Source organism: Panicum virgatum, chromosome 9N, assembly GCF_016808335.1.
Source record: "Panicum virgatum strain AP13 chromosome 9N, P.virgatum_v5, whole genome shotgun sequence".
Classification (NCBI taxonomy): Eukaryota; Viridiplantae; Streptophyta; class Magnoliopsida; order Poales; family Poaceae; genus Panicum; species Panicum virgatum.
Window position 1 is genome coordinate 4988860 of NC_053153.1, and position 70994 is coordinate 5059853.

The 70994-nt window shown below is 49.1% G+C and overlaps 2 protein-coding genes across 3 annotated transcripts; both read right to left on the bottom strand.

Annotated features, from left to right (window-relative positions):
- Positions 1 to 1891: 1891 nt before the first annotated feature.
- On the bottom strand, positions 1892 to 27140 carry LOC120691383 (trafficking protein particle complex subunit 8-like). 2 transcript variants are annotated; one of them, XM_039974436.1, is made up of 28 exons: positions 26709 to 27140; positions 26510 to 26604; positions 26328 to 26427; positions 22792 to 22896; positions 22545 to 22707; positions 21992 to 22112; positions 21832 to 21894; positions 21452 to 21532; positions 21279 to 21370; positions 21035 to 21185; positions 20265 to 20351; positions 9733 to 9852; positions 9528 to 9659; positions 9339 to 9436; positions 9142 to 9265; positions 8951 to 9058; positions 8636 to 8777; positions 7348 to 7458; positions 7024 to 7087; positions 6848 to 6920; positions 5466 to 5642; positions 5279 to 5389; positions 4964 to 5134; positions 4680 to 4835; positions 3737 to 3970; positions 3442 to 3600; positions 3116 to 3222; positions 1892 to 3021 (listed from the first exon to the last, which is right to left on the bottom strand). In XM_039974436.1, the coding sequence occupies exons 1-28, from the start codon at positions 26866 to 26868 to the stop codon at positions 2493 to 2495; spliced, it is 3834 nt and encodes a 1277-aa protein (XP_039830370.1). In that variant the 5' UTR covers positions 26869 to 27140; the 3' UTR covers positions 1892 to 2492. The 2 variants fall into 2 exon arrangements, with proteins under 2 accessions (XP_039830370.1, XP_039830371.1); XM_039974437.1 differs by lacking the exons at positions 22545 to 22707; positions 22792 to 22896; positions 26328 to 26427; positions 26510 to 26604; positions 26709 to 27140 and having other exon boundaries at positions 21832 to 21915.
- Positions 27141 to 27660: 520 nt separating this feature from the next.
- Positions 27661 to 57738, bottom strand: LOC120688512 (cullin-4-like). Its single transcript, XM_039970860.1, has 17 exons — positions 57233 to 57738; positions 54866 to 54981; positions 54438 to 54784; positions 51899 to 52079; positions 51683 to 51805; positions 51232 to 51519; positions 35883 to 36008; positions 35325 to 35426; positions 35172 to 35225; positions 34915 to 35021; positions 34613 to 34673; positions 34396 to 34527; positions 34165 to 34302; positions 34008 to 34088; positions 33844 to 33924; positions 28105 to 28185; positions 27661 to 27997 (listed from the first exon to the last, which is right to left on the bottom strand). Exons 1-17 carry the CDS (start codon positions 57600 to 57602, stop codon positions 27884 to 27886), a joined length of 2502 nt encoding a protein of 833 aa, XP_039826794.1. The 5' UTR covers positions 57603 to 57738; the 3' UTR covers positions 27661 to 27883.
- Positions 57739 to 70994: the final 13256 nt, after the last annotated feature.

Consider the following 70994-nt stretch of genomic DNA (forward strand, 5'->3'; position numbering starts at 1 on the left):
ACATGTCTTCCAGTTCCCTTTCTCTAAAAAAGAAAGGAAGGAGGAAAAGGTGGTGTCATCATGCTACTTGTACGACTCTTCAAGTGGCTTGATTGTTGAGTAGATACATACACTTCGTCCGTTTGGCGATCTGCCAGTCCCATTCTCATCAAATTGTAGTACTAGCTAGCAACAAAGTGATGCAGTCGCCATCAATTTCTAACTACCCAAATGGCAAATGCCTCGAAAAAAAGAGAGAGTAAAAAAGCTAACTATCTGCACGGAGATCCTTGTAAAAGCAATCTGATTCTTTTTCGTGCTACGTACTTCATGTACTGCGCCACACAAGTTGTATTCTACTACCATCGTTTGGGCTGAACAATCCAATGCAAGATTGCAAGTGGCCGGCCCGGGGAGGGAGGGAGGGCGCACGCATTGGATCAAGCAGATGACGCCGTGCTCGGCGTCTCGGCAGTCGCCTCCACCCCCTTTGACTTTGACGGTCTCCACGCCAGAGTTTGGAGAACGTGACAGATGAGAATTAACCAACGGCGGCGAGCAAGGCAAGGAACGAGGACTGCCACTGGGCGGCTGGGCTCCCAGTTTCCCATGGTCCCATGTGAGGTGTGAAAGAATAAGCGGGTTTGGTTGTAGCTACAGTAAATTTCGCGAAAAGAGAACTTTCCATGCATAGAGTGATAAATGAAGTCTATTTGCAAAACCTTTTTAGGAATGAATGTAATTTTTCGTGATGATTCTAATGATGGTAATTAATTCATGATTTGCTACAATAATGCTACAGTAACATTCTTCTAATTATGCGGTCAAATGTCTTACTAGATTTGTCTCGCGAATTAAACCAGGGGTTCTACAGGTGATTTTGTAATTATATTTTATTTAATACTACTAATTAATGGTCAAATGTGTAAAAAGTTTCACCAAACTTTTTGGTGGCTAAACCAAATTTAATATCTATCCGGCCCTCCAACTGAGAGCCTGATCCAAGCGTGGCGGATTCCAGCGTGGCGCCGGCGGCTGGCTGCCGGCTGGCCACCTGTGGCAGCTGGGAATTGGGATGCCCTCTAGGCGATAACCGCCGTCGCTGTATAGGAAGGCCGAAGGAGATAGAGAGGCAAGTGATGAGGCGGCTCGGTTAGGTCTCGTTTTGCATATTAGGATCAGATCAGTTGAACCACTGCTGAAAATGAGGCACGGTCGTGCACTCAACACCATCGCCACCAACTGGGTAGTATGTGAAATTGTGCTACGTTGCGCTAGTGAAGGAAGAAAGCACGGTAAGTGAAGATGGCAAGGAAGAAAGCAACAAGGAAGAGATGGGCTTCGTGAGCCTGCCCATGTGCTCCAACTCTTTCTTCTCTTATGCGACGATTATTGGATTGTTTTCAGTGGGAACGTGACATGACCTTGTTCACATCAATGGCAAGGGAATCAGCATCCACCTATATATCTAGTTGACTGGGTACCAAGAAATAGGCAGCATTACGAGTTACACTGCGGAATACCAGAGAACAAGAACACTCCGAGCTATATATATTGCCTGGGGATACCATGATACAGTACAATCAACACGCCGAGCGACGCCTAGGACCTAGGGGCTACGTCTGGTGCGGGCACCAGAAAACAAGCAATACTCCAAGCCACATAATGTAAGGCACTAGGAAACAATCATTTTTTCATATATAATATACATAAAAAATCAGGAAACAAGCGGCACTCCGAGCTACACCGGAGCAAGACAAGGAAACAAGCTAAACCGTCTGAATCTGCAGGAGAAGATCAGGAAACAAGCTAAAATAATGTGCACCGCATAGCCACAGCCACGCAGGGAAATAATGGGCAAAAAGCAATATAAACAAAACATATTGTTAGGGTACAAAGGTACTCAGCCCACTTGTGAAAAAAAAAACAATATACCATATGACCTTAACTAGGTCAAACAGTGCCCTAAAAAAACAGCTAGGTTGAACAATGACTTCAAAAGGAAAGAACAACCAAATTTTATCGTCATCCATACAGCAGAGATATCAAGAAGATTGCCTGATTACTATAGAAAAAATATCCAACTGTACTGCAACTACATACTGCATTAGAGAAAATTGTCTTGCAGTGTGATAAGATTAAACAGGATGTACAAGAATAGTATATGATCCTACTGGCTACTAGCCACATCAACAATTGCACAAGCAAAACCTCTATTGTCAAGTCTGTATCTTCAGTCGAGACAAATTTTCACCAATGCTTTTCCTTCAAAATTTCACCAACAGTTGTATACATGTACTCACCACAATTTATCCTCAAACAGGACTTATGTATACATATTAGCACTGAACCAGAACAATCATGAGCATATCCACGTATATTCTTGTATAGTATTCAGTTGGGGAACTAATTAAATGCATCTTAAGCCACCAGATTGGGTCAATGGATGTAATTCTCATCCAAGCGGAACTTCATGGATGTCCAGGGTGTATTTCTTGCATCCTTGTGATTCCCTAGACACTTTGAAGAACAGTAACGTAGAAAGGATGTCCTGGACCACCACCGGATGACCCATTTTCATCCACTTGTGCTTCCTTCGATGGAAGCACTTTCCATTGCAGCTCATAATTGGAAAAATTGTATGTACCCGGTGTGAATATGCATACTTTTAGAGGAACTCTAGAACAACTGTCTGGTTGGAGCTCAATTTGAGCAGAACTCAATGAACACCAAACATATGGGGAAATGCTCTTCGAAGATTGCTTCTCATGACGTGTACCCTTGGCACTAGAGATCACCTTTATGTCATTTTCCAGCGATACATCATGCCATCCACCCTGAACACTGGTAGAATCATGTGGATGGACAGTTTGACTTTTCTCTCGCATGACATCAGAAGTAACCACTCTCACCGAACTCTTATGTGCTGCTGCATTGTGAATCACCAACTGGATGCTAACCTCACAGCAAGACTTCGAAAAATCATGAGTAATTGTTCGAGGTCCTTCCATAAGCCACCATATAGGGCTCTGGCTAAGAGCACTAAGAAAAAAGAAGAATAGGATCAGCACATATTCTAAGCCACCAAGATGTTAACAAAACTTATGTCCAGATGTGTACATGTTCTATCACTTGCCTGCAATGACATGTGTGATGAGAAAATAGTTGCAAATCTGGAGAAGGCTTCGACGAGATACCAGCTGCCTTCGAAATCAGAACAAAGTCAAGAAGGCTGCATGGCACCTGAAAAGTTTCAAGCACAGCTCAGATTATCATCGGCCAAAATGACAAAAATTATGCACACACCCACACTTCACTAGCCATTTGCCAGTCAAGTTTGTGTTGAGTCGTGAATGTTAGGGTCAAAGACCCTACCCAGGTAACTATCGGACCAACACGAAAATAATGCCATAAAGTGAAGCCAGAGCGGTATTATAAGTCACAGTCTAAGGTAGAACTGACCTTTGCTAACTTTCCTTGCCAGTATCTTTCTTGAAAGTGAAAATCAGCTAAAGGAGACCGAGCAATGTCAAACATATCTCCGTTGCTCCCTGGATATAAAGCCATATCACTTCTGTACGAACCATTTTCTGCCCCTTTACATGAATCAGGCTCGAAATCCTTAAAAAGAAGGATGCATTGGGTAAATATATCACGACCTTGAATTTGCAAGAAATATGAACAAAAGCATAAAATCCAATGCAAAATGTGTCATATAAAAGTGTCTCAAAAGCTTATTAAAGAATGGGCCTTCAACCTTAATCTTGAAGAAGCATGATACAGCCTGATTTGCTGATACTGTATCAACAGAGCTGATCGAATTGCATGAAGACAACGCTGAAACTTCCCATTTACTGCCAACACATGACAACTGATGAAGTACAAATGACTCTGATGGGGTCTTGTTCATTACATCCATGCGAACAATATACTCTTGTAATCTTGTTGAGGACATAATTATAGCAAAGGATATGTCAAGAGATGGCAAAACCTGTAAAGAAGAATTCGTCAGAGCTTAAAAGAATCTGATCTATATAAGAAATTCTGGCAGCTAATGATAAACCAAAAGGATATTAACAAATAAAGTAATATCATGCAAAAAATAACCACAAGCCCATTCGTAGTATGCAGGATAGCATTTAGAAACACCTTGATCATGGATTGCTTACAAATTAGCATATGCAGGATAGCATTTAGAAAACCTTGATCTTGGATTGATTACAATTTAGCAACTCTACCCTGGAAGTAATTTTGTTGGGAGCACACTCAACACTTCACCCATGTAGAGTGCAATGAAACTAAGACAGAAAGACCTTTTCAGAGAAATCTCCAACATAAAGTCTGGTAGCAGTTTGTGAAAACACCGGTATATATTTTATGCATGTTCTAATAATCCAAATACTCCTGATTCTAAATACAGTCCGTTTAAGACATAAAAAATTTCAAATATGACACTCCTGACTAGCAATTTCTATTAAAACATATTATTCAAGTAGAATCGTTATACATGATGAAAGTGTATATCATGACAAACCTAGTAGCATCAATCTTAGGTTCCCAATATATAATATTATTTATACATTGGTTGTCAAAGCTACAAGTTTGAGCAACAAAATCTTAAAATGACTTGTATTTGCTCTTTAGGGAATAACAAACATAGCATCCTAAAACAAATTAAATATAGGGGCACAATCCGTTACCTCAAGATTGTAATGCATGCGGAGTGTACGGTATTTTATATCACTGGAACTCTCCATTTCATAATACAGGGATATATAAAGAGAAACATTTCCGGGAGTTGCAGCATGAAACCAAATAGGCCAAGAGAGTGTTGCACCTGCTTGAATTTCAATATCCTGGGAAAAAGGAGGGTCAATATTTGTAGAAGAATCTGCATTAAAAAAACTGCCAAAGAAACATACAAACTTTATTTGGATTATTCAAGTACAAAACTAAAAAGAGAAAGTGCCATAAACCACCTCACCTGAGGAAATGCAAAGAGCAAACCCTTGAAATTTTGCTTCGTGCTTTTGTGTGGTACAAGATCGATTTCTGATTGCGTGTGTTTTTTTAAGCAGTGTGGGAACTCAAGGCCAATGTCAGGTGAATCACCAGCAATTACAAATCTTGGGTTGCTGATCTTCATTTTTATGCCCTGCATTCCAGGATTGGAACGAGTTAACAAATAAAATGGTGATTGATAATTGCATAAAGTTATGGTCATTTGTAGAAAGCTCAGCAAGTCTTCAAGAATCATCAGAATCAGAAACAAGAACAAGATAAATGGTAAGAGTCCTACCTTCACAGCATATTCCGAATGGTTTCTCACATTTAGCTTGAGCAGCTGTAAATCACCAGCAAATGCTTTTGTCGGCATGCGATCAATAGATCCTGAGAGTTTTGGTAAACCCTGTAGGCAAAGAACCTAAAATTTCATACAAATCATCAGAAATTAATATCTGAGAGAAATTGGGAAAGATTCTAACCTTGATTACAACCAGGCTGTTGTTAAAAGAACGACGACGGCCTCGTTTTCCTTTCTTGTTTTTCTTTTGAGCACCAAATTCAAAGTATTGGTAACCTACTACTGAATTTGAAAGTGTCCATCTTATACCAACCAACTTCAGGATACCTTCAACTTTTGGAGTAACATCAAGTTGCACCTAAGGGGGTTGAATATGAAATGAGCAAATATCACGAAAGACTATTAACAGTTGCCAAACACATCAAAATCTGCAACAATAAAGGGCTAAAATTAAAAGGAACTTAGAGAACAGAATACCACCTCACTACTGCACCTATTGTACAAATTGATGTACTTGGTGAAATAGTAAGCAAACGATGAAGTAATTGGTGTAGTATTTGACCCTTGTTACATCCATTTTTTTTAAAAAAAAAGATGACTGTGAATTAACTGCACATCTCTTGTTAAATCAGACTTAAGAAATTGAAGTTAATGAATACAGATTAGTAATAATGTATGACTGGTTAAAGGATACCAAGCAAAATGATAGATATGTCGCGTTGAATTGAAATTGGCTTTACAGTAATGTTTTCAAATTGGAAAGTTGAGTCTAGTCGCCTCAGTACCGACTACTCCCTCCATCCTGAAATATAAGACATTTTGGTTTGTCCCAAGTCAAACTATTATAAGTTTGACCAAGTTTATAGAAAAGGGTAATAATATTTTGAATGTCAAATGAAAATAGTTAGATCCATTATGAAATATAGTTTCATAATTTACTTATTTAATGTGTTAGATGCTAATATTCTACTCTATAAATTTGGTCAAACTTAGACTACTTTGAATTAGGACAAAGCAAAATGCCTTACATTTCAGAATGGAGGGAGTAGGCCGAATAATTGCAATTAATAAGGTGCCTTTCCGACTAATCTTGTTAGAATCAAGTCACCTCAGTACCGACTAGGACGACTAATTGCGACTAGTGGGAGGACATGAAAGTTGAAACATTGTTTATCAGGGTATGTATGGGTGGTGTTTTTTAAACAACGTTCAACCATTCTTTGGAATATAACAGCTGGTCGTTAGAATTGGTCTTGTCTGGGCCAAAACAGCAAAATCTTACTGTAATAAATTCCAGTAAATAACTAGATCCAACAATACAGCACATCAATGGCAAAATGAACCTCAAGTATTTTTCCCATTCAGTCCCTAAAAATATATATCATGGAACAAGGGTACTAAATGGAAAAAATATCACATTAACAGTATATTCGGTTCACGTAGTTTTTTACTAAGGAAAAGGTGGATCTGCTGTAGCAAATTAGGCAGTGAAGGCATCCTGACAAGATTATCAAGGCACAGACAATATTGTGTAGAGATGAAAGGAAAGAGATGGAATCATACTATTTTACTTTCACCTCCTCCTAATATGATGTCAAGCTTTGACACTATGAAATTATCTTCATCAGTCTCGAATCTGTAGTGTTCAACAAAAAACAGCAATACAACATTAGAAACTTGGGTGGAATGAAAAACATCTACATGAACAGGACCTTGATAGTTAGGAAAAGAGTATTTACATTGAAATAGATGGCTCTGTGTTAACCTTATCTTCACCACCACCCAAGTTCAACCCACTTACATCTGGACAAGCGATGTAATGCATCAATAATGTAGAAAGGTAGAGGGAATAGGGAAACACCTACACCGCACACCCTATGGGGGGGGGGTGACCTCTCATTATATAGCCAATGTGGCTTGCAGTACAAGAAGATGTACACGCCCAATATTGGGCCTCGAGTACACGCACACAGCTATACATTCTATCAAATAAGACACATAATTCCTCTATATATATGGTGATTTCTGATGGGGAAAAAAGTCTTAGGAGGAAAATCAAATACCAGAACTTAAAGCATCCAAATTGGTGGAAAGTTGGCATATAAGAGAGATGCCAGAAACATCAACAGGAATTTGCAGAGGATTCTTAAGCTCAACGTTCACTTTTACAGCTTCTGCAACCAACAAAAACAGGAAATCAGAATGCTATATGCATAGTAAAAGTGGTGCTTAAAAGGGTTCAAGGGAGATGATATCAGATCATCTGAACAAAATTTAAGTCTACTTTGTGCCTTAATTCATCAAGAAATTAACATGGAACTCCACATAAAATATGAATAATTGTTTGCGAATGGCTCATAAAATGTGAGCAAAATAGTTCTGGGGTTTCTCAGGCTTAAGGAAAATTGGGTACCAAGAACCAATCTCCTAGTTTTATGCAGAAAGAAGCTTCATTGATGAACATCCCCAAAAACCTACAGCTCAGGTTTGGTAAAATTGGTTAGAGACCAGTCTATCTCGGCCGTAAGCTTGTAACTAAAAAATAAGTACTCACTACTTTCCAAATTATAGGTCATTTTGGCTTTTCTAGATACATAAACATATGTATCTAGACATAGCGCACATCTAGCCATCTAAGTGCCTAACAAAAGCTATGTACCTAAAAAAGCCAAAACAGCCTATAATTTGGGACGGAGGGAGTAGAGGAGAAGAGACCTTGTTAGAGGAAACAATATCCTGTCAACAACTGACCTAAAAAGTTAACAGCATTGACTAGCCCAAATGACTGGTTACAATTGTGTTGGTTTTTTAGCACTTGCTCTAGTGAGCAAATAATGAGTGACTTGTATCAATTCAGTTGGTAAGCTCTATCCTTCAACCTCAAACAATAATAGAGACACTACTCAAGGCCACATCCTCTCCTCATGCCCACTCCCCTCAACCTCATCTTGGCTTTCTACTATGGCTACTCCCACTTTATCCTCAAGCTGGCACGTACAGTGGTAGTGGCATCACTGCATATCCACCACTTCAAGCAGTTGCTGATCTGCAGCTTGGCCAAACCAGAGTCTGCCTCCTATTGGTTGGCCTGATCAGGCCAGAGCGCATCAGTTACTAAGGAAGATGCACAGCACTATCACTGAAGCCCTCAAACAAAGGGCACATCTATTCCTCATCCAACAGCCAACATGAATGAAAGATTGCACTTAAAGACAAGTGTGCACCAATCTCAAAAAAGATACTACTCAGCCCTAGACACAGATGGAATCCAGATAGAGTTCTGGTCTTCATGGTTTGATCTCAAGTTCACTTGGTCCCCTTGTGTAACCATGAATATGTAGACCATGTTACCTCCAGCCACACAAACACAGGAATCCTTGAATTTTCTCAAAGAAGATTTTGGCTGAGTATCCAGCCAGTTAGTTCTGACAACTGATGATGATGGGATCAATTCTTCCTCCAGGTCCTGCCAAGTGCCTTCACTAACATCAACCTGTTACAGAAGACAACCAACACATCTTAAGAAGTATTAGTAGCTAATTACAAAAGAGACCAGGTCAAAGTCGTGGTGTATTGTTTTATCATCCGAAAGGTGTGAAATTAGAAAGAGGAGGAGGGGGGGGGGGTGAATTAGAAAAACTCTTTCTATAGTTTTTTAGGTCTTACATCTGCATCCGATGCATAGGTGCGATGATCTTCATGTATAACTCTGAGCGATGACATGTTAAAAACAGGGAGTTGAAGCTTGTATACATCAAATTTCTTCCCCATGCTCTAAATGCACAACAACATCACAAGATTAGAAATGCACTAAAAGTTAGGTATAATAAGGTGCAAAGAAATGGATGGTCAAGAACCTGAACATAATGGAAAAAATCGCTGAGGAACATATTTTGTGTAATCAGTGACTGATGGCTACAAGCAATGACCTCCAGCAAGTGCTTGATGGCTACATCAAGTATACCAAGAACTCCATACCACCTATTTGTAGACCAAGAGTCATGTATAAGGTAAAGACAGATAAATTTGATATATGCCAAAAACATGAAACTACCTTCCAACATTAAAATGTACATGATCGTTGATGTAACTCCAAGGGTTTTGTTTGTAAACGAACAGAGCATTTCTGTATGCCCGAACAGCATGTTGTTTCTGCATTCAAAGAAAGAGCAATATCAGGATTCAACAGAGATTCAATCAACTTCTAAAGTGATTATAACCATGTAAAATAATTATTTTTAACCTGATCAGACATGTAGTAGCTATTCCCAGATAAGATTAGGTGAAATCCATACTTCCGAGGCATAGGTGGACTGGATAATAAGTAGCAAGAAGCGGCTTGCTCAAGCAAGACGGCAGAATGCAAAGAAGGTTCCTGATTAGTAAAATTGTCAATAAACAGCATATCTAATCAGCTAAAAAGCTTCCGTAACAAAAAGAAAATCTACCTCATTAGAAACACGGAAATACACACTTGATGCCTCCCTGTACTGCCCTCTTGTTTTAAGCATTTCTGCCCACCAAAGGCCACATCTAGTAGCGTTTCTCTGCCCAGAAGATCCAATTCTCTGCAAATATGAAATGGTGAATTACGCTCTGAATGATGAATGAACGAGAGTACAGGAAAATTGAAGAATCTAAACTGTTATCTAAATGTCATAAGTGTGTAACATCTTGCCATGGCATCATATTCCATTTCTTTGTATCCCAAACATTTTTCTAAAACACACCTCAGGTTCTTCAAATTCAAACAGTCGTGCAATTTAATATTGGTGATAGTAGTTTTAACCCGAGGAACCCAAACATTCTGACATGGTAGATGCTACAGAATGAAATCAGAAACTAGAAAGAATACTTGGTAATGTGGCCTGAAATGGCCATCATCCCAAGTTCCAAACTGAATTTTGGTACAAGACATATAGGGGGTGTGGTGCCAGGTATCACCAGCATGACACTTATAGTATCCAATACCATAAAAACGTGTTACAGGACTATTTGCGGAGTAAGCTAAATGTGCATCGAATTTCATTGCTTAAATTGGGCTTGAATTGATTATGCATTAAACATCAGATAATCAGGAAACAGTGCAATACGGGATTTGGGCACCTCTTCTTGTACTAAGTATGAAGCATGGAGCAATAGTGCATTACAATATAACTGTTGGAGTATATTGAGCCCATGTGTATAGAGGCCTATCTAGAGGCCCATATATAGGTATTATATATACCCACCCTTCTAGGGTTGGAGGCATTGTTCTCAAGGCGGTAAGGCGGACGCCTAGCAAGGTGGGGCGGCTGGACGCCTAGGCGGAGCAAGGCGGGCGCCTAGGCGAGCAAGGCGCAAATTGGTGGACGGCGCCTGGACGCCTAGGCGACGCCTTGAGAACACTGGTTGGAGGAATACAAGCCATTATTCTCTCCTATTCTCTCCCTTTCATGGTATCAGCCCTCCCTCTTCTCTAAATGGCCGTCGCCTAGGCTCTGCGCTGCCGCCGCCGCCCATGGCCGGCCGGCCGCCGGCGCCGCCGGCCCTCTCCTCCTTCCCTCCTCTCTCCCTGCTTCTGGCCCTGCTGCGGTCGCTGCCCGGCCTGACTGGCGATTCGATTTGGCACCCGTCGCTGCTCGACCTGCGTGGCCCCTCCCCTCCGCCGCCGGGCCCGCGGGCCCCCTACAGCAGGGCGTTGGCGCCGCCGCCGGGGCCTGCGCGGGTGCTGCGCCGTGCGCTGCTGCCGTCGCAGCCATGGCGAGTGCGCTGCAAAACCCCACCGCGGCTGCAGCCGCCGCCGACGCCCTCCGCGTGGCCGACCTCCCCGGCCGCGGGCGCGGACTCGCGGCCGCCCGCAGCGTCCGCGAGGGCGAGGAGCTCCTCCTCTACCCGTCCGCCCTCGCCTTGGCCCCCCTGCAGCTGGGCGCGAGCGCCGCCGCCGGCCCCGCGGACCCCCTGCAGCAAGGCCCGGGCGCCGCCGCCGGGGCCTGCGCGGGAGTCGCCGCCGGGCCTGCCGGGTCCTCTCCAGCCCGCGCCGCCCGTGCCGCCGCCGGGGCCTGTGCGGGTGCCCGCCGCCGCTGACGTCGCTGCTGCTCCTCTCCTGGCGTCCGGTGGCGCGCATCTGGCTGGAGCGGACTCGAGCGCGCGGACGGCCCTGTCGAGCGCCTCCGCGAGCTCCTGCAGCCTCGCGCCGGCGCGTGCCTCCTCCGCCGTGCGGCTCTTCGACGCGCACTGCCACCTCCAGGACCCCCGCGTCGCGGCCGTCGCGCCCACCCTCATGCGCGCCGCCGCCGCCCCTGCTGCTGCCGCTGCAGCCCCTACTGCCGTCGGCACCAGGGCCCTTCCCGTGGGCGCGTGGGCCTCCGTCGGCACCAGCGGCGAGGGCGGCCAGGCTGGCTGCAGCGGAGCTGGCGGCGGCCAGGGCGGAGGTGGAAGCAGAGGCGGCGGAGGATGCAGCGCGTGCGGCGGAGGTCGAGGTTGAGACCTTGCGCGGCAGCCTCAGCGGCTCCATCGCCGGCGACGCCACTGCCGACGAGGACCTTGAGGAGTTGGAGAGGGAGAGAGCGCGGGAGCGGACCGCGCGGTGGGCAGCAGTCCACCCCGGCGGCGGCGGTCCAGGGGCCTGCGCGCCCGGCGGCGGCCTAGATGGCGGCGCGCCCGGCGGCGGTCCAGGGGCCCGCGCGCCCGGCGGCGGCCCAGGGGGCCGCGCGCCCGGCGGCGGAGGCGGCGCCCTTGGCGGCGGCGCGCAGGGCGGTGGCGGCGCTCCTGGCTGGGGTGCTCGCGGCGGCGCCCCCGGCTACCACGGCCTCCAGGCGGTGGTCAGGGACGTCGGTCCCGGTGGTGGGTGGCCCACCCTCACCAAGACCAACTACGTCGAGTGGACCGCAGTCACGGAGGTGAAGCTCCAGGTGCGGCATATGTGGGAGGCAGTCCGGTACGGCGACGTCGACTACGATGAGGATCGACGGGCGCTGGATGCTCTCATCGCAGCAGCCCCGCCCGAGATGCAGTTCATGCTTTCCAAGAAGCGAACTGCCAAGGAGGCCTGGGACTCCCATCGCTGCGGCACGTATCGGCAGCGACCGCGCCCGCAAGACCACTCTCCAGGCACTTCGCAAGGAGTGGGAGAACCTGGCCTTCAAGCCAGGTGAGGATGTTGATGACTTCGCCCTCCGTCTCAACACTCTACTGCAGAAGGTGGTGCAGTTCGGCGACAACACCTACGACGAGGAGAGAGCCGTCGAGAAGCTCTTCCGCTGCGTCCCCGAGAGGTACAGGCAGACCGCTCGCTCGATCGAGTCTCTGCTGGACCTCTCCACCATGACGATCGAGGAGGCGATAGGTCGCCTCAAGGTCGTCGACAGCGACGAGCCACAGCCTCCCTCGGGAGGCATCTCCATCGGTGGGAAGCTCCACCTCACTCAGGAGCAGTGGGTGGCTCGGCGCGGTGACAGGAGGAGGGGGGAGCCCTCTTCCTCGACTGGTGGCCGCAAGCGCGGCAAGCCGCGAAAGGGGCGCGGAGGTGCCCAAGCCGGGGCACGAGGGCGCGCCGAGGGTGGCGCCCGCGGAGATGCTCAGGGCGGCGCCGCTGGCAGGCCCAAGGCGGCACGAGACGACGCCTGCCTCTACATCCTCCATGTCAGGGTGGCCCAGCCTCTTTGTCTTGCAGCTCGCAGGGACGACGAGGCATGGCAGTGGCACGAGCGCTTTGGGCACCTCCACTTTGAGGCCCTGAAGCGGCTCGGCGCCAAGGAGATGGTGCGAGGCCTCCCGTGCCTCGACCACGTGGAGCAGCTCTGCGACGTCTGCGTGCTGACGAAGCAGAGGCGGCACTCCTTCCCCCAGCAGGCGAGCTTCCGAGCCAAGGAGCGGCTCGAGCTCGTACACGGGGACTTGTGTGGCCCGGTGACACCGGTCACACCAGGAGGACGGCGCTACTTCCTGCTGCTCGTCGACGACCTCTCCCGCTTCATGTGGGTGATGATCCTCGGCAGCAAGGGAGAGGCTGCGGACGCCATCAGGCGTGCTCAGGCTGCTGCGGAGGCGGAGAGCGGCCGCAAGTTGCGCGTGCTGCGCACCGACAACGGCTGCGGAGGCGGAGAGCGGCCGCAAGTTGCGCGTGCTGCGCACCGACAACGGCGGCGAGTTCACGGCGGCCGAGTTCGCGGCGTACTGCGCGGATGAGGGCATCCAGCGCCACTACTCCGCGCCGTACAGCCCGCAGCAGAACGGCGTCGTCGAGCGGCGCAACCAGACGGTTGTGGGGATGTCCCGGGCCCTCCTCAAACAGAGGGGGATGCCGGCTGTCTTCTGGGGAGAGGCGGTGGTGACGGCCGTCTACATCCTCAACCGCTCGCCCACCAAGTCACTCGACGGCATGACGCCGTATGAGGCTTGGCATGGGTGCAAGCCGGCGGTCTCCCACCTGCGGGTCTTCGGCTGCCTCGCGTTCGCCAAGGAGCTTGGCCACATCGGCAAGCTCGACGACAGGAGCACTCCGGGAGTGTTCATCGGCTACGCAGCGGGTTCGAAGGCCTACCGCATTCTCGACCCGGAGACACAGCGTGTGCGCACGGCGCGCGACGTTGTGTTCGACGAAGGGCGAGGATGGGCGTGGGACAAGGCGGTGGACGACGGCTCGGCTCCGACGTACGACGACTTCACCGTTGAGTACGTCCACTTCGAGGGAGCTGGGGGAGTAGGCAGCTCTTCTTCGCCGAGCGTGCCTACCCCGGTCCCCAAGCCTCCACCGACTCCGGCGCCCGCCACACTGGTGGCACCACGCCCTTCAGCTACGACTCCAGCTGCGCCGAGTTCCTCAGCTGCACCACCACAGCCGGTGACGCCGCGCACTCCAGTACCGACAGCCACTCCTCCGGGCCCGTCTACTTCGACACCTGCTCGTGCTGAGCACAGTCCGGTGGAGTTTGCTACTCCGCTCTCTCACGACGAGGAGCGCGTCGACGCGTACCATGATGGCGAGCCATTGCGGTACCGTACGATGGAGGACCTTCTCGGTGATCAGCCGGTGCCGGGACTGGTGCCTCACGACCTGGAGGCACAGTTGCACCTCGCGTGCGACGACGGCGAGCCTCGGTCTTTCGCAGAGGCCGAGGGACACGCGGCATGGCGTGCCGCGATGCAGTCGGAGATGGACGCGGTTGAGAAGAACCGCACTTGGGAGCTTGCTGATCTCCCTCGCGGTCACCGCGCGATCACCCTTAAGTGGGTGTTCAAGCTGAAGAGGGATGAGGCCGGCACCGTCGTCAAGCACAAGGCTCGCCTAGTGGCACGAGGTTTCGTGCAGCAGGAGGGAGTCGACTTCGACGATGCCTTCGCTCCCGTGGCACGGATGGAGTCCGTGCGACTCCTCCTTGCGCTAGCTGCCCAAGAAGGCTGGCGTGTCCATCACATGGACGTCAAGTCGGCGTTTCTCAACGGCGACTTGAAGGAGGAGGTCTACGTGCACCAGCCGCCGGGGTTTGCGATCCCCGGCAAGGAGGGTAAGGTGCTACGTCTGCGCAAGGCCCTCTATGGCTTGCGGCAGGCCCCGAGGGCGTGGAACGCCAAGCTGGACTCCACGCTCAAGGGGATGGGCTTCGAGCAAAGCCCGCACAAGGCGGCCATCTACCGGCGGGGCAAAGGAGGCAATGCCCTGCTGGTGGGTGTCTACGTCGACGACTTGGTGATCACCGGCACCAAGGATGCGGAGGTGGCGGTGTTCAAGGAGGAGATGAAGGCCACCTTCCAGATGAGCGACTTGGGGCCTCTCTCCTTCTACCTGGGGATCGAGGTGCACCAGGACGACTCCGGGATCACACTTCGACAGACCGCCTACGCCAAGCGCGTCGTCGAGCTCGCTGGGCTCACCGACTGCAACCCAGCCCTCACTCCGATGGAGGAGAGGCTGAAGCTGAGCCGTGACAGCACGGCGGAGGAGGTGGACGCTACTCAGTACCGGCGTCTTGTGGGGAGCCTCCGCTACCTCGCCCACACACGGCCGGACTTGGCGTTCTCCGTTGGCTACGTCAGTCGGTTCATGCAGCGACCGACGACGGAGCACCAGCAGGCCGTGAAGAGGATCATCCGCTATGTTGCGGGGACTCTCGACCACGGTCTCCACTACCCGAGGTGCCCTGGGGCGGCACACTTCGTCGGGTACAGCGACAGCGACCACGCCGGCAACATCGACACCAGCAAGAGTACGAGCGGGATCCTCTTCTTCCTCGGCGAGTGCCTCGTTAGCTGGCAGTCGGTCAAGCAACAGGTGGTGGCCTTGTCCAGCTGCGAGGCCGAGTACATAGCGGCCTCCACCGCGTCGACTCAGGCGCTCTGGCTCGCTCGACTGCTTGGTGATCTACTCGGCAGAGACACTGGAGCAGTGGAGCTCAGGGTGGACAGCAAGTCCGCTCTGGCCTTGGCGAAGAACCCCGTTTTCCACGAACGGAGCAAGCACATCCGGGTGAGGTATCACTTCATCCGAGGCTGCTTGGAGGAAGGAAGCATCAAGGCGAGCTACATCAACACCAAGGATCAGCTTGCGGATCTGCTCACCAAGCCCCTTGGGAGGATCAAGTTCCTTGAGCTTTGCTCCAGGACCGGGATGGTTCAACTTTCCCACAAGACGACGCACAAGGCTTAGGGGGAGAATGAAGGGAATAAGTCTTGTACTCTTGGTCTTTGTGGGGGCTGCAGCATCTCCTTTTTGCTGCAGCATGCAGTGGGTTTGTGCTGCCCCTAGAGGACAACATCTTGGACTGCTTTTTTAGTTTGCTAGGACAGCTGCAGTTGCAGCAGTTAGCATCTACTTTTCTAGGACAGCAGGAGCATCTTAGACTAGGCAGTTAGCAGCTCCTTGGCTGGCTGTATATATGTGTGGCCACCCCTCCCGTTGGAAGGCATGGCTTTGAGTTTGTGAATGAAGAAAACCCAGAAAATTGCCCCAAGTTCATTGTCATCCTCTCAGCTCAATGAGGGTTAGAATTGAGCTTCTAACACCTCCCTCACCGCTGCGCAGGTTGTCACGCCCGCCGCGCACGCCGCGCAGGTCCAGGCCGTCGCGGGCCCTCGTCCTCAGCCCCACCCGACGGCCATGCTCGCCGCTGCTCCCCTGTTCGCGCCGTTCTGGACACCGCCCGCTCCACCCACCCAGCAGCCGACCTGGCCTGGGGGATGGGACCAGGCCACACTGGCGCAGTCCTTCAGCGCTATGGGGCGGACGCCGCCGGTCTGCACGTGCCTCCTTCCACACCACCCCACATGCCGGTATCCTCTCTTCTGTCCGACCCCACACCCCTCTTGTCCTTCTTCCATCATGGTTGGTGACGGGTCTTGTCTTCTTGTCACCGCTGTGGGTTCTGCTCCCGGCTCTTTTCGTCTTCCCAATATTCTTGTTGCTCCTCAGATGGTTCATAACCTTCTTTCCATTCGTCAGTTTACAGCTGACAATTCTTATTCCATCGAGTTTGATTCTTCCGGCCTCACTGTAAAGGATTCGGCCTCGCGGCGTCCGCTACTCCGGTGTGACAGCACGGGGCCCCTTTACACCCTTCGCCTTCCTTCTTCCGCTGCACCACTCTCGCCTTCTTCTTCGCCCTGGCCGCCTTGGTCTGTCTTGGTCTGCCGCCTTTGCCGCGACGCCGTCTTCCACCACCTGGCCCCGGCGTCTTGGTCACCCTGGCCGCGACGTTCTGGCTCAGCTCATAGTACCGATGTTTCTAGTACTAGGGCTCCTGCTGAGCCCCTCTGTCATACGTGCCAGCTCGGTCGTCATGTTCGGCTCCCTTTTTCTTCTTCTTCGCATGCGACGCATGCATTTGACCTTGTTCACTGTGACCTGTGGACCTCTCCTGTACTTAGCCTTTCTGGTTATAAGTATTATCTGGTGGTGGTCGACGACTTCTCGCACTACTCTTGGGCACTACTCTTGGACGTTTCCTTTGCGCGCTAAGTCTGAGACCTTCCACACCCTCCACTTCTTTGCCTGGGTGTCCACTCAGTTCGGCCTCACCGTTAAGGCCGTCCAGTGTGACAACGGGCGGGAGTTCGACAACTTCACCTCCCGTTCTTTCTTCCTCTCTCGGGGTGTTCAGCTGCGTATGTCTTGTCCGTATACCTCCTCAGAACGGCAAGGCTGAGCGGATGATTCGCACGACGAACGACGTCGTGCGCACCCTTCTGATCCAGGCCTCTCTGCCCCCGCGCTTCTGGGCTGAGAGCCTCCACACCGCCACCTACTTGCTCAACCGTCTTCCGTCCACTGCTTCTCCTGCTCCCACTCCACACCACGCTCTTTTCGGTACCCCTCCTCGCTACGACCACCTTCGGGTCTTCGGTTGTGCGTGTTACCCTAACACCTCCGCCACTGCTTCTCACAAGCTGGCGCCCTGCTCGACTTGTTGTGTCCCTTGGTTACTCCCCTGACCACAAGGGGTACCGATGCTTTGACCTCACCTCTCGCCGCGTCCTGATCTCCCGACACGTGGTCTTTGACGAGTCGGATTTCCCCTACTCCACCTCCTCCACACCTTCTCCTGATCCCGAGCTGGAGTCTCTGTTTCCGACTGACCCGGTGGTTCAGCCACCTTTTCCTGTCTGTCCTTTACCTGCAGGTTTTCCCGGTACACCGGCACCGTTCCCGGTGATTCCCGCGGCGCCGAGAGCGGCCCCGGTGCCGACAATCGCGCCACGCGCGGCCCCCGGACCTCCGATCGTGCCGCGCGCGGACACGGTGTCTCCTACTGCGCCACGCGCGTCCCCGGTGCCTTCCCCTGCACCTGCACGGTACGCTCAGCCGGTGCAGGTATACCGGCGTCGTTCGGCGCCGCAGCGGTATGCTGAGCCGGTGCAGGTGTACCGGCGTCGTTCGGTGCCGACACCGGCGCCGCCTCCTGCTCCGGAAGCTCCTGCGACACCTCCACCGGAACCGTCGCCGCCGCCGCCTCCACCGGCTCCCTCTAGAGCCGAGCCGGCGGTGTACCACCCGCCCATCGTCCATCGGGATCCTCGGCATATCCATCCCATGGTGACTCGGCGGATGGCGTCTCAGGCCGCGACTCTCTTCGCCACCGAGGGCGAGCCGCGGGTCTCTCCGGTACCCTCCTCTGTCCGCGACGCCCTGGCGGATCCTCACTGGCGTCGCGCGATGGAAGAGGAGTACGCGGCTCTCCTTGCCAACCAGGCGTGGGACCTCGTGCCGTGTCCGTCTGGTTGCAATGTGGTCACCGACAAGTGGATCTGGACGCATAAGCGTCAGGCTGATGGCACACTGGAGCGCTACAAGGCTCGCTGGGTTCTCCGGGGTTTCACCCAGCAGCCTGGTGTGGAATACGATGAGACCTTCAGCCCAGTGGTGAAGGCTGCTACTGTGCGCACGGTCCTCTCGCTCGCTCGCTCCTGGCCTGTGCACCAGCTGGATGTGAAGAATGTGTTTCTTCACGGCACTCTGTCAGAGACAGTGTACTGCTCTCAGCCGGCGGGATTTGTGGACTCGAGTCGTCCGGATATGGTCTGCCGGCTCAACAAGTCCCTCTATGGTCTGAAGCAGGCTCCTCGGGCTTGGTACTCTCTGTTCGCCACTTTCTTGCTGACTTTGGGATTCACCGAGGCCAAGGCTAACACTTCTCTGTTCATCTACCGCCGTGGGGATGAGACTGCCTACCTGCTGCTCTATGTTGATGACATTGTGCTCACCGCCTCCAGTCAGCAGTTGCTTGAGCGCGTCATCTCCTCCCTGCAGCAGGAGTTTGCTATGAAGGATCTTGGTCAGCTCCACCACTTCTTGAGCGTTACTGTTGAGACTCGCCCGTCTGGCCTGTTCCTTCACCAGCGGCAGTATGCACTCGACATTCTGGAGCGGGCTGGGATGACTGATTGCAAGCCATGCTCCACTCCTGTCGATACTCAGGCGAAGCTGTCTGCTGATCTGGGTGATCCGTGGTTGATCCTACTGCATATCGGAGTCTTTCCGGTGCCTTGCAGTACCTGACCTTCACCCGGCCGGATCTCACCTATGCCGTTCAGCAGGTCTGTCTTCACATGCATGATCCCAGGGAGTCTCACCTGGCTGCGCTGAAGCGTCTCCTCCGGTACGTCCGTGGCACTGTTGGCTTCGGCTTGGTTCTTCACCGCTCTCCCACCTCTGAGCTGGTGGTCTACACCGACGCTGATTGGGCTGGCTGCCCGGACACTCGTCGCTCCACTTCCGGCTACGCCGTCTTCCTGGGCGGCAACCTGGTCTCCTGGTCGTCCAAGCGGCAGCCGGTTGTCTCCCGCTCCAGTGCCGAGGCGGAGTACCGGGCTGTCGCTAACGGCGTAGCGGAGGCGTCCTGGCTACGACAGCTCTTGGCGGAGCTCCACAGCCCGCTTGCCAAGAGCACGCTCGTCTACTGCGACAACGTCAGTGCCGTGTATCTCTCCACCAACCCAGTCCAGCATCAGCGGACGAAGCACGTGGAGATCGACCTACACTTCGTGCGCGACAGAGTCGCAATCGGCGATGTTCGGGTACTCCATGTCCCGACCACCTCCCAGTTTGCTGACATCTTCACCAAGGGGCTGCCCTCCTCGACCTTCTCGGAGTTTCGATCCAGCCTCAACGTAGCCGGTGGCTAGTTGTGGTTGCGGGGGGAGGGTGTATTTGCTCTTTGTACTCTATTTGTACTCTCTTCTTGTCCAGTCTTGAACACCGCTGCGTCTGTAGTTCAGACTGCGGGGGGGTGTTAGCTTTCTTGTTGTCCAGTCTTGAACACCGCTGCGCCGGTAGTTCAGACTGCGGGGGGGTGTTGGAGTATATTGAGCCCATGTGTATAGAGGCCCATCTAGAGGTATTATATATACCCACCCTTCTAGGGTTGGAGGAATACAAGCCATTATTCTCTCCTATTCTCTCCCTTTCAATAACACATATCCTCAAAATCAAATTATAAGCCACAAAAAAGATATAATACATTTGCCTGTGTCAGGAAACCTAGAAGTGAACTTATGAAATAAATACCAGATATGTACTGAAGGCATTTTCCATGCAATACTCGGCATCCTTCCTTGACTGATCCAGCATGAAATAGCAGAGTCCACTCATCTCCTGCAATTATATAAATAATCATGGAGTGAATAGCTAGTTGCAGTGTAGGACCCTGCGCTATTACACACGTTAAGGTTATCCCACAACTCATGAACAAGCAATCCAGCAACCCTGCAACATTTTGGAGGTGTACCATAAGAGGTACAATGCCCTATTGTTAGCCTCGTATGCTTGCAACGGCACCGGCCAGCATGGAAACATATTACATACTCACATCTATCATGCGTAAAATTGCAGGTTCTTGATAGTCGCAAACAATAAAAAAATAATGGTAAATGGAATGGCTAGCAGCAGAGAAAAGGCAAACTTGCAGCTGATTATGCTGGTGCTCAGGAAGCTTGGCTGCCGGAGAATGCAGCAAGATGAGCATGGAAGTTCTTAATAGGGGGAGGTGGTCATGGAGGTTGACAGCAACAGAGCAAATCAAGCCCGTGCACAGCAGCAAATCAGTGCAGGCATCTGCAAGGTGAGCCGCCACATCGTTTTGCAAAAGGAGAAGGAAATTGCAGAGGAATAGAGGATCCGTAGGAGTTAGTGGGCTTGCGGGAGTTAAATGCCTATCAGGATGGCCTACACATGGTTCGGATATTTCTTCTGAATACCAATCCTAGCCACAGCTCTACGACAACCTCATAAACCAGGCAACTGTACACCAGCAAAACAAGTAAAAAAGAATCATTCACCTGTACACCAGCAAACCGCTTCCAGGCCTTATCAAGCTTATAATCTGTAGCGAGTAATCTGTAATTTGACAAAGCAAGCTCGTAGTCTCGTAACATGAAGGCAAAATCACCCAGAACTCTGATCTGTGATTCTATGGAGGTGAACGTATACCTGTTCAAGATAAAGAGATAATAGTCTTACTGCATATTAACAAAATTCATACAGGTACAATGAAAACTAGCAACATCTAGAATAATCACTTGCATTGGCCCATTTGGAGCTTCTGGGACATCATCTCTCTTTCTCCACCACAAGTTCTTGATTTGATTTCTAAAACCCTTTCTCGTTGTTGCTACCTAAAACAGTACCAAATCTTGTTTGGAAATGACAAGATGATAAGATGGATATAATGATATAGCAAACATTCAACTGCATACCTGCTGATTGAGGACACGTATCTTTTGCTCCATGTAGGGGATGATATGATTAGAAGCAAAATCTTGCATGAAGTCCTTTACCTGAAACAAATAAACTCGGCAATTAAAGCTGGCTAACAGCTGAGGGCGTTGGCATCGGTGTACATAAAAAACCTTGAATCAACTGAATACAAGATGGTTACTTCAATACTAACTGCAAAGCTTAACAGTCATTCAACCTAACCAACAATACTCACCACAAACAGATGAGTTGTCAGGTAAGATAAAATGCTAACTAAGTGCCACAAAACTTCCTGTGCCCAGGAAAGCACAATGAAAAAGCACATGCATGATCATGCCCAGCAAAGCACATGCATGATATATACCAAATGCTATAATACCTCGTTCAAATCATCCGTGCTAAGGAAACAGGTCCCTTCACGATTCTCCAAACCAAGAGCTTTCTGCATTTAGTTGTGAAAAGACTATAAGCAGATTGCATATTTGCTGAAAATTGAACACGTTACTGTAATTGAATACGAAGTAATTCAGTATGCTCACATAAGGTAGCCACGAATTGTCAGGATTACTACCATCCGCTTCTGTAGACGAATTTATACATAATAATTTACAGTCGTTCAAACCAAGGGTACTCCTCATTTCAGCTAAGACGTTCACAGCTCTTCATATACAATGCAATAAGGGTCAGCAAAAAAAAAAAAACAAAATACTGTGTGTATAATTTGAACTTCGAACATCAGACAATATTGAGGGATTTTTGGGAGGTAACAAGACATGAATAATAAAGGCAATAGGACACCTGAGGAACTAAGCACTATGACTATGAGGAAGCCTGTCTAACCTTGGTGAAGACAGAGAATCCTAAAGATGGTGAACTACTAAATAAGTAAATATGCAAGCAGTTCAGGGTTATAGTCATTTTTACCAATACAAACTCACATTCAATTATATTTCGGCAACTCCAAAGAGGTTGGTCAGGTATGAAGACCAATCACCAGCTAGTTTTTTTTTTAGAAAAAAATAGTTTTAACATCATGAGTGCCTTAGGTAAAAGGGTGTCTTCTTTAGTATTAAATAAAGTCAGGAATAATACATGTCTTGCGGCCCCTCTTGTTGGTCATGAAGTACGAGATAATGCTTCAAAATTTGTGGATCCATTATGCCTTCATTTAAAAGAGAAGGCAACTGATTTGTGTTGAAGAGATCAACAAATTTGCTGATGGGTTCTTTGTCCATTGACGACACAACTAGAAGACCTGTTAATAACAGTTTAAAGCATAAGCAAGAAAATATTACGAACCAGAACAACCAGTTAAGAACAGGAAAGTGTCAGATCTCACATGCAACAGGATGGTCAAATGTCTCATGCTCTGAAAACGATAGTGTTCGCATTAGCTCTCTATTGAACTTTTTGATCCACAATGGGCACAGCTCAGCTTCAGGCTCTGGAATTACATAATCAAGAATCATATGTAAAATGAAACTCAAAAGTGCCAAACAATGTTCACAAATTAAGCTTCACAGAAATTGCAATCGACCTGACTAAGACATGACATGACTAAAGAAACACTAATAACAAAAAACTGGACCAACCTAGGAGAAACTAGGCCACTTTATATTAAGAAGAAAATACGCACCCAAATTCCCCTCAGCAAGGACTCAAACTTGGGTTGGTGGTCTGGGTGTACAACCACACCTTCAACCGAGCTAGACACAGTTCCTAAAAGAAACACTAGCAGGAGCCACACAGGACATGTACGCTTAGATACATTGGATTACCAGCCAAAGAGAGGCAGAAACATTTGAAGTAACAAGTAATGGTGATAACCTCTTCCCAGACAACTTACCAAAAGAACTAGTACCCAGTTTAGTAACAAAGGCACACAGAACACCAAGCATCACATTCTATTAACGCATCATTTACAGGAATTTTGAGCTGTTCACATTATAGAATGCATGCAAAGCGACTTTTAAGAGTTAATTGGAAGCATACCATTGCAACTTTTAAGAGTTGGAGAAACGCTACTACAATTTCTAATATTGGAGATATGCTACAACCATATGTCTTTCAACACCTTGGGCCTAGCTGCAGGGTACGTATCCATCTGACTTTTTCGTATGGACCGTATTGCCCTTCTGTAGTACGTCGCTCATCCCATCATCAACACTCGATCGCTGTACGTTGCCTAAGATGCCGCCGCCGGTCGACTGCAGGTGCGCCGCCGCCCCATACCCCTGTCGCGGGCGCGCAGGCAGCAGGCCCCTACCGCGGGCGCCTGACTGCGCGGGCTGTCCTCCTCCGGAGCTGACGCGGGGCCATGAGCTGCCATCCCCTTCCGCAGGCGCCTGCCTGCGCGGGCGCAGAGCCCTGCCTGCCGCGGTCGCAGGCCGTGCAAAGGACAGCCGCGGTCGCAGGTCTGTGCCTGCCAACTCGCTCACCGAGATGTCCGCCTACCTGCTCACCGCGCTGCTCCTCGACCGTTTCGGGCGGAAGCCGCTCGCCATCGGCACCATGCTGCTCGCCGGCGTCTTCTGCACCGCCGGGAGTCTCATCGCCGGCGCAGGCATCATGAGGTAATTTTGCCTTCCAGGATCATCGGGGCAAGGCCAACTAACGGGCAGCTGTTGCAAATTAATTAATAATGAACTTGGGACCATGCGCGCGCAGGGTGGTGCGGATGGCGTGCGGCGTGGTGGGCATCTTCAGCGTGGCGGCGACGTACAACCTGCTGTTCATCTACACGGCGGAGCTGTTCCCGACGGTGGTGCGGAACGCAGCGCTGGGGTGCACGGCGCAGGCGGCGCAGATGGGCGCCATCGTGGCGCCATTGGTGGTGGTGCTCGGGGAGAGGGTGCCGTTCGAGGTGTTCGGGGCGTTGGGCATCATCTGCGACCGCGGCTGGGGCCGCCCGCGGCAGGCAGGGCCCTGCGCCTGCGCAGGCAGGCACCCGCGGAAGGGGATGGCAGCTCAGGGCCCCACGCCAGCTCAGGAGGACAGCCCGCGCAGTTAGGCGCCCGCGGCAGGGGTCTGCGCCCGCGGCAAGGGTCTGGGGTGGCGGCGCACCTGGCGACACCTTAGGGCAATGGACACGGCGTACAACGATCGAGTGTCGATGATAGGATGAGCGACGCACTACAGAAGGGCAATACGGTCCATACGGAAAAGCCAGAGGGATACGTACCCTGCGGGTGGGCCCAAGGTGTTGAAAGACGTATGAGAGTAGCATATCTCCAATATTAGAAGTTGTAGTAGCGTTTCTCCAACTCTTAAAAATTGCAATGATATGCTTCCAATTAACCCTAAAAACAATCACCTGAAATTTGGCTGCAACAGTACCAAGCAATCTTGATGGAAAGCTTTTGGCTGTTCATCTATGTATCACCGATACGCAATATGGGTACAGCGATATGTGTTTGAAAAACGACATGGTGGTAGTATATAGAGAGTATCGGAGTACCGAAGTATCGGATATGGGTACGGCTGGGTTAGTGAAGTATCGGTGATTTATAGCTACTCATTGAAAGGCATGCCTATTCTTTCACACATTCCATTATTCCTCACCTTAAAATTTAGTAGCATTTGATGTTGGCCAACCTGGCCTCCGCCCCCCCCCCCCTCCCCCCCCCCCTCGTGCGCGCCTCAAACCCAGAAAATTGTTGATGAGAGTTGACTGAAATGAGCACTAAAGACTTTTCGGGAGATCTCCAAATCAATGGTATGACTATCGAAATCGTGAGCATCAGCATGTAGGTTCCAGATCCAAGTAGTAGTATCAGGACCCTTAGCTATTGTTCTTGAGAAATGCCTGGGTCTGGCCCATTCCTCAAAAGATGTTTTTACAGGATCCCTATCCACAACAATTTTAACGTCTGGTTCTGGCAAACGAATAATCATTAAGTCCTCCTCTTTCCAGACAAGAGATCATTCCCAGCATCCTCGAGTTCGTAGTCAAACTCACCTTCATCCACCTTTCATGGACTGGCGCTGGCAAGCGCCGATGTTTGGAGCAGGAGATGGAAGCTTGGGTTGAGGAGGCTGTCAACGAATCATCAAAGGCGATAGATTGGTTATATTCAGATTCGTTTGCTTTTTCTCTTTTTGTGAGAGGTCTGAGTCCATAGCTGGGGAAGAATCGTCAGATGACAATTGAAGTAGGTGTCTGCCTCTTTCAAAGGGAAGCAAAGAGTCTCATAGGGAAGGAGATCCTGCATTCGAGCCCTCTCCGCAACCCAAGGCCAGTGCTTAGTAAGCGAAATCACAGTAGCTTTAACCATTGCAATAGAACAACACATAACCACTACAAATAGCTATTCCACTTCTCCTTTCTATGGGAAAGGACCACACAAGCTCGCATCACCTACTCACCTTAGCAGCATCTAGGCACGTCATCAACCTTTGTGCATACCTCGCCGGTCACTATACATTACCATGGGCCACCCAACCCGACGAACCTGAACCGATCCACCCAGAAAAGCCCGACTTGATCCGACCCGAAAAGTGCATGGGCTAGGCACGGGCCTATTTTTTGGACCCGTGCAGAAATTATACTGGTGGCTATCCTTTTTTTTCCTTTCTAAGTGGCAGGTGGAATGACACTGTGTAGTTAATTGAGATCATTTCCTAATTTTCATTTAGAACTTGACGTGGTTCAATCTTTGTGTAGAAATTTTACAGAATATATGATTGCCTAGTTTCATACCTAATTGACAAGTTTTCTACATCTTGACTTGGTTAGTTTGCCACTGATCCAATTAGCATATAATTAGCATATAAATGTGCATTCCATCTGCAATCTAACTAAATTTTCCAATTTGAACTTCATTGCAGAGGATGTCGAGAAGTGAATTCATATAGCAGCAGAGTAGGGAATCTCACTTCCAAGTACATCTTCAAGCTGCGGCGGGTCTGAAAGCAAATCCGGAAGAGCCTTCTCATTGGCCTCAGAAACCACCGTCTTAATCCGCTCGTCTGCCACCTGTTCCCAAACAATGAGGTCATATAACACTGAAGCAACTACAGCTACCTATGATAGCAATTACAGAATGTCCAAGGTTCACCTCGTAGTCCTCCTTCCGGACGTTGGACGCGTAAACCATACGAATCTTAAACATCTGCAGCCTGTACGGCACCTCGCTCGCCGTCCGCACGGGCACTGCTCAGACTCGCGCAGAAACAGAGAACCCTCCATGAGATCTCAAAATCAAAACAAAACAAACCAGACACGGCATAGGACCATCTGAACACAAGGAGCATTACCGTCGATTTTTCTGAAGAGCGAGAACGGGGAGAGCATGTCGACGAAGCTGAGGCCGCTCTTTCGGCAGGCGGCCTCGGCGAGCGGTGTTGTCAGCACCATCACCACCGGGGTGATATCTTCGAGGAGGAGCCGCCCAAGGTAGCTCCGGAGCGGATCCATTGGGCAAAAACCCTAGCGGGGCTGGTCCGAGCGGCGGACGAGCCAAATTTAGGGGGAAGGTGAGTGACCCAGGGGCGGGAAGCGCTAGCTGAGCTTTGAGGTGGGCAGCCAACCTTCGCTGGGATCGGCGTGGCGGGGTCGCCGGAGAAGAGGATGATCTCCGGCGACCGCGAGCGGTGACGGTGGCGGTGGTGGACGGTGGTGGTGATCTGATCTAGGAGAGAGCCAGGTAGAGAAGACGACGACTGGCCGTACTGGGTGACACAGCCTGCACGGGCTTCATATTTTGGGCTTTACGAATGCTTTATGGGCTGCTGTACGGCCCATCCATTTAGTCTGTTCTTGTTTTCTGTTCCTACTACGACATGCCAACATGCATCTACAGTCAGGCACCCCTTTAAAAAATCTACAGTCCAGGCAGCTCACATCAATTCATCAATTTTTCAAAGTTTATTTTCTACATATTTCAATTCCTACAGATAGCCTTAGGAAATACTATCTTCGTTCCAAATTATAGATCATTTTAACATTTCTACATAGAACATAGTATTTGCTATACACCTAAAAGCACTTTATATCTAGATATGTTGAAAAGATTATGTACCTATACAAAAGCTAAAATGACCTGTAATATGGAATGGAGGGATCTCTAGACTAAAACTAAACTCACACACTAGTACACGGCTTCAAAGTTTGAGTGAAACATGCCTGCGTAATACCAACACACATTATGTGAGTATCCGTGTCAGTTTCTACAGAAGCAACAGGCGCATGGTAATATAGATGACATGGTGAAATAATCCGGCTATCATGTGAACGGATACATGCGTTACGATTACTTTTTATACTGAAAAATCGTTCTCGTATACAGACACATGTTGCAACTGCTACAACTCCCTTAAAGACAACAAAAACAGGAAAGAACAAGGAACTGAATAGTAATAATAAAATAATTTACAATGTCTTTTTGACAATAAAGTGAGCATGATCTCTGTGATGGTCCGCCAAGGCGCTGTCAAGCCAGGTAGTTGTAGATCTGGGGGTTACTCCTGTCTCGCTCCAGGTACTCCCGGTCAATCAAGCTCTCAATTCTTTTCTTGATATCAGCTGGCTTAACTGGGAACTTGAGCTGAAATGAGGGAAGAACTCCATGTGTCAAAAGGGGTCAAGTTAAACTTGGGGTGAGCCAAAACTATAGTTAACGTGAGGAGAATAATGTAGACAGCCAAGTGTTACCTGCTGGTAAAGTTCAGCTATTAGTAGGGTGTGGCTGAGGACCTTCCTGGTCTTCATTATTCGAACAATGGCAGCATCGACCTGCATAAATCCAAAATAATCTGGTCAAATTAAAGCACTATAAGTTCACAAACTACATATTTATGATAGGATGACAGCAAAATGAAGATCCGTAACCTAGAAGATAAAAAATGATGAAAAAAGTAGTTCCAATCTAGCCATAATACAGTGTTGATTTCAATGTAGGGGGCTGACTTTTCTATCATAAAAGCATCAAGCACATATCAACTGAGCAAGCAAAGGGCAACATGTTGTTCAAGGTAACTGTTGGAGTATATTGAGCCCATGTGGGTGGGGCCGCCGCCGTCGCCCAGGCAGGGCCTGCGGCCGCCACAGCCGCCCAGACCGCCGCTGCCGCCACCCCGGATGTTCCTGGCGCGGGCGCGGATGGGCCCTCTAACGCCACTCAGGACGACGACGTCGCCGCCGCCGCCCTCCGAGCCGCGATCGCTGCCGGCAAGCAGCCCGCAGTCGCCGCGGCCGCCGTCGATCCCATGTGGCCCGAGTTCGGGATGCCTCCCATGGATGCGCCGCTCTCCGCCGCCGCCTTCCGTGGTCAGCAGGCCGACGCCGCTCTCGCTGCGGCACTCCTCACCGCCAAGTCAGAAGCTTCGGCGGCCCAGGAGCGGGTCCGCGTGGCTGCCCTCGCCTGGGAGCGCGAGCGCGCCACGGCCGACGCCCTCGCCCTCCGGGTCGCCGAGGCGGAGCGCTTCCTCCGCGTCTCCTCCGGCCAGCACGTCGACCCCGAGCACGGCACCTCCTCCTCCCACCACGCCCCGCCCACTGGATCTGGAGCTCGGTACGACCCGACTGACCCCACGGTCGCCCAGCTCCACCTCCAGGCGGCCGGCGTCCAGAACATCAGGGCTCTGGTCTCCGTCCTCCTCGACCCCGCGTCCTCCTCCTACGGCCGCTGGCGGGACCAGGTCCTCCTCACCCTCCGCCGCTACGCCCTCGACGACCACGTCCTCGTCGACTCGCCGATCGCGGCACGTGACGTGACGTGGCTGCGCCTCGACAGCGTCGCTCTGTCCTGGATCTTCGGGACCATCTCCCTGGATCTTCAGGACCTCGTCAGGACACACGGCGGCACCGGGCGGCAGGCCTGGGTGGCGCTCGAGGGGCAGTTCCTCGGCAACGCCGAGTACCGCGCCCTCCAGCTCGACGCCACCTTTCGCACCTTCGTGCAGGGGGACCTCTCCGTCGGTGAGTACTGCCGGCGGATGAAGAGCATGGCCGATGCTCTTCACGACCTCGGGGATCCAGTATCCGATCGGGTCTTGGTGCTCAATGTCCTACGGGGACTGAGCAGCACCTATGACCACCTGAAGGGCTGGATCGCCCGCCAGAGGCCCTTCCCCACCTTCCTGCAGGTCCGGGATGACCTCGCCCTCGAGGAGATCACCAGGGGTCTCGCGCCCGGATCGTCCTCGCCCACCCCCGCCGCGCTCGTTGCTACTCCACCGGCCTCCTCCACTGCTCCTGCCACCTCCCTCCTTGGTGCTACTCCCGCCGGACAGACCGGAGGAGGGGGGCCGTGGACGTCGCCGGCGACGGGGTGGTGGTGGTGGCACTGGTGGCCCTGCTTCTGGGAACACTGGTACCGGTGGGGGCCGTCGGGGCGGCGCGCCGACACCGGCTCCGGCTCCCGCTCCCGCCCCTGCCGCTGGAGGTACGCCCTGGCCATCCTTCAGCAACCCATGGTCAGGGCGCATCTCGATGTGGCCGTTCCAGGGTCCGGGAGGGGGGCCTCGTCCTCAGCTCCAGCCGGCGGCCATGTTCACTGGCGCTGCTCCACTCTTCGCGCCTTCTTGGACCCCGCCCGCTCAGCCCAGCCAGCAGCCGACTTGGCCTGGGGGATGGGACCAGGCCGCTCTGGCGCAGTCCTTCAGCACCATGGGACTGACGCCGCCGACCAGCACCGAGTGGATCGCCGACTCGGGCGCCTCGTTCCACACCACTCCCGATGCTGGTATCCTCTCTTCTGTCCGACCCCCACACCCCTCTTGTCCTTCTTCTATCATGGTTGGTGATGGGTCTTGCCTTCCTGTCACCGCCGTGGGTTCTGCTCCTCGTCTTCCTCATGTTCTTGTTGCTCCTAAAATGGTTCACAACCTTCTTTCTATTCGCCAGTTTACTGCTGACAACTCCTGTTCTATCGAATTTGACTCCTCTGGTCTTACTGTGAAGGATTCGGCTTCCCGGCGTCCACTTCTCCGATGTGACAGCCCGGGGCCCCTTTACACTCTTCGGCTTCCTGCTTCCGCTGCCTCGCCTTCGGCTTCTTCGTCTTCTGCTTTTGCCGTGACGCCTTCTTCCACCACCTGGCACCGCCGGCTTGGTCACCCCGGCCGCGACGTTTTGGCTCAGCTCCGCCATAGTACCGATGTTCCATGTACTAGGGCTCCTGCTGAGCACCTCTGTCATGCGTGCCAGTTAGGTCGTCATGTTAGACTTCCGTTTTCTTTTTCTTCTTCGCATGCTGCGCATGCTTTTGATCTCATTCACTGACCTGTGGACATCTCCTGTACTCAGCATGTCTGGCTATAAATATTATCTGGTCATTGTTGATGATTTTTCTCATTACTCTTGGACTTTCCCTTTGCGCGCTAAATCTGAGACCTTCCCCACCCTCCTCCACTTCTTTGCCTGGGTGTCCACTCAGTTCGGCCTCACCGTTAAGGCCGTCCAGTGTGACAACGGGCGGGAGTTCGATAACTCCACCTCCCGGTCTTTCTTCCTGTCTCGGGGTGTTCAGCTGCGTATGTCTTGTCCGTATACCTCTCCTCAGAATGGCAAGGCTGAGCGGATGATTCGCACGACGAACGACGTCGTGCGCACCCTTCTGATCCAGGCTTCTCCCCCCGCGCTTCTGGGCTGAGAGCCTCCACACCGCCACCTACCTGCTCAACCGCCTTCCGTCCACTACTTCTCCTGCTCCCACTCCACACCACGCTCTTTTCGGTACCCCTTCTCGCTACGACCACCTTCGGGTCTTCGGGTGTGCGTGTTACCCTAACACCTCCGCCACCGCTTCTCACAAGCTGGCGCCCCGCTCGACTCGTTGTGTGTTCCTTGGGTACTCCCCTGACCACAAGGGGTACCGATGTTTTGACCTCACCTCTCGCCGCGTTCTGATCTCCCGACACGTCGTCTTCGACGAGTCGGATTTCCCCAACACCTCCTCCACACCTTCTTTTGATCCCGAGCTCGCGTCTCTGTTTCCGACTGACCCGGTGGTTCAGCCACTGTTACCTGTCTGTCCTTTTCCTGCAGGTTTTCCCGGCGCACCGGCACCACTTCCGGTGATCCCTTCTGCGCCGAGCGCGGCCCCGGTGCCCGCGGTCGCGCCACGCGCGTCCCCCGGACCTCCGGTCGTGCCGCGCACGGACCCGGTGTCTCCCGCAGCGCCACGCGCGGCCCCGGTGCCTTCCACTGCACCTGAGCGGTACGCTCAGCCGGTGCAGGTGTACCGGCGTTGCTCGGCGCCGAACCCGGCGCCACAGCGGTACACTGAGCCGGTGCAGGTGTACCGGCGTCGTTCGGCGTCGGCACCGGCGCCGCCTCCTGCTCCGGAGGCTTCTGCGACGCCGACACCGGAGCCGCCGCCGCCAGCTCCGGCTCCCTCTCGAGCCGAGCCGGAGGTGTACCACCCGCCGGTCCATCGGGATCCTCGGCATATCCATCCCATGGTGACTCGGCGGATGGCGTCCCAGGCCGCGACTCTCTCCGCCACCGAGGGAGAGCCGCGGGTCTCTCCGATACCCTCCTCTGTCCGCGACGCCTTGGCGGATCCTCACTGGCGTCGCGCGATGGAAGAGGAGTACGCGGCTCTTCTTGCCAACCAGACGTGGGACCTCGTGCCGCGTCCGTCTGGTTGCAATGTGGTGACTGGCAAGTGGATCTGGACGCATAAGCGTCGGGCTGACGGCACACTGGAGCGCTACAAGGCTCGCTGAGTTCTCCGGAGGTTCACTCAGCGGCCTGGTGTGGACTATGATGAGACTTTCAGCCCGGTCGTGAAGCCCGCTACGGCGCGCACAGTCCTCTCGCTTGCGCTCTCGCGCACTTGGCCTGTGCACCAGCTGGACGTGAAGAATGCGTTTCTTCACGGCACCTTGTCCGAGACTGACTACTGCTCTCAGCCAGCGGGATTTGTGGACTCGAGTCGTCCGGATATGGTCTGCCGGCTCACTAAATCTCTCTATGGACTGAAGCAGGCTCCTCGGGCTTGCTACCCTCGGTTCGCCACGTTCTTGATGACACTGGGATTCCCCGAAGCCAAGTCTGACACGTCTCTCTTCACCTACCGCCGTGAGGATGAGACTGCCTATCTGCTGTTATATGTCGACAACATTGTGCTCACAGTTTCCAATCAGCAGTTGCTTCAGAGTGTCATCTCATCTCTGCAGCGGGAGTTTGCTATGAAGGATCTCAGTCAGCTCCACCACTTCTTGGGCGTCACTGTTGAGCCTCGCCCGTCTGGTCTTCTCCTTCACCAACGGCAGTACGCCCTCGATATTCTGGAGCGGGCTGGGATGACTGATTGCAAGCCCTGCTCCACTCCAGTCGACACTCAGGCGAAGCTGTCTGCTGATCTGGGTGCTCCGGTGGATGATCCTACTGCCTACCGGAGTCTGGCCGGTGCTTTGCAGTACCTCACCTTCACCAGGCCGGATCTCACCTACGCTGTTCAGCAGGTCTGTCTCCATATGCATGATCCCCGGGAGTCACACCTTGCTGCGCTGAAGCGTCTCCTCCGGTACGTCCGTGGCACTGTGGACCTCGGCCTGGTACTTCACCGCTCGTCCTCTGCTGAGCTGGTGGTCTACACCGACACTGACTGGGCTGGCTGCCCGGACACTCGTCGCTCCACCTCCGGCTATGCCGTCTTCCTGGGAGGGAACCTGGTCTCCTGGTCGTCCAAGCGGCAGCCGGTTGTCTCCCGCTCCAGTGCCGAGGCGGAGTACCGGGCTGTCGCTAACGGCGTGGCGGAGGCGTCCTGGCTACGACAGCTCTTGGCGGAGCTCCACAGCCCGCTCGCCAAGAGCACGCTCGTCTACTGCGACAACGTCAGCGCCGTGTATCTCTCCACCAACCCCGTACAGCATCAGCGGACGAAGCACGTGGAGATCGAGCTACACTTCGTGCGCGACAGAGTCGCCATCGGCGATATTCGGGTACTCCATGTCCCGACTACCTCCCAGTTTGCTGACATCTTCACCAAGGGGCTGCACTCGTCGACCTTCTCGGAGTTTCGATCCAGGCTCAACGTAGCCGGTGGCTAGTTGTGGCTGCGGGGGGTATTAGCCCTTTTGTGCTCTACTTGTACTCTCATCTTGTCCAGTCTTGAACACCGCTGCGTCGGTTGTTCAGACTGCGGGGGGTGTTAGCTTTCTTGTTGTCCAGTCTTGAACACCGCTGCGCCGGTAGTTCAGACTGCGGGGGGGGTGTTGGAGTATATTGAGCCCATGTGTATAGAGGCTCATCTAGAGGCCCATGTATAGGTATTATATATACCCACCCTTCTAGGGTTGGAAGAATACAGAAAATATTCTCTCCAATAGTAACTATGTACAAGTTCCAAGCATAACTGATTGCAAATATAAAGAAAAAAACTAGCTGCTCTGCAGCTAAACTGCCAGTTTTTTCAGCTTGCTAGCATGGAGAGTTACAGACCTGATACTGCCGATCCTGAAACACTCTCTCAGTGGTGCTCGTGTTTTCTTCTACTGTCTCCTTCATTTGAATAGCATTTACCTAGAAGTATACAACAGCAGTTCAAGCTTAATGACCGGATCAAATCACACCATACCACAAGCCAAAATGAACACAAATATAACCTTTATGCGATAGAGTGGAGCACTAAATTCTTCATTGAATACAAATTCATCCTTATCCTCTACATCTCTCCCTTTCGGTATCTGAAAACACAAGTTACAATTAAAGCAGCTGCATACTGAAAATGCAAAATGATGAAGCAAAAAAATAGGATCGCACCTTTTGGAGAACACGAACTTTACCACATGCAAGTGACTGCAGTGTTCTTCTCAATTCTTTATCCTCGATGCCAGTGGAATCTTTGATGTCGAGGAAGCTTAGTTTTTGTGCGTCATTGAACAACATCAAAACCACACTCTGACAGCAGAAATAAGTTGGGAAAATATATATATAATATTGGTCTCAAATTGTGTCAACTAATAGGTACTGGAAAATGGGATGAAAATGCACCTGAAATAATGACACCGCAAGTTCCTTTTTGCCTTTGGGAAAGTCTGCTTTCAAGACACAGTGTCCCAAAGAATTTTGCCACATTAAACGCCTTCCACTGTACTTGCTCAAATAGAACTCTTTAAATATATCCTGTCAAAAGGAGGGAGAGGATTAAGTAAACATCCATACAGACTCATTAAAATATTTACTACCACCACCAAGGCCATATACTAACCTGATACACATTCAGTTCATGCGGGAGTTTCACATCCATTGGTGGATATGTGGGCCAATAGCTGAAAGTTAAAGTTTATCAGCATTGCATAAATATGACCCCCCCCCCCACCCCACACACACACACCCAAAAAAAATCCATGTTGCCATTCTTGCCTACTGATGAAATAGTCCACTGCAGTAGCCTTGCTATGGACTATGGAGCACATGTATGAGCTGGTTTACACTTGACATGGATATCCAAGTAACTAAACATGTTGTTCAGAGCGTTTGTATCAAATAGATGGACGAAAAAATGCTTACCCTGTTGTAAGCACATGGACACTCATTTCAATACCAGAGGGAAGCTTTGTCCTAGCTTGAGATGATTGCCTGAACGAATCATTTATTTCTTTGGATAATTCAATGTCCTACACAACGAGCAAGCACATCAGATGTTACAAGGGAACTGGATCTGTATAAGGAAATATTGATAATTTAGATGCTACTAACGATACAAGCATACAGGTTTGAAATTAATAGACTAGAAAGATCATCATAGTGATAACAGCTATCCTTACCTTGAACATTCCCTCCAGCTTGTTTGTAAACTGACTTCCACACTCAGTTTTGAGCTGCAAACAGAAACATTTGGTTGGTTAAGATGTCCACATATGTTGGAACATGTGAAAATAAAATATATAGGGTTTCAGCACTAGGAAAGACATTATTACTTTTGTGATCATTGATTTCTCCGCGTCTATTGATGCGCTCTTCCCAAGCAGCAACCTCTTAGCTAGATCCTTCTTGTAGAATGCCTCAAATACATCTTTACCCTGCACATGATGAAAGATTAATATAAATTGATATTACCTTTTAGAGTTAGCACTTGTGGTTATTTAAAAATGATTATTTTCATTATTCAACAAAGTTATTAAGCCATATACTAGTATTTTCAAGGGGCTTAGCGTTTCCTAGAAGCCTAGTAAGGTAGGATACTCAGGCTCACCAAAAAATGCAAGCCAATATCACCCATTCACCCTGTAAGGGAAGGCCCAAGGCCCAAACATATACCATCTATGGTATTAACCTTAAAACCTTGAACAGATCCTTTGCAAAGTTATAAGTGTTACCCCCCCCCCCCCCCCCCCCAAAAAAAATGCAAATTTGAGCAAAGGGTCCCCATCTCTCTAATAACCTATAACATACAAGTGACAAACAGGCGTAGAAATTATTTTGCTAACCAAGGACAAACGTGCTTTAATTTCAAATGAAATAGCTCAATAACTTACTTGTATAAACCGAAACAGGACCAAAACTTTGTCCAGTATACCCTCCAGCTCTTCTTCCGAGGTTCCTTTATTACCAGCTCGAAGTTTCTCATCGAGAAACTTTGCAATCAATTCAGCAGGTCGGTTCTGTTGTCATGAAAACAAGCATGGACCCCATCATTTGGCAGGAACACAAAGAACAAAACAAAATCCAAATTACTACTCTACCAGGAAACAGAAGCTTAGCTACAAACTATAAACAGACTTAGTAATAAACAAAAATTTGATGTAAAACTGTTTATCACATTTAAAAATTGGACGACTCAGAGGGGACAATTATCAATGGACACGCTAAACTCATGCAGTGCTAGAGGTGTGTCATGTGGTACTCTATAATGTTTGGGATTAATTTCCTTGTATTCCTCCAAGCCCTAAATAGGGTGGGTACATAGTAGCCATTACATGGGCCTAAACTATACACACCAACACCCCCCCCCCGCAGTCTGAACTACCGACGCAGCGGAGTTCAAGACTGGAGAACAAAGAAAGCACACACAGGGACAACACCCCCCAGCCACAACTAGCCACCTGCTACGTTGAGGCTGGAGCGAAACTCCGAGAAGGTCGAGGAGGGGAGACCCTTGGTGAAGATGTCGACAAACTGGGAGGTGGTCGGGACATGGAGGACCCGAACATCGCCGATAGCGCCCGGTCGCGAACGAAGTGCAAGTCGATCTCCACATGCTTCGTCCGCTGATGTTGGACGGGATTGGTGGAGAGGTACACGGCGCTGACGTTGTCGCAGTAGACGAGCGTGCTCTTGGCGAGCGGGCTATGGAGCTCCGCCAAGAGCTGTCAAAGCCAGGACATCTCCGCGCACGCCGTTAGCGACAGCACGGTACTCCGCCTCGGCACTGGAGCGGGAGACCACCGGCTGCCGCTTGGACAACCAGGAGACAAGGTTGCCGCCCAGAAAGACGGCATAGCCGGAAGTGGAGAGGCGAGTGTCCGGACAGCCAGCCCAGTTAGCGTCGGTGTAGACAACCAGCTCAGCAGAGGGAGAGCGGTGAAGAACCAGGCTGAAGTCAACAGTGCCACGGACACAGCGGAGGAGACGCTTCAGCGCAGCAAGATGTGACTTCCGGGGATTATACATATGAAGACAGATCTGCTGAACGGCATAAGTGAGATCCGGCCTGGTGAAAGTGAGGTACTGCAAGGCTCCAGCAAGACTCCGGTAGGTAGTAAGATCAGCCACGGGATCACCTAGAGCAGCAGACAGCTTCGCCTAAAGTCGACAGGAGTGGAGCAAGGCTTGCAATCAGTCATCCCAGCCCGCTCCAGAATATCGAGTGCATACTGCCGCTGGTGAAGGAGAAGACCAGACGAGCGAGGCTCAACAGTAACACCCAAGAAGTGATGGAGCTGACCAAGATCCTTCATAGCAAACTCCAACTTCAGAAAGGAGATAATGCGCTGAAGCAACTGCTGACTGGAGGCTGTGAGCACAATGTCATCGACATAGAGTAGGAAGTAGGCAGTCTCATCCCCAAGATGAACAAAGAAGTGTCAGACTTGGCCTCGGTGAACCACAATGTCAGCAAGAACGTGGCGAATCGAGAATACCAAGCCCGAGGAGCCTGCTTCAGACCATAAAGAGACTTGTTGAGCCGGCAGACCAGATCCGGACGACTGGAGTCCACAAATCCCGTTGGCTGAGAACAGTAGACTGTCTCTGACAGTGTCATGAAGAAACGCATTCTTCACATTGAGCTGGTGCACAGGCCAAGAGCGAGAGAGCGAACGACAGAACCGTGCGCACCGTGGCAGGCTTCACCACTGGAATGAAAGTCTCATCATAGTCCACACCAGGTCGCTGGGTGAAACCCCGAAGAACCCAGCGAGCTTTGTAGCGATCCAGTGTGCCATCAGTCCAACGCTTATGCGTCCAGATCCACTTGCCAGTGACCACATTGCAACCAGACGGACGCGGCACGAGGTCCCACGTCTGGTTAGTAAGAAGAGCCGCGTACTCCTCTTCCATCGCACGACGCTAGTGAGGGTCCGCCAGGGCGTCGCGGACAGAAGAGGGTACCGGAGAGATTCGCGGCTCTCTCTCGGTGGCGGAGAGAGTCACGGGCTGAGAAGCCATCCGCCGAGTCACCATGGGATGAGTAAGACCAGGGTCCCGATGGAGGACGGGCGGGTGGTACACCTCCGGCTCGGCACCGAGCGACGTCGGTACACCTACACCGGCAGAGCGTAGCGGGCAGGTGCAGGAGGAGGCACCGGGGCTACTCGTGGCGCAGCAGAGGACACCGGGGCCGCGCGTGGCGCAGTAGAAGACACCGGGGCCGCGCGTGGCGCGGCTGAAAGTGATCTAGGCCCCTAAGTGGGTTTTGGTGGTTAATGACAAAACACATGTGCATTTAATGGTGTAATTGAGCATGTGTGCAGGTGGTGAACATGTATAGGTGAATCAAGTGACGATATACGACCCTCAAAAAGGAAATGAAAACGCGGAGTTCAAGTTTACTCAAGAAATTAGATTTTGAATTTGAAATTTGAGTATAGGAACGCCGTACTATCAAGAGGGACTTGGTTCAAGGGTTTCGAATTGTGAGCTACAAAACAACTCATAGGAGCCATAAACCGAAGTTTTTCCCTGCCTTACTCGGATACTCCGGGTATAGGGCCGGATACTCCGGACCCCATTGCCCGGAGTGTCCGGGTGCTGTTTCCGGGCTATAAAGTCAGGGTTGCCCGGAGTCTCCGGGCATATACCCGGAGTCTCCGGGTACCCTCTCGTCCAACGGCTCTTTTGAGGCTGAAGAGTATATATACCCCCTCCATACCCTTTCAGCCTCCTCTCTTGCCACTTTGACGAGCTGAACTCAAACCTACGCCAAAAAGAGCTCTCTCACTCTCCCTTCTCCATTCTTGAGTGATTCCCTTGAGGGATTTGAGTGAGAAGCAAGCAAGAGCAAGGATTAGTGCTAGTGAGCCTCATTTCCATCTCTTGAGCACTTGGTTTTGGTCAAGCCCGCGGATTCAAGTTTGTTACTCTTGGAGCCTTGTGCTCCTAGATGGCTAGGCGTGATTGTGATTGCTCAACCAAGATTGTGAGCTGCACAAGAAGTTTGTAATCTCCATTCCTCGCCGAGGAATCCATAGTAAGTGACCTTTGGCTTGAAAGGCGATCTCGCCCTTGGAAGAGGAGCATAGGGGTTTTTGAGCTCCGTCTCTCGAATCCTTCCTCAACGGAGACGTAGCACCTTCGGGTGTGAACTTCGGGAAACAAATCATTGTCTCCTTCCTCAACGGAGACGTAGCACCTTCGGGTGTGAACTTCGGGAAACAAATCATTGTCTCCTTCGTGTTAGTTTACTTGATTTCATTGCCATTTGCTTGTGAGACTTCATTTCTAGGGTTTGAGCTCGATCTACTCACGAGTTTTTAGTGAACTTTGTTTGTTGGATATCAACCTTAAGGAACCCCTGGTACTCATTCTCTAGCTCGATCTACTTTTCTATCAGAGCTTCTTGCAGTTTCATTTCAGGTCGTTCAAACCCGGAGACTCCGGGCTAGTCTGTGTCTGACATTTTTGTTAAGTGTTTTAAATTGTAGATTGCCTATTCACCCCTCTCTAGGCATCTTAAGATCCTTTCAATTGGTATCAGAGCTTGGCTCTCCATTCAAAGGACTTAGCCGTCCGGAGAGGTCAAGATGTCGGATGATGAAAAGAATCAAGAGATTCAGGTTAATGAAGGTGAAAAAGGTGATCCTAGTGATAAAAGAGACAAAGACAAGAATGTAGAGCCTTCCAACAACAAGAAGAGAAAGAATAAGAATGGTGGAGTAGAAAGTGAAGAAGAAACATCCGATGATGAGATGTCTTATGAGGAGTGGAAGGCATGGAGGAAAAAGAAGAAGGAGCAAAGAAAGAAAAAGACTAGCTCCCGAGTTATCATTGACTCTAGTGATGACTCCGACATCCGATTCCAAGAGAAGAGCCTCGCGCTCTTCAAACAAGGGCAGCTCATCAAAGTCAAAAAGCAAAGGTGATTATCGAAGAGTTGCTCATGATTACACTTTTTCTCTACCTAGTGAGCACAATGCATCAATTCATATGAGCAAGACACCTTTCTTTGATGGTACCGGATATAATCAATGGAAGACTAAGATGTTCGGTTACATGAATGCAATTCACAAGGATCTTTGGAAAGTTGTGGAAGTTGGGTGTGAAATTCCGGATGAAGATGAAACTCCAACCCTGGTTCAAGCATATGTGCTACAAAGGAATTTCCAAGCGTTAAACATCCTACACACATCCGTGAGTCCCGAAGAGTTTGACAAGATAGAGGATGCACTAACCGCCAAAGATGCTTGGGACACTCTCCTTGTGAACCATCAAGGGTCAAGAAAAGTACGTGAATCAAGAATCAAAACTTTGGAAGATGAATTGAGCTTATTCTCCATGAAGAAGGATGAAGGTGTGAAAGAAATGTATAACCGCATGAAGAAGATCACAAACCAAATCAAATCTCTTGGTGGTGACAAGTGGGGTGACCGTGAGATTGTGGACAAACTCTTGACCGTGTATATAGCTAGGGATGTTACTCTACCTAGCTTGATTAGAGCCGAAAGAGGATTCAAACACTTCACCGCCGAGAATGTCCTTAGAAGAATTGAAGCTCACCATGATCAATTGAAGAGAGTCAAGATCAACCAAGATCTAGCCGAGCTTCAAGAACAAGCGGCCAAGAATAGTGGGTTGGCACTTCAAGCTAAGTCAAAAGGCAAAGAAAAGACAAACCAACCCTCAAAAAATAAAAGCACTAGTAGTGATGATGATGAAGAGCTTAATGATGAGCAAATGACTTTCTTTATCAAGAACTTCACAAGAGTATTGAAGAAAGGCAACTTTAGAAACTTTGGAAAGAACAAGAAGTATGAGCCAAGAAGAAGATCTAATAGGCCGTGTTTTGGGCTTCACACAAATCGAAGGTTTGAATTTTGGTGAGACTTGTGCTCCCGTAGCTAGACTTGAGTCAATTCGTATCTTGCTTGCCTTTGCTACTCAACATGATTTCAAGCTATATCAAATGGATGTGAAGAGTGCTTTCCTTAATGGACCAATCTCCGAATTGGTATATGTTAAGCAACCACCGGGTTTTGAAGATCCAAAACTCCCAAACCACGTCTACTTGCTACATAAGGCGCTCTATGGGCTTAAGCAAGCTCCTAGAGCATGGTATGAATGCCTTAAGGACTTTCTCTTAAGAAAAGGCTTTGAAATAGGCAAAGCCGATCCTACCCTTTTCACTCGCAAAAGTTGATAAAGATATCTTTGTGTGCCAAATATATGTCGATGACATTATATTTGGCTCTACTAATAAAACTTGGTGCGATGATTTTAGTAGGATTATGACAAAGAGATTTGAGATGTATATGATGGGTGAGTTGACCTTCTTTCTCGGATTTCAAATCAAGCAACTCAAGGATGGCACTTTCATTAGTCAAACCAAGTACATCAAGGATATGCTCAAGAAGTTTGACATGGAAAATGCCAATCCCATCAAAACTCACATGCCAACCAATGAGCATCTCGATCTCAATGAAGATGGCAAGGCCGTGGATCAAAAGGTATATCGCTCCATGATTGAATCCCTTCTTTACCTTTGTGCATCTATGCCCGATATTATGCTTAGTGTGTGCATGTGTGCAAGATTTCAAGCTAATCCGAAAGAATGTCATTTGATGGCGGTTAAGAGAATCCTAAGATATTTAGTTTTCACTCCTAACCTTGGTTTATGGTATCCCAAGGGCTCATATTTCGATTTCCTTGGCTATTCCGATTCGGATTATGCCGGTTGCAAAGTGGATCGAAAGAGCACTACGGGAACTTGTCAATTCCTTGGCCGGTCCTTAGTAGCTTGGAGCTCTAAGAAGCAAAACTCGGTTGCCTTGTCCACGGCGGAGGCCGAATATATCGCCGCCGGTGCGTGTTGTGCACAACTTTTGTGGATCAAGTTAGCAAACAACCCCGTACAACACTCCCGAACAAAACAAATAGATATGCGTCATCATTTCTTAAGGGATCATGAGGCTAAGGGAGATATTGCTTTACAATATGTAAGCACCGACGGGCAACTCGTCGATATCTTCACTAAGCCTCTAAATGAGTCAAAGTTTTGTGCTTTGAGAAGTGAACTAAACATCTTCGATTCTCGTAATCTAGCTTGAATTACTGCATACACTTAAGTGATCATAGATTAAGTGGTTATCAAAAAGAAAAAATCTTGAAAAACTTTCAAAAATTGGGTGTTTTTGTTTTTATAAAAAGATTGGTTCTTCATTTTACTCACTTGAGATCATTGTTCTCCTTGATTGATTGTTGGCTAATCTCGAGTTGAGTAATTTCTCTCACACCATTAGATCTACAAAATCTATCTTTACCAAATCCATCTAGATCAAGTTCTTTTGAACTTCTTTCTGCTCAGTCTCAGGGGGAGCCGGAGTCTCCGGCCCAGGGCCCGGAAACTCCGGACTATCCGAATACTCCGGCCCTGAGGCCGGATACTCCGGATATTTGGATTTTACTATATATACCGCGGGGAGGATCGGGGTAAACGGTTCCTTCACTCTTTTTTACCATAGCCGCCGCATCCTCTTCTCTCCACTCTCCCACTCACGCCCTAGGGGCGATTCCAACCTTCCGGCCATCAAAAAACTCGTGAATCCTTGAAGGAAGACTCTCCTCCCCTCCGGAAACTCCGGGGAGGCCTTGGATTTGAAGTTCCCGCGCTCTCAACGGTCTCAAATGTACTTTTGAACTTCGGATCGCCCGATCTCCCAATGTCGTAGGTTTCTTTGAAAAAATCTTTAGGGCATCTCTTCTTAGCATGTGTAGAAACCTTTTCCTCAAGTTTCATTCAAATCCCATGGTCAAATCCTTAGATTTTTGAAACTTAGGGTTTCAGGTGCACATGTCCGGATACTCCGGATATACACCCGGATACTCCGGACCCTCTGGGCCGGAGTCTCCGGGGATATAACCGGAGTCTCCGGACTTGATCACCACCAGCACATCTTTTTCTTCCCAATTCTATCCAGTTTGGTCTTGATCTTTCTTATCCATCCTTAGACATGGTGAGGCCACGTGCTGGTGAATCCTTAAAGGATGCGGAACAAAGAAGACAAAAGAGGCGTCATGATCCTCACTCAAAGGGAAGATGCCCCTCGAAATTCTCCAAGGGAGTTGCGTCCACGTCATCGTGCGGGCAAGGAACCCGCTAGCAGTAGTTCAAGAAAGGAGCCAAGGAAAGCTCCTTACATTTTGCAAAGCCAAGCCGCGGCTCCTCCATCCCATCCGACTCCGACAAGCAAGGGTATTGCTCATGACATATGTCCTAAGACCCCCCTCGCTTGGTAGTTGAGTACCCTCCCGGCCAGCGCACTTATCCTAACATTCCAAGGCTTCATCGACCTGGGATAGTGCCTGGCTTCATAGTAGAGATGGAAAGAAACTATTACAAGCAAGATGTGGCACTTAGAGAGGCACGCAAAGAGAAGCAAGATGTGGCACTTAGAGAGGCACGCAAAGAGAAAGTTTACAGATATGACAAAAGTGAAGGTCTTGAGCGGCGCTTTTGGTGCAAGCTTCATGAAGACTTCTATTCTTCAGTTGTGATGCGTAAGTCTCGTGCTCCCATTGTTCATTGCAAGTACGTGGATTGGAAATATTATGAGAATATGAATGATCCATTCTTTAATGAGGCTATGGAAAAGTGCAAGGAGATGGGTCTCTATGATATTATGGGTTTTCGCTATGATTGGAATGAGGAGATCCTTGCTCAATTTCATTTTTCTTTATATTATGATGAAAATGAGATTGCATTTTATTGGACCACCGAAGGAACAAAATATGGAGTGGATTATATGACGTTCTCTAGGTTACTTGGACTTGGCACTAAGGATGAGAAGAGAGATCTCATTCACGTTGAGGAACAACTCAAGACATATCAAGTACCCACCTTGTTCTACAATCCTTATTGTGCTCAAGAAGGAAAGACAAACCATCTCTTGCCGGTTTACTATGCAATGAATCAATTCTTTAGAGCAACAATTGATGCAAAGGATGGTGATCCCGTGGCACTTAGATACTATGCAGTAAATCTTCTAGCCCGGACTTTGCCAAGTGGTAGACCTTTTTGCATTATGGACTTCATTTGGAATGAGCTAAGAAGAACTATGATTGAGGCCAAGAAGTCCCTTCCTGCTGCACCATACATCATGTATATGATAGAGAGGGTGACCAAGGTCACATTTCCGAAGACAGTTAAGCATGAGCCTCTTCACTTACATGCCCGCTCAGGTGATGCACCACCTCCTCCTCCTGCTCATGCCGGTGCCTCTTCATCGTCTCGTCGCCGTCATCATGACTCCTTTGTGAAGAGGGCCCTCCGCAGCTTATTTGGGATGTGTAGGAATATTGCAAATGATGTGCATGAGAACACAAGGTCCATCAATGAGATTCGGGGTCATTTGGGACTTCCTTTGGATCCTCACCGCGAGCTCCCTGATTTTGATGATCCATTTGCTGAGTGGGATGCCGCCGATGAGGCTTCCATTGCCGCTACTCATGCTCCACTTCCACGTGCTCGTCGTCAGCCCCGTTCTCCTCGTCGCCGTGCTTCTTCTTCCTCCTGACGTGCTTCTCCAAGTGGCCAAGAGATCTTTGATGAGGAAGAGGAGACCGATGAAGATGAGCCCATAGGCTATCGTGAGCACCCCGATTCCGATGAAGATGAGGATACCTCCGTGGATGCCGTTCAAGATGAAGATGATGAGTAGATGAACTTCTTGCTTTTTTTCATTCTCTTTTTGGCACTTGATGACAAAGGGGGAGTGAAAGGCCATTTATGTACTCATTTTGGCATGTGTCGACCTTGTATCCCTTTATATTGACCTCATGTCGTTTCTTTTACGCTTTGAACTTCCTTGATTCTTTGTAAGGACTGTGGTGTGAGAACCTTTATAATGTGTGCTACTCTGTGCTTAGCTGTCGAACTTGAGTTATTTCTAAGAAATTTCTGCTAGTATGTGTCTTGTTTGAGCTCACCGACTGCTGTTTTTCTGTGTTCTGGCTCAGAAGGGCCGGATACTCCGGGCTACAGGCCGGATTCTCCGGATTCCTTATCCGGAATCTCCGGACCTATACCCGGAGTCTCCGGGTCCAGCTGACAGATACACATTTTATTGAGTGGATAACATGTCATATGCATCGCACATATTCTTTGCACTCAACTGTTCACCCCACTGTAAAACTTATAAGAGCTTTTGTGTTTCTCTCGATAAATATGCCAATTGTTGACATGTCAAGTCAAAATTGAAATTCAAAGTTCATGGCATACATTTAGGGGGGCCCTTATATGCTAGATGTTTACCGCTTTATGATTATCAAATGAGTTTCATGTGGGTTGTCATCAATCACCAAAAAGGGGGAGATTGAAAGTGATCTAGGCCCCTAAGTGGGTTTTGGTGGTTAATGACAAAACACATGTGCATTTAATGGTATAATTGAGCATGTGGGCAGGTGGTGAACATGTATAGGTGAATCAAGTGACGATATACGACCCTCAAAAAGGAAATGAAAAAGCGGAGTTCAAGTTTACTCAAGAAATTAGATTTTGAATTTGAAATTTGAGTATAGGAACGCCGTACTATCAAGAGGGACTTGGTTCAAGGGTTTCGATCATAGTCACAGGATTCGGGGTCGATGCCTCGTCCCTCGACCCGGGAACGTCGTTCCGATTCGAGGGTTGGGGTCGAAGAGGGTCAGTGTCCCATTTAAGGTTGGATCATGTCCCGGTTTGAAAGGGGTCGCAGCCCCATTGCTAGCAGATTTAATTGGGATAAGGAGGTTAAGGACAGTAGATTGGTGTGGTTTTTGTTAGACAATGAGCTGAGTACGTGTAGCATGGTCTAAATGTACTCTTTTATATGTTTCTTATATGTTTGTGCAGATTAGTTTCTTCATTAGTAGCATATATATAGTTTTTGTCTTTATCGACCCAAAGATATCGACCCCGATGAATCAGGGTCGCGTCCCACATAATAATTTATCGTTCCATAGATGTATACCCCCTTCGTATACATAATTTTATAAAGTGACGACCCTCGACCCCGTTCCTCGACCCGGTCGACCCAGAAACTTTGTGACTCAAGAAATTAGATTTTGAATTTGAAATTTGAGTCTAGGAACGCCGTACTATCAAGAGGGACTTGGTTCAAGGGTTTCGATTTAGATCTTGTGCTCAAGAGAACCGATACAAACACTTGTGAGCTACAAAACAACTCATAGGAGCCATAAACCGAAATTTTTCCCTGCCTTACTCGGATACTCCGGGTATAGGGCCGGATACTCCGGACCCCATTGCCCGGAGTGTCCGGGTGTTGTTTCCGGGCTGTAAAGTCAGGGTTGCCCGGAGTCTCCGGGCATATACCCGGAGTCTCCGGGTACCCCCTCGCCCAACGGCTCTTTTGAGGCTGAAGAGTATATATACCCCTCCATACCCTTTCAGCCTCCTCTCTTGCCACTTTGACGAGCTGAACTCAAACCTAAGCCAAAAAGAGCTCTCTCCACTCTCCCTTCTCCATTCTTGAGTGATTCCCTTGAGGGATTTGAGTGAGAAGCAAGCAAGAGCAAGGATTAGTGCTAGTGAGCCTCATTTCCATCTCTTGAGCACTTGGTTTTGGTCAAGCCTGCAGATTCAAGTTTGTTACTCTTGGAGCCTTGTGCTCCTAGACGGCTAGGCGTGCTTGTGATTGCTCAACCAAGATTGTGAGCTGCACAAGAAGTTTGTAATCTCAATTCGTCGCCGAGGAATCCATAGTAAGTGACCTTGGGCTTGAGAGGTGATCTCGCCCTTGGAAGAGGAGCATAGGGGTTCTTGAGCTCCGTCTCTCGAATCCTTCCTCAACGGAGACGTAGCACCTTCGGGTGTGAACTTCGGGAAACAAATCCTTATCTCCTTCATGTTAGTTTACTTGATTTCATTGCCCTTTGCTTGTGAGACTTCATTTCTAGGGTTTGAGCTCGATCTACTCATTCACGAGTTTCTAGTGAACTTTGTTTGTTGGATATCAACCTTAAGGAACCCCTGGTACTCATTTTCTAGCTCGATCTACTTTTCTATCAAAGCTTCTTGCAGTTTCATTTCAGGTCGTTCAAACCCGGAGACTCCGGATATAGCTCCGGATACTCCGGACCACCAAACCCGGAGTATCCGGGCATATACCCGGAGTATCCGGGCTAGTCTGTGTCTGATATTTTTGTTAAGTGTTTTAAATTGCAGATTGACTATTCACCCCCCTCTAGGCATCTTAAGATCCTTTCAGCGGCAGGAGGGGTACCGAAAAGAGCGTGGTGAGGAGTGAGAGCAGGAGAAGCTGTGGAAGGAAGACGGTTGAGCAAGTAGGTGGCGGTGTGGAGACTCTCAGCCCAGAAGCGGGGAGGCAGAGAGGCCTGGATCAGAAGGGTGCGCATGACGTCGTTCGTCGTGCGAATCATCCGCTTAGCCTTGCCGTTCTGAGGAGAGGTATACGGACAAGACATGCGCAGCTGAACACCCCGAGAGAGGAAGAAAGAGCGGGAGGTGGAGTTGTCGAACTCACGCCCGTTGTCACACTGGACGGCATTAATGGTGAGGCCGAACTGACTGGACACCCAGACAAAGAAGTGGAGGAGGGTGGGAAAGGTCTCAGACTTGGCGCGCAAAGGAAAAGTCCAAGAGTAATGAGAAAAATCATCCACCACCACCAGATAGTATTTATAACCAGAAATGCTGGGTACAGGAGAAGTCCACAGGTCACAATGAACAAGATCAAAGGCATGTGTCACATGCGAAGAAGAAAAAGAAGAAAAAGAAAGTCTAACATGACGACCAAGCTGGCACGCATGACAAAGGTGCTCAGCAGGAGCCCTAGTACAAGATACATCAGTACTACGACTAAGCCGAGCCAAAACGTCGCGGCCGGGGTGACCGAGCCGGCGGCGCCAGGTGGTGGAAGACGGCATCGTGGCAAAAGCAGCAGACGAAGAGAAAGTCGAAGGCGAAGTAGCGGAAGCAGGAAGGCGAAGGGTGTAAAGGGCCCCAAGCTCTCACATCGGAGGAACGGACGCCGGGAAGCCGAATCCTTCACAGTAAGACCAGAGGAGTCAAATTCGATGGAACAAGAATTGTCAGAAGTAAACTGGCGAATGGAAAGAAGATTATGAATCATCTGAGGAGCAACAAAAACATTAGGAAGGCGGAAAGAACTAGGAGCAGAACCCACGGCGGTGACGGGAAGACATGACCCATCACCCACCATGATGGAAGGACAAGAGGGATGTGGGGGTCCGACAGAAGAGAGGATACCGGTGTCTGAGGTGGTGTGGAAGGAGGCACCCGAGTCGGCGATCCACTCAGTGTTGACTGGCGGAGTCACCCCATGGTGCTGAAGGACTACGCCAATGCGACCTGGTCCCACCCCCAGGCCAGGTGGGTGGCTGGCTGGGCTGAGCGGGTGGAGTCCAGGACGGCGCGAACAGAGGAGCAGCACTGGTGAACATGGCCGCCGGCTGCTGTGGGCGAGAGACCCCTCCCTGACCCTAGAACGGCCACATCGAGATGCGCACTGACCATGGATTGCTGAAGGATGGACATGGCGTACCTTCAAGGGCAGGGGCAGGAGCGGGGCCCCGAGCAGAGCCACCACCGGTACCAGCAGCATTAGAAGCAGGGCCACCAGTACCACCACCACGTCCCCCCCCCCCCCGACGTCCAGCACAGCCCCCCCCCCCCCCCCCGACCCCCGGTCTGGCCGGTGGGAGGAGCACCAGGGAGGGAGGTGGCTGGCGAGGCGGAGGAGGCCGGTGGAGCAGCCACGAGCGCGGTGGAGAAGGCCGAGGACGAGCCGGTCGCGGGACCCCTGGTGATCTCCTCGAGGACAAAGACGTCCCGGACCTACAGAAAAGAGGGGAAGGGCCTCTGGCGGATGATCCATGTCAGCAGGTGGTCGTAGGTGTCGTTGAGACCCTGCAGGACATTGAGCACCAAGACCCGGTCAAGAACCGAGCACCCGAGGTCGTGAAGAGCATCGGCCATGCCCTTCATCCTCCTGCAGAACTCCCCAACTGAGAGGTCCCCCTGATCGAAGGTGCGGAAGGTGTCGTCGAGCTGGAGAGTGCGGAACTCGGCGTTGCCGAGGAACTTCCCCTCGAGCGCCAGCCAGGCCTGGCGCGCGGTGCCGCCGTGAGTCCTGACGATGTCCTGCAGATCTAGGGAGATGGTCCCAAAGATCCAGGACAGGGCGACGCTGTCGAGGCGCAGCCACACCACGTCCCGCACCTCCACCGGCGTGTCGAGAAGGACGTGGTCGTCAAGGGCGTAGCGGCGGAGGGCGAGGAGGACCTGGTCCCGCCAGCGCCCGGATGAGGAGGTCGTAGGGTCGAGGAGGACGGAGACCAGGGTCTTGATGTTCTGGACGCCGACGGCCTGGAGGTGGAGCTGGGCGACCATGGGATCGGTCGGGGCGGGCCGGGGTCCAGAACCCGAGGGCGGAGCCTGGTGGGGAGAAAAGGCGGCGTGCTCGACGAAGGGGACGGCAGGCCGCTAGCCGGTGCGGAGGATGTAGTGCTCTGCCTCAGCGACCCGACGAGCGAGCATCAGCCGCGGAGCGCTCGCGCTCCCAAGCGAGGGCAGCCGCACGGACCCGCTCCTGAGCCGCCGCGGCCTCGGACTTGGCGGTGAGGAGGGCCGCTGCGAGAACAGCGTTGGCCGGAGCAGCTCCGGTGACGAGGGGCTGCGCCCCGCGGAAGGCGGCGGCGGCGAACGGCGCGTCCATGGGGTGCATGCCCAGTCCGCGCCAAGGAGGAGGGGCAAAGGTCGCGCCATTCGCGCCCGCGCCTACGGCGGCGGCGGCGGCGCCCCCCGGTCCCGCGGCCGCGGCCATGGCGGCTGCTGCGGCAGCGGCGGGCGCCCAGGGGGCGGCGGGCCAAGGTGCCGGCGGCCATGCGCACGGGACAGAGGAGGAGATGGCGCCGGGAGCAGAGGAGAGGGGAGGGAAGGAGGAGAGGGGTGGCGGCGGTGCCGGCGGCCGGTGTGCCATGGCGCCGGCGGTGCCGGCGGCGAGTGGGCCCGGCGGCGGGCCTGGCGGCTAGAGGGAGGGAGGGAAGAGAGGGAGAGGGAGGAAGGGAAGGCTAGATACCATGTTTGGGATTAATTTCCTTGTATTCCTCCAAACCCTAGATAGGGTGGGTATATAGTAGCCATTACATGGGCCTCTAGATGGGCCTAAACTATACACACCAACATATAATAATAATAATAATAATAATAATAATAATAATAATAATAATAATAATAATAATAATAATAATAATAATAATAATAATAATAATAATATATACTAAGTTACTATTGAGTTGCATGCACCTACCAGTTCAACCCAAAAGCTTAAGCTAATGGGGAAATTCACTTATATTCCAACACTCCCCCTCACGTGGAGGCTCCCTCAGGCCTCAGACGTGGAATAGGAGCGAGCAGCAATTATTTTATTTCATCGCGCTAACCAGGATTCGAACTCGAGACCTCTGGTTTTGATACCATGTAGAATAATAGGATTAGTGTATAATGGGATGGATTGCATTGAGGCCTCGGCCGGTATATATATGAGTACAAGACTTGGGGGGCAAGGCTCCCCAGAATACATATGGCAGTCTACGATACATATATCTACAACTACCAAATATACTCTAATAGTTACTAGCCACAAAATGAACATCCATTTTAGCCATCTCAATAAAATGTAGATCCAAAAGTTCGAATATTATGGCAGTATTTTCAAGTCAAATTCAATGCTATTATTTGAGGAACATTGAAGAAGCATAAGTAGCCTTTTCTGATTGAAAAATTTTCTACACCCTCCATTTCTATTATAAGGCATATTATAATATGACAAAGTCTTGCGATGAAACTAAACCTAACTCAAATATATTTGAACCAAGAACCTAGTGAAGTAGTGAAATCCTTTGTGTACTAAACGTGTGAATACTTTGATTAATGTTGGCCAAATTAAATTTGTTAGTCTTTTTCAAATCCCAATACACCCTATTGTATTCAAACAGAGGGAGTACATGATAACTAAAAATATTTTGGAAGAACTGCTGGTTTCAAGGGGACAACAATCTTAATAGAGAGAATAGATAAGACAGAAATAAAGGAAGAATTATTTTTATGAAAAGAATTACATTGACATCAATATAAATACAGTAATATAAAACTGAGACATAAGTCAAGTAGAATGATAGAAGCTATCACACCTGTCGTAGATTGATAAGGTGCTCGAACGAATCTTTTATGGTATTGGAGAAAGCCTCATTCTTGGCAAAACTTTCTTCCAATATTTTATCGAGGGATGCCTTAAATTCCAGAAGGAATGGAACCAATTCTTTATCCTTCTCTTCATCCATAATAATGCCCTGGCCAGTAGCCCGGATATATGAACTAAGAGCTAGTTTTAGCAGCTCAACAGCATTAACCCTCTGGAAAAGGTTGTACATCCTCGAGAGGTCATTTATACGATTTGCATCCATAAGCATTGTGAACCCCTGAAAAACACCACAAACACAAAAGAACCAGGCATACACGCAAAGAAGCTGGTGAGTAAAGCATCGTTGCAATATAAGGATCTCGTGGCCAGTAAGATACATGTAACATCATGCATGCTCAGGCTGCATAGAAGAAACTGAAATTACAAATTCAAATGTTCACCTTCTCAATAATTGCGGATGTATGTCGTTCCAGCAATTGCTTTTCAGTAGTTGCGATCAGTGGCTTCCTCGTGTTAGCTTCCAAATATAAAATACACCTTTCATGTTCTTCTTGCAACCTCGACTGCACAACTCAGGTGCATATTATCAGTTAAATGGTTTGCCTGACTGGTTATACCTGAGTAAACATCATGAAAAACAGGAGAACTATCCTTACCTCCACGTGTTTCAGGTAGTCTGGAATATCAGATTGTTGCATATATTTAACACCTTCCGTAGCATAAAATTCAGAAGTGCATTCAAGGAAGGGCTTTTCAAAACTATCAGAATACATTCCAAGAGCAGTAAACATCTTCAGAAGATGGCTGAGTAATGTCCGATCTATTGCTTCACCAAGCCTGATCATAAAAAATAAAAATAATGAATATCCATATTTATTGTTGACAGGACTCTGAATAAATTATGAGACAGACACTACACTCTTTCGGTTCACAAGTCCAGTCATGTGTTCCACCACACATGCAATTACCACAACTTGCACAAGCAAACCATCATTTTTTCAACTTCTTAGCCGAATCGAACATGTCTTAAAGTCTGAGTACACTGCTTTAGTTCCCCCCATTCAACCCAGCAGGTACCAAATTACACTACCATAAAAGCATGACCTTGGAGGAGGGGAAAATAAGTGGTCCAAAACATCATAGATGGCGTCAAAATTTCCATGTTAGGACAAGTAGTGAAGGCATAATACAACCAGTGTTATGTTTCTAACATCTTCATTATGCCAGAAACATATGTTCATACAAACTTGGGACATAATAGTAACTTGAAGCAAATATGTTGCACAATAGTTTGCCTGAAGGGTGTGTGAGATTGAATAGCCTGTGGATTAATAGAGATTGTAACATTCAAATTAACAGATTTAAGAACACGTCGAAGACAGCATGTGGGGCCAAAGGAATGAATTTCTGTTTCTTTCAATTGTGCTAATAGTTGGCAGTTGCCACTGCGAATGTTCATGGGCGCCCACACAGCACAGCTTAGACAAATCCAGGCAAAGACCAGGCATAAAATTTATGGCCCAAAGGCATGACCATGCCCCGGTGGCCCAGCCTAAACCCAAAAGTGCGCATAAACATTCATATACCCAATATATCTATTATGTTCTCACTGAAATGCTATTTTATTTACAAAGTGGAGACATTATATTGAAATTCAGCCTTTGCAGACTTCATCTACATGATAGCTGGGCCCGGCCCCAAGGCCAGGCAAAGTAAAGTCGGGCCTGCAGGTCTGACGACCTTGGCCCAGGTTATAACACCTCCAGTCATCACTTAACAGGATCAGGATATGGGTAATATAGTCCCATACTGCTCGCATGGTTCAGATTTGGCATTGTGTATTAGGGTCATGCTCCAGATTATCAGAAACATGATCCTAATCTACATAGAGTGAAAAAATACCAGTACATGGCCATGCTTCTATGATTAATTGATTATCCATTGCAGATTCAAGTATTAATGATTAATGGCACCATTTGTTCTGTTCTATCTCCATCCCCTCAAAGTTATTTCACCTTAAAGGCATGGTTCAGCTAGGCGCTAGTCGGATTCTAGGCGGTGACCCACTGCCTAGCGCCTAGGCGGGATTAATCGCGCCTAGGCGGTCCTAGGCGTTTTTCTAGGCGATGAATAATACATGCATAAATAGTTAAAAAAAAGAAGAAGAAAAAAAGAGATGAGTGGTCTAAAAATAGGGATAAAGAGGAGAAGGCCCATTAACGGCCCAACTCTCCACGTACAGAGCTCTCCTGCATCCCTCTCTCAGCCACATCTCCACATGTGCCAACAACCGTGCCTCTCCCGCATGTCTCTCTCATCCCGTCATCCGCACAGCGCCCGCCGCCGCCAGTTCCTCTCCCTCCCCCGCATCTCTCTCACACAGATCTCTCTCCCTCCCCTGCATGTCTCTCTCTCTGGCAGATCTCTCTCCCTCCCCCACATCTCTCGCGCAAATCTCTCCACCGACGGCCTCCTCGCTGCCGCCTCCATCACAGACGACCTCCTCCAAGCCTCGCATGCCACCTTCACCGCCCAGATGCCCGCCTACCCCCCTAGGCGAGGCGATGGGCTTCCACTAGCGCGTAATCGCGTGTAATCGCCGCCTAATCGGCGCCTAGCCGAACCATGCTTAAAGGCTTAAATAAATTATATCCATTACATATCGGATTTTTATAACTGGTCATTGAATTAATCTAAACAACACAAAAAAAAGTGTTGGACTGAATACCACAGAATTCGTATTAAAGGCATAGTACCTCAAATTCTAAATATACACCCCCCCCCCATCCAAAAAAAAGTCATTCTAATTTTGCCCTAAGTCAATCTTCTCAAGTTTGATCAAATTTTAGAGAGAAGTGTCAACACAAATGAAACCAAAAATGTATATCATGAAAATATATTTTATGGTTAATCTAATTATACATATTTGATATCATAATACTAGTATTCTTTTGCATAAACTTAAAAATGTTTGAATCAGGCCAAAACTATAATGACTTGTATTTTGGGATGGCAAGAGTACAACAGATAAGTACCTTCCTAATTTTGATAAAATAATGTTCTGATGCAACCAAATGCAAAGTAATCTTGCCTTGTATCATCAATTAATCACAAAAAGAAGTTACAAACAATAATAGATTAGAGCATGACGTGCACATATCACAAACAGAACTTATTACAGAAGAACAACCATACCTCTCACTCTCAATCAATCTGAGAAGGCCAGTTACAGTTTTGTGTTCAATCTCCGGAGACAGTGATAGATGCTTGCGGAACAGCTGCAACCCCATATCCCACACAGAACAAATATTTGCAACATTCTTGACATATTTTACGTCAAGAAGTAAAGCAATACCACGAATAATCAACATTTGATCGCAAAAATATTGCCATGTTCTTTGGACAAGAGACAAAAATACAACCAAATCTGGGCTTTGACCCACTAATGCTGATATTTTTTCAGCTATGTGTATTTCACATTCTTTCTTGATTCGTTCATAAAGGTTTGCTCCTAGCTTGTGCAGACAAAGATCACCAGCAGCCTACAGTACAAAAACAGCTATCAAGTTTAAATGCTAACGTGGGAGCATGAAACATTGCAGTGTAAGCAACAGGAATATAACCTGATAGAGTTTCTCAACATCACATGAAAGCTTCTTCTTGAGAAAAATAGCTGTAATAGCATCCTTCAAAATCGCCCATGTATCCTCCTCGAAGTTTTTTGGCAGTTTTGGTTGACCTAATGCATGCAAAATGGCCAGGATGTCATTTAGACACTAGACAGTGACGATGACACTTTGACAAAGGTCATAGAAAGAACACACAATGATTTCTGAAATTCAAAATATACATGTTCAGCATGTTTTTGCTAGTGATTCATGATTTCTAAGATTCACATAAATGTGGTCAGTGTGAATTTGCCAACAATTGGTGTGGTAGCAAGTGAAAGGAACTCAGCAACTCTATCAATGGTTTTGCTAAAAAAAAACTCTCTCAATGGTTTCAAAAGAATAAAGTTCTCATTTCCAAATCGCCAAGTATAGCTGCCAACAAATGCTGATCATGATACTTAAAGGTATATTAATCAATAATAACTGGGCCTAACTCAGTAAGTGGGGTTCAGGTGTCAGTTTACAGCACCACTACCAAGGTTCAAGTCCTCTTCTGCTCAAATTTGGATTTGGATGCCTATTTCTTCTTAGTGGAAAACAATTCCTCCTAGTTGGCTCTCTCTTTTTATATTAATTAAATGCATATGATTATCTAATTAGAAAGGTAGTCAAACAGTGACATGATGAAGTAACCAGCAGAAATAAGTACCAGAAATACATAAGAAGCAAATAACTACAGCCATCACTCAAGAGAATTATCACGTTTCCTACGACAAATCCATCTGATGATCAGTGTGATGGTATGAACAAGTTAAAATCTGAAAAGCCTCAAAGTCAATTTCCCAGAAAGGAAAATCTATTCTGCTAGTAGGCTATCAAACACCACTATTCGAGAAACAGTATACAGATCCAGCCAACTTCCATACTGCGAGCATCAGATAGCTAAACTTAGGTGGGTCGAAGTGGGGAGTGGGAATAAGGGCAAGCAAGTGATCTGTAAACTGATACTTGCTGCTAGTGGATTTTAACCCTATAACAGGCTAACACCAGACCAGACCAGGGTTTAAAATTTCGGCGGCATACCGCCGAAATTTCGGTGTATTTTTCGTTTTCGGTCTTCACCGGTTTTTGGTTTTTCGGTGTTTTTCGGAATTTTTCGTTCCGAATTTAAAAAATTTTAAAAAATTTATAAATAACCATTAAAAAAATCAGCAAAAATTATGATAAAAAACTAGAGGTTTTTATTAGCTAATAGCATTTGAAATCATTCAAATCTAAATTGATTTGGTAGGTTAAATTGATGATTTGGGTTCATATCCGTTACAGACCCGTTAACCCATTAAGAAAATATTCACTCCCCTTTCACTCCCCGTGACCAACGGCCTCACCCACTCCTTCCTCCCTCTCCCGCGCGCTCACCCACGCTCTCCCTCTGCTCGCGCATGTAACAGTCTACGTTTTAGCGTTATAAACCTAAGTCAGGAAAATCGCATAACTTGCAAACCACAAAATGAACGAAGGTGAAACTTCATGGGCATGTCACACAAATCATAACAAACCAAAATCCCAACAAAGTCAGAGAGAGAAAATAAAATTTTACACATGAAATGACGAGTTGTTCCAACTCCGATTTTCAAATTCAATTAACTGAAAACCGGTTTAAATGGGCTAAAAACCAAATTGCAATGTGTTGTATTAATTGGACTATGGACTTAATAGACTTTGTACTTTGGACTAAGTACGTGTGCACTTTGGACATGAATTATGTGTTTCGTTTTCGTATTTCTCATTGTGTGCTGGAGTTTCTTATATATTGTGCATTATAATCTATCAATATAGACAAACTCCCCAAAATTTTCAATTTCTTTTCATAAATACATAATTTCCCCATTATTTTCCAACTGTTTCCATCATTTTTCGGTGAAAAGCACCGAAAAACCGGTGAGATGCACCAAAAAACCGGCCGGTATACCGAAATTTCGAAATTTTGAATTTGAGATCACTTCCCATCATTTTCCGACGGTTTCCATCATTTTTCGGTGAAAAGCAACGGAATACCGGTAAAATGCAACGAAATTCCGGCAGGAAAACCGAAATTTCGGAATTTTGAATTTGAGAGCTCTTTCCGGTCGAAATTACCGGAAAACCGCGAAATTTCGGCCGGTATACCGTTTTCGGTGGCCACCGAAATTTTTTTCAAAAACGAAAACGTAAACCCTGGACCAGACAACGGGGAAGAAAACTTTGAGCTAGCCCGCGAGCTGACTAACAATTTATCCGAAACAATAGAATTGCATCAATTGCGGCCACATGGCCATCGGTTACTATCACTCATACGCGCAGTAAGCAATTCCGCAAAAAGAGAGAGTGGGGGCGCACCTATTTTGATGCGGAGGGGCTTGCGCGCCGAGGTCGACGGCTGCGGGAGCGTGGCCTTCTTTCGAAAGAGGTTGGCGGCGACACCCGCGGAGCCCGGGGCGGTGGGCGTGGGGAGCTCGTCCTGGTCCGCGAGCGCCATCTCCGTGTCCTCCTCGCCGTTCGTTCGCCCCCCGCTCGCGGCGGCGGCGGCAACGGCGGCATCAAGGTGGATGCCGTTCTTCTCGGTAGTCCCCGCAGAGGATGATGAGGCGGCGGGGTGCTTGGCCTTCTTCATGAGCGGCGGCGCGGGAGAGGAGGTCGGGGAGGGGGCTGTGGTGGTGGACGAGAAGGGGCGCTTCGAGGCGGCAGGGGCAGCGTGGGGCTGAGACATGAATCAGGCGCCGACGGGCATGGCGCGGCGGGGCCGGCGGGGAGGCGGCTGCCTGCGCGAGGGTTTTGAGGGCGAAGCCGGCGGTGAGGTGGTGGGGACGGGAGAGGGGCCGGAGGGAGCGAGAGAGATCGGGTTGGGGCCTTGGGGGAGGGGTTTCGCCTCCTTTTTTTCCTTTTCTTTTTCTTTTCCTCTTTTTGATTTTTGAGGTGGGACTTGGACTGTGGGAGAGTGTAGTTGTTGATGGGCAAATGTGGGCCACTGGGCCGGGAGTTCGACGTTCGATGCAAATGCAAACACGACGTCTCTGGCCTTCTCAAGTTCTTCTCGTTCTTCTCCCAGCGTTGGGGGTTTTTTTTTTCACCAGGTCGAGAGTTTGACCTCTACTGCTCCAACAGTCTAACCTATCAAAGTCAGAAGCAATCCACAAAATAGTAATAGGCTATAAAATTATTATTATTGCTTATTGATATATGTTTTCTACTTATTATTTCCTCAAATGACTTAATTCCTTCTGTCGATGCAAGGAAAAAAAATATGAAGAGAGAGCATAAGGTCATCTCATCAAAGTGTTATATTAGTATATTGTAGCTTATATTTGCACTAGAAATGTTCCTATATTATTTCTTGCTATTTTACTGACCATTTTTGTAAAACATATTTTCCCCCCAGGTTTTGAAAATTAGAAGACCCACTTTTTGTAAATATATACTTTTTCTATGAATTGTGAATTAGAAAGTAGAGTTTAGTGGATTTAAATGAAAAATATATTGTACATCAGATTTGAAAAGCATGATTTCTTGATAACTCTTACAAGTTATCTACTAAAGGAACACCTTTATTTAAGGGAAAATGAGTATTCTAAAAATGTTCATAATCATGAGAACTTTCTGTAGGTTCCAAAGTAATTGCAGAGTCAAGTCTAAGTGAACCTTATGATAATTAGCAACACTATACGCATCATTAAGAGGTTCTTTGGTTGAATTCTTCGAAAAATTATACACGCAACGGGTTAGTTTGGTCAAAGGCGTTTGAGATAAAATGCGTAGAAATATAGTATGATAGAGGAGTTTTTTCAAGATTGATTGAGCATGTTTTTGCTTCAGTTATCGAGATATACAGAGCATGCTGCTGAATTCAAATAGGATAGGGTTTACCAAGTATAATGAAGATTGAGAATGATAAGCTACCCCTAAGAAAGGATTAGCATCCTTAGATACATAACCGGTTACAACAGTTGAAATAAGACAACTAAGGTCGGTCTTAATACACAGTTTTATGGTACAGTTAACAAGACTGAGAGCTAGATAACTCTTTTGAGTTTCATTGAATGAAACTCCACTCTGTAGAGAAACACCGCACACCCAATCGGGGGGGGGGGGGTGACCTTCATTATATAGCCTAAGGCGGCTAGGGTTACAACGAGTACAGGGCCAATGGGCCAACACGCCCAATGTGGGTTGTATGTTACAATTACATTCTAACACCCTCCCTCAGTCTAAGCGGAAGTGTCACGAACACAAAGACTGGACCTAAAGTCAGTGAACAACTGTACAGGTAACCCTTTGGTCATAATGTCCGCGAACTGATGAGACGATGGGACATGGAGCACCCGGACCTGTCCCAAAGCAACTTTGTCACGGACGAAATGAATATCTATCTCGATGTGCTTCGTGCGACGATGATGAACTGGATTGACAGTCATGTAGACAGCGCTGACATTGTCGCAGTAGACGATCGTCGCCGAAGAAATAGGGCGCATGGAGCTCCTGAAGCAGCTGATGAAGAAAACAAGTCTCAGCCACAGCGTGCGCAACAGCACGATACTCAGCCTCCGCACTCGAACAAGAGACCGTAGTCTGTCGTTTGGAGGACCAAGAGACTAAGTTGTCACCGAGGAAGACGCAGTAGCCCGAAGTGGAGCGCCGAGAGTCCGGACAGCCAGCCCAATCAGCATCGGAGTAGGCGGACAAACTGTCGATGCCGCCAATGCCAATGTGAAGCCCGGTGGACAGAGTACCCTTCACATACCACAGGACACGCTTGAGCATTGCAAGATGAGGCTCTCGCGAGTCGTGCATGAAAAGGCACACCTGCTGAACTGCGTAGGCGAGGTCCGGACGAGTCAGCATGAGATACTGCAGAGCACCAGCGAGGCTGCGGTACTGGGTGGCATCCTCCACTGGAGCACCATCCGTAGCAGAGAGCTTGGCGTGAGTGTCCACAGGAGTCGCTGTAGAGTGACACTCGGCCATGCCGACGCGCTGGAGCAGATCAACAGCGTACTGGCGCTGAGAGAGAAAGAGGCCGTCAGCAGAGCATGTGACAGAGATCTCGAGGAAGTGATGAAGATCCCCGAGATCTGTCATGGCGAACTCGGAGTGAAGGAGCTCAGTGATGCGATGAAGAAGTGCGGTAGACGAAGCTGTCAGGATGATGTCGTCGACGTAGAGCAGCAAGTAGGCGATGTCGGCGCCCTCTTTGTAAACAAAGAGAGATGTGTCGGAAGTCGAAGCAGTGAAGCCAGATTGCTGGACGAAGCTGGCGAACCGCTGGTACCAGGCCCTGGGCGCCTGCTTGAGTCCGTACAAAGACTTTTGAAGGAGGCAGACGTGGTCGGGGGCGGCCGAGTCGACGAAGCCGGGCGGCTGCTTGAAGCATCCCCTCATAAAAGAAGACTTAAATATGATACAATATCAGTCCCAGGAGGCTGATAACACATTTATTATATCAGATGGTACATCACCGTACAACTCTACGTGGTAATGGGCAGTGAAGCACCACTATCGCGAGGATAACAACTAAAACCCACACCACGACATTAACTACGAAGAGGTCATCAGAGTCTTGCACCATACGGAGCTCCCTGCGGGTGACCCTATCCACAGGCAAGGTTGGGTGCATGACGTAACCCCTACTCAACGTCTTCGGGAACGAAGTCTGGATCTTCCTCTGTAAAAATTAGAAAAGAGGTGAGTACAAACGTACTCAGCAAGTCCAACCACACCCACGGGGGGAGGGGGTATAAAAAGAATATAATGCATAGGGTAAATCAAGGATAAGGCTAGTGTTTAATTTGCAGAAAGCTAATTTTTATGCAGAGGTTCATTTGAAAGAAAAAGATTTTCAAAGCATCTTTCTCCCACCGAGTAACACGCAAGGTTGATCCACACAGGATCCAAGTTTTAAATTTGCTACCGGACTCCTCATCCGCCGTAGCACATGACACATCTGCCGGACACTTTTCCAAAACAACTCACGCCAACCCATCCATTCCCAGAAGAAATACTAGTTGTGTGAGCAAACCGTAACTCGCCCAGTACCGTGGGCATGGCTTTTCGAATAGATTTTAACTCTGTAGAGGTGTGCAACTTTACCCACAAGCGGGGTACCATAGCACGATCACCTTAGTGTCGGTGCAGATCCCAACAAAGCCATTACCCACCTTAGCTAGACCTGACTAGCCACCACGGGATCCACCAAGGGGCCATTGACCTATCACCGAGGTTTAACCAGGGCATCAGTCACACAGAGCTTATCCCTTCTCCTTGGTCACCCGTTGCTCTCATCTCTCCTGATGGCTATCAGACTAACTAGTGGGGTTTATACTAAGCCGTTGCCCATACAACGGTCGAGTGGTTTGCACGATAGTGGAGTTAGGCAAGATGACACATCAACTCGGTCCTTAATTGTGACAAGATGGATATCTCCCTTCCTTGCTCAACCACACAGGTACGGGCACACCATTTGGCAATTCACACCGAAATGCCATCCATCCCGTCTAAACTCATCTTTCGAAAATTCCACATTTTCCCTTCCCACACACACACTCACATGTTTTCTTTTTATAAAACAAGTGGTACCGTGTTTAAGGTCCTAAGCGTTCTAGCAGCGATTAACGTCCAAATATAACACATTCAGACATTAATCTAGGTGGTCAAGGAATAATTATAACAAATCAAGGGGTGGCTATCCAACCGTGTTTTCAGTAGGTAAAACACATGCAGTTTTGTAAAACAGGTCAATAGGTTGTGTTTATAAAACTGGGACAAAACATGCATCAAAGGGCAGGATTAAACTTGCCGTTCTCAAAGCCTTCCGGGAAGTCCTGATCGAGGTACTGTCCTTTGAGTTTGGGGTCACGGAACTGGTCCTCGTTCACTTGCTCACAGTACTACTCGTCGACAGGTTCTCCCTCGTTCACACCGTGATCTACAACGCACACAAGCAAGCACACAATCAAGAAAAAAATAAAGATTTTATCGCTGAGCTCGAATCGGAAACAATTAAGATATGGAGACAGGAGTAATATTTTTGGGCGGTTTTCTAATGGCATGGCCAAAACTATGTTAGGAATGGCGTGGTAAAGTTTTAGGTCGATCAGAGATTGTTTGGTGCATGAAATGATAGGTTACAGGGAGGTTTAGTAGTTAAACCAGGATCAAGGGCCTGTTTGTAAATATTTTTGAGAGGGAAAGGGCTTGGTTGTAATTTCTGGAATTATCTGGGGTATACTAGAAAGGGCAAGGGCTTATTTATAAATGTTTTCATAAGGTGGGAGGGTTGATTTCGAATAAAAATAAAAGAGAGGGTTTCTTTTGCAAAAGGTCAATAAAGTGGAAGGGTTCTTCAATAATTAGAAGAAAGGGCAGGGGGGTATGGGCAAAATGCCCTCTTTTCCTACCTCCCCTCGCTAGAAAACAGGGGAGGAGGGCACAGGGCGCCGGCGGCCCAGGGCACGGCGGCGGCCGGGGTCAGGGGGAAAAGGGAGAGAGGGCCCCGGGGAGTCGATTCCCCTCCCCAATTTCAGAGGAGGGGGGCCGCAGGGAGGGGTGCGACGGCCATGGTCATGGCGGGCAGGCGGCCGGCTTTGGCCGGTGCGGCGGCGGTGCTGCAGAGCCTGGCGGCGGTCGGGGCTAGGGGAAAAGGGAGAGGGAACCTTGAGGATTCTATCCCCCCTCACTACCTCGGGCTGAAGCGGCTTGTGGGGGCGGCTCGACGGCGGTGGGCGGATGGCGGGCGATGGTGCCGTGGCGGTGGTGCAGCAAGCTAGGGAAGGCAGCTAGCAGTGGCGGAGCGAGTTGTGGTGGTGGTAAGCGGCGTTGAGGGCCCTTTTATAGGCGGGGAGAGGCGGTGGAGCGGTGGCTGCGTTGGTGGCGGCCGGCGAGCTCGGCGGAACGTCTTTAATGGCGTGGGGGCGGGCTGCTGTGCTTGCCGGTGTCGCGAAGCGGTGGCACGGGCGGCGAGGTTGGCACAGGGTGACAAGATGGCTCGTGCAGCGGCGAACGGCGCGCTGAGCTCTTGCAGACGCGTGGAGCGCGTGGGAGCGGTGTGTGGCACAGGAGCGGTCGGCGGTGGAGGCGGGGCGCCATACTCGGCTCTGTTCCTGGCGGCGCGAGCACACAAGCATCGAGGACGTCGGCGAGCACGTGGAGGAGGCGCCGGCGTGGCTGAGCGATGCCGAGCACTGCTCGCGAGCAGTGCGGCCAGGGCGGCGAGGCGGTGGTGTCGTGCCAGGCGAGCAGAGGCGCGCGCATGCGCGCGTGGACGGGAGCGGGGGAGCGGCCGGTGGCGGGCCGAGCGGCGCTCGGGAGCACGCGGCAGAAGAGAGGGAGAAGGAAGGGAGAGGGAGAGAGAGGGAGGAAAGAAAAAAAATAAAAGGGAAAAGAAAACGAAAAAGAAAGGGAGAGAGAGAGAAAGAAAAAGAGAGAGCGAGAGAGATTCGCGGCAGAAATTTCGGCGGTGACCACGGCGTCGGTCGGGCACACGCGGCGGTCGCAAGCGCGTGCCACGACTTCGATGGGAAGCAGCACGCGTGGAATGAGGGGAACAGAGAGAGATGGAACGGGGATTGAATTCGGGTGTCGGGACAAAGATCCGATGGGAAAGGTTTCGGGAACTTAGGGCTCAGGGTTTTAGGAATGATTTGAGCTCAACAATGGAAAGAAATTCTAAAAGAAATATTTTTAGCGCGTGATTTGTTTTGGTAAATTTTCGGGCTGTTACAAACCTACCCCACTTAAAATGAATCTCGTCCTCGAGATTCAGCTGGCTTCTAAAGAGGTGGGGAAACTCCTTCAGAGCATCTTCGCGTTCATACGTAGCTTCTTCTACTCCGTGTCTACTCCACTTAACTCTGCAAATCCGTACCTTAGAGTTTCTTGTCCTCCTAGTGACCGTGTCCAGAATCTTGACAGGTACTTCCTGGTACCGGAGGTCTATTTGTAGATCTATTTCTTCTTCTGGTACGTGCTCTTTCTCAGATACCCTCAAACATCTTCTTAGCTGGGACACATGGAACACCGGGTGTATATCTGATATTCCTTCTGGTAGCTCCAGTCGATATGCTACGGCTCCAACTTTCTTCCAAACTAGGTACGGTCCAATGTACCGAGGGGCCAACTTTTCTTGTACCTGAAATCTTCGGGTTCTCCGAATAGGTGAAACCTTAAGGTAGACGAACTCTCCCGGGTTGAAGCTTATCTCTCGTCTCTTCTTGTATGCATAGCTCTTCTGTCGAGACTGGGCGGCCTTCAGCTTTTCTCTAATCTCGGCCACTCTTTCTTCCGCTTCTTTTATGAGTGCGGGTCCAACTAGGGCACATTCTCCAACTTCTGACCACATCAGAGAAGTTTTACATTTTCTCCCATAAAGAGCTTCGAATGGTGACATGCCCAAACTCGCATGATAACTGTTGTTGTATGAAAATTCCACATAGGGTAAACTCTGCTCCCAATCCTTGCAATAGGTAAGGACACATGCTCTCAACATATCCTCCATAATCTAATTCACCCTTTCTGTTTGGCCATCCGTTTGTGGGTGATAGGCGGATCTGAAATCCAATTTGGTGCCCATCGCTTTATGCAAACTTTTCCAAAACCTAGAGGTGAATTGGGTCCCTTTATTTGAAATAATTCTGCTAGGCACCCCATGTAACCTTACGATATTTTCCACATAAAGCTTAGCTAGCTTTTCTCCACCGTAATTGGTCCGCACGGGTATAAAATGAGCCGCTTTAGTGAGTCGGTCTACTATTACCCATATGGAGTCATGTCCTTTCTGTGTTCTGGGCAAACCCACAACAAAGTCCATTCCTATCTCATCCCATTTCCAAACCGGGATGGGTAGGGGTTGCAACAATCCTGCTGGCTTCTGATGTTCTTCCTTTGATCCTCTGACAAGTATCACAATGGGCGACAAACCGTGCAACATCCGCCTTCATTCCCTTCCACCAATATTTTTGTTTTAAGTCCATATACATCTTGGTGGATCCTGGGTGGATGGAGTAGGCCGAATTATGGGCTTCATCCATGATTATTTGCCGGAAGTCTCCTTCCTGGGGCACACAAATCCTATTTTTATACCATAAAGTTCCCTCATTATCCACTCTAAAATCCGGTGCCTTATTTTCTCCAATGTGCATTCGGATTTCCATCAAGTTTTTGTCCGAACTCTGGGCCTTTCTGATTTTATCCTCTAGAGTAGGTTGAATGCTCATCTTGCGAATGGAACCTCGAGGGACAATGTGCACATTCAATCGTGCCATTTCTTCCTGCAGATGGGCATCCTTACGTCCATAAGATTTCCGACTTAAGGCATCAGCTACCACATTAGCTTTACCAGGGTGGTAATGAATTTCCACATTATAATCTTTAACCAGTTCTAACCACCTTCTTTGCCTTAAGTTTAAATCTAGCTTGGTGAAAATATACTTCAAACTCTTATGGTCGGTGTAGATCTCACACTTATTTCCAATTAGATAATGTCTCCAAATCTTGAGGGCATGCACAACAGCTGCAAACTCCAGATCATGTGTTGGGTAATTCTGCTCATGAGGCCTGAGGACATATCCTAATCCTTATCGGGATGCATCACAATAAATGGCAAAATCCCGATGAATACCCGGTAGGGTCAGCACTGGGGCGGTTGTCAATCTTCTCTTCAATTTTTGAAAACTTCTTTCACATGACTCTGTCCAGGTGAATTTCTTATCCTTCTTGAGCAGCTCTGTCATGGGTCGGGCTATCTTGGAAAATCCTTCAATGAACCTCCGATAATACCCAGCTAATCCAAGAAAGCTTCTAATTTCACTAACATTGGTCGGTTGCTGCCAGTTGGAGACTGCTTCGACCTTCTCAGGGTCCACTGCTACTCCTTCTGCGGTCAGAATATGACCCAAGAAAGCTACTTTCTCAAGTCAGAATTCACACTTGCTGAATTTGGCATATAGCTTATGTACTTTCAGCTTTTCCAATACTACTGTAGATGTTTCTCGTGTTCCTAAACACTCTTGGAGTAAATAAGTATGTCGTCGATAAAGATTACGACAAACTTATCTAACTCGTCCATAAACACCTTATTCATAAGGTTCATAAAATAAGCAGGTGCATTGGTGAGTCCAAAGGACATCACAGTGAACTCAAACTGCCCGTAACAGGTGACAAAAGCTGTCTTTGGGATGTTGCTTGCTCTAATCTTGAGCTGAAAGTATCATAACCTCAGATCAATCTTGAAGAAGTACTTGGCCCCTTTTAGTTGATCGAAAAGGTCATCAATCCTGGGGAGGGGGTACTTATTCTTGATGGTAACTTCGTTCAGTGCCCGCTAATCTACACACAACCTCATACTCCCATCCTTGTTCTTGACGAATAGGACTGGGGCTCCCCAAGACGACGAGCTTGGTCTGATAAAGCCAATTCGTTGTAGCTCTTCCAGTTGCTTCTTTAATTCCACCAATTCAGAAGCTGTCATTCTATATGGTCTCTTGGCTATAGCAGAGGTTCCCGGGACAAGGTCGATGACAAACTATATATCCCTATCCGGTGGCATTTCGGGAAGTTCTTCAGGGAAAACATCTTTGTATTCGTTTACTACCGGGACTTCTTCCAAGGACTTGGCTTCCATGCTAAACACCATTGGGTCTGGTCCACTTCCCCGGGTATGGTAGGTCACTCGTACTCCTTCTGGGTTCGTTAGGTGTACCACCTTGTCAGTACAACCTATGAGACCATTGTGTAGGCTTAACCAGTCCATTCCAAGGATCACGTCTATTCCCTTAGACTTAAGTACTACTAGGTCTGCTAGAGATTCTACCCCACTTAAATTGATCCTTACCCGTAGACAACCTAATTGACACTTGATGTCACCTCCAGGCATCCGGGTTAATAGGGGTGTTTTTAGTAGTACTGTAGGTATTTTATGCTTATCCACAAAGCTTGACGATATAAATGAGTGTGATGCTCCAGAATCAAATAATAATGTTGCCAGATTTGAGCTGACTAGGAACTCACCTAGTACCACTCCTTGTGCACCTTGAGCCTCTTGCGCGTTGATGTGGTTGACGCGGGCTCGTCCATACAGCTGCTGGCTTTTGTTGTTGCCCTTGTTGTTGCTGCCGATGGGAACTCGGTTGGCTCCGGACACTGGTGGCCTAGGCCCATTCACCGTGTTGGAGAAGGCTGATGTAACAGGCTTGTTCTTGGCATATGGGCAGTTGGCGAAGTAATGCCCTATCTCTCGGCAGTTGAAACAGGCCCTAGCATTATTGTTGTTGGTGGTGACTTGGCTGGCATTGCTCTGCGGGGCCTTCATGGTGTTCTGGCTTCTGAACTGTGTGTTAGGGGCTTGGGATCCTGTCACTTGTGACTGGGTCCTATACTGCATTGGGGCCTGATATCTTGGTGCCATATAGCTGGAGTTCCTTGGTTTCTAGAAGCGGTCCAGCTGGCGGGCCTTGCTTTCTAGAAATTTACGCTTGTTATCCTTCCTTTCTTCAGCTTTGGCCCTTTCTGTGAGAATGGCCATGTTCATCAGAGTGTTGAAGTCCAGGTAGATCTGAGGGGTAAGCAAGGTCCGGAGCTCTGGGTTCAATCCCTTTTTGAACATGTCCTGCTTCTTTTCATCATTGTCCACTTCCTCTGGTGCATATCGAGCCAGCTCCATAAACTGATAGGTGTACTTTTCTACTGACATGCTCTCTTACTACAGTGCGCGGAACTCATCCGCCTTGCGCTTCATGGTGGCCGAGGGGATATGATAGTGGCGGAACTGCTTCACAAATTCCTTCCAAGTGATGGCGGAGGCATCTTCGGCAGCGGCACAGTAATTCTCCCACCAGGCTAAGGCAGTCCCGGTGAGTTGGTGGGCTGCCAGAAGAACTTTGTCTCGATCTTGGCATTCGAACGACTTGAGCTTCCTCTGGATCACATGCAGCCAGTCGTCTGCATCCAAGGGGTTGCTTGATCCGGCAAAGGTGGGTGGCTTGGTCCTCAGGAAAGCTGTCAGCTTGTCATTCATGGTCTGCTCTCTTGGCCGCTTATTGACGAGGGCATTGGCCAGGGTTTCCAGTATGAGTGTCTGATTATGTATTATCTGTGCTTGGTCCCCGAGGGTTGGTGGTGGTGGCAGTGGCACTTCTCCTTGATTTCCTCCTCCGTTCTGGCTCACTTTCTGTTCTTCCTGAAGAGGGTTCTGTCCATTAGGTTGTCCTCTCGCGCCAGCGGCTGCAGGGGTCCGGTTGCGGGAGGCCCTCGTACCGCTTCGGGAAGCCATCTATAGATTGGTAGAGTCTTTGTGAGATTGGGATTAGGATTAAGTGATGTTTGAGTTGTTTAATTCGTATTTTTGAAAAGGCAGAATCTACTTTCCGCCGAAAAGCACACAGACTGACCACAAGCACACAAACTAGTGAACAATAAGCACACACAACTTTATTTCAGCAAGAGGGGTACACACTGGGACATGACCAAACGCGTACTACACGTCCGGGTACAGGGTCACACTTAAGGGTACAACTTAAGCCAAAGGGGCTGGGGCGGCTTCGAGGCATGCTATTCGCGGGGAGAGCCTTCTTCGGAGTGTGCTTCTAGGGGAACGAGTAGTCCTTGCTCGCCGTGCTCTGGGTTCCCGTTTTCCAAGGGTTGTCCAGCAGCTTCCCCTTCAACGGCGGCAGTAGGCCCCTCAGGGTTCTCGGGCGGGGCTTGTGGGGTTCTCAAGAGTGGTCTCCATCCTATGACGGCGTCCCGAGTATAACATGGTCTTCCCCAATTGCCGGGACTGGCGTTCCACTTCTGGTCCATTCTTGCATACGCCGGTCTCGTGCTTGCCTGAGGCTCTCCTAGGCAACCGCTTCGCTGCTGACCGCGGCTGCGGCCCTTGCTTCGGCTTGGGCTGCCCGGATCTGTTGCAGTCTTACCGTGAGCTCTGCTTGCTCGGCTCGATGGGTCTGCTCCCTCAGGATGCTGGCTTGCTCGTCAAAGAGCTGATCCAAGTAGGCTAGGTAGGTAGCAACTTGGTATAGGGGATCTTCTTCATGGTGGCTGTTGGCGCTCCTTAAGTACCCATTTTATTATACAATTAGGAGTTGTTTTGGTAAATTCTTCGTATGACATCTCATTCAACACGTGGAGGAAGGAGAAAAATCACTAAGGGATTATGCAAGCCCGCGATCGGAGGACTTCGACATGCCAAAATCAGATTCGGTTTTGCGAGCCACCGAGTATGAGATCAAGCCTCAAATCATCAAGATGGAGGTGGCAAACCCCTTTAGAGGAGATGAGACGGACAACCCATATAGACATATCAAGTGGTTCACAATGCTATGCAACACGGTACAACAAGACGGAGCTCCGCTAGCTTGGTTTAGATGGAATCTTTTCCCATACTCACTTGCGGAAGAAGCGAGAAGATGGTTTGCACTTGCATCCTTCGAGGTAAAAGGAAATTGGGATGACTTGATGAAGAAATTTTGCGAGTGATTCTTTCCGTTAAGCAAGGTTCAACATATTCGGAAGCAAGTGATCAACTTCGCGCAAGGAGAAGAAGAAGGAATAGATCAAGCATGGGATAGATTCAATGGATTGATTGAACAAGGACCGAAGCTCGGATTTTCCGGTGAAGTACTCTTGCATACCTTTTATTTTTCCCTAACCCCGAGTGCATGCAGTTTGTTCAAATGTGTGCAGGAGAAGATCTCATGGAGAAAACACTCACGGAAGCCGCCCAACTCCTACAAAAAATCAGCAAGGGTGCGGCCATGCGAAGAGATTGGGAAAAACGATGTTTGGCAAGCTCCGAGGAAGAATCTCAAGTGCGGGTGCTTGCTGGAATTTTCAGAAAAGAGGCATCGGAAATGAGGGAAGAACAACCGAAGCATGGAAAAGTCATAGAGACAAACCACGATGAAGAAGCATCGATCCGGAGTGTAACGAAAGATGACCCGGAAAAGAAAGGAAGAACCATGGGCACCGCCAAATCGCTAAGAGAATTCGAGCAAATGGATTGGATACCAATTGACTTCGGAAGATTGTTCGACAAAGCAAGACCGCATCCAAATCAGCGAGGAATGGCGAAGGTGATAGCAGAAGACTTCCCGCCGCATAATCACACGGGATATACATTTGGCAAGGAATCAGCCGGTGATATTATTCGGAAACTTTTTGAAGAAAAAGAGGAAGAGATTGACTTGGACGAAGTGCTGGAGGTCAAAAAGATCATGGGAGTGAAATCGAAATCATCACCCTACATGCACATAGCCCAAGTATATGCGATTGGAAGCAATCAAGGCGAAGGTAATCCATCACCCATACCTCGTGTTGATTGCATGATAGACGGAACAAAATGTTGCAATGTTTTATGTGACGTTGGCGCCCATGTTAGTGTGATGAGTTCCAAGGTTTATGTTGAGCTTTTTAACGAAACATCAAACCTTGATGCCACAATCATTAAATTGATCATGGGAGATGGTAGATTAATTAAACCGCTAGGAGTGCTTAGAAATCTAATTGTTGCCATAGCGGGTAAAAAAATTCCTACCGATTTTTTTGTGATTAACGCTAGTGATGATAAGCACGAAGGCATAATCCTTGGAAAACCCTTTCTCAAATTAGTAAATGTTGTTCTAGATGTTGGAAAAGGGATTGTCACTTTTGATCTAGATGGAGAGAAGCGAATATTTGAATTTCATTCAAAACCGTCTTTTGCTTCACCTCTACCTCTTGACAATGAAGAGGTAGAGAGCATTCGTTCCATTGATTCTTTCAGGGATCCTCTCCAACGCGCTTTGGAGAATGGAGACGCTCAAGATTATCAAGACGGAGAACTAGTGGAAACAATGGAAGAGTTGAAGCCGCAACACGGGAATTTGGAGGAAGAAAAATTTGAAGACATTGGAGAGTTAGATCAAGAAGAGGATGGTGCGCCCGATGTTGAGATGAAGCCACTCCCCAAGGGATTGAAATATGAATTTTTGGGAGATGGCAAGACTTTTCCGGTGATTATTAGCGACGAATTGAGCCCGGAAGAGACGGAGAAGTTGCTGAATTTATTGAAGAAGCACAAAAAGGGGATCGACTACTCGATTAACAACTTGAAAGGTATTAGCCCCGCTTTTTGCAC

What these genes read in the sequence shown, in the direction of transcription:
- LOC120691383 (XM_039974436.1), bottom strand. Translation starts at nt 26,868, where the DNA reads ATGGATCCGCTCCGGAGCTACCTTGGGCGGCTCCTCCTCGAAGATATC. An exon ending in GAAGCTCCAAATGGGCCAAT is followed by an intron (nt 21,186 to 21,278) that starts GCAAGTGATTAT and finishes TATCTTGAACAG; the next exon opens with GTATACGTTCACCTCCATAG. An exon ending in GGCAAGGAAAGTTAGCAAAG is followed by an intron (nt 3,223 to 3,441) that starts GTCAGTTCTACC and finishes GAAACTTTTCAG; the next exon opens with GTGCCATGCAGCCTTCTTGA.
- LOC120688512 (XM_039970860.1), bottom strand. Translation starts at nt 57,602, where the DNA reads ATGTCTCAGCCCCACGCTGCCCCTGCCGCCTCGAAGCGCCCCTTCTCG. An exon ending in AGCTGGAGGGAATGTTCAAG is followed by an intron (nt 35,022 to 35,171) that starts GTAAGGATAGCT and finishes CTCGTTGTGTAG; the next exon opens with GACATTGAATTATCCAAAGA. An exon ending in AAGTTCGTGTTCTCCAAAAG is followed by an intron (nt 34,089 to 34,164) that starts GTGCGATCCTAT and finishes TTGTGTTTTCAG; the next exon opens with ATACCGAAAGGGAGAGATGT.